We start from the raw sequence: 72,089 nt of genomic DNA, 5'->3' as shown, positions 1-72,089 counted from the left end.
GTTTTCAAATGATTGCTTCATTTCAGTCTTTCAGCAAAATTAATTTTATGTAAATCAATAAATCTTTGAAAATTGCTGCAAACTCTCAAATTATAGTACAGTAATAAATTAGAATATGACTAAAGAAAAGTCCTGCAGCAGGTTATAGATAATACACAGAGGTGCTAGTGAAGTGTCCTTAGTAGTACAGTAAATAATATAATGTTGACCTTTGGATATATTTTTTTTACATCTTTATTGGAGTATAATTGCTTTACAATGGTGTGATAGTTTCTGCTTTATAACAAAGTGAATCAGTTATACATATACATATGTTCCCATATCTCTTCCCTCTTGCATCTCCCTCCCTCCCACCTGCCCTATCTCACCCTTCCAGACAGTCACAAAGCACCGAGTTGATTTCCCTGTGCTATGCGGCTGCTCCCCACTAGCTATATACCTTACGTTTGGTAGTGTATATATGTCCATGCCTCTCTCTCGCTTTGTTATAGCTTACCCTTCCCCCTCCCCATATCCTCAAGTCCATTCTCTAGTAGGTCTGTGTTTTTATTCCTGTCTTACCCCTAGGTTCTTCATGACATTTTCTTTTCTTAAATTCCATATATATATATGTGTTAGCATATGGTATTTGTCTTGCTCTTTCTGACTTACTTCACTCTGTATGACAGACTCTAAGTCTCTCCACCTCATTACAAAGAGCTCAATTTAGTTTCTTTTTATGGCTGAGTAATATTCCACTGTATATTTGTGCAACATCTTCTTTATCCATTCATCTGATGATGGACAGTTAGGTTGTTTCCATCTCTGGGCTATTGTAAATAGAGCTGCAATGAACATTTTGGTACATGACAATTTTTGAATTATGATTTTCTCAGGGTATATGCTCAGTAGTGGGATTACTGGGTCATATGGTATTTCTATTTGTAGTTTTTTAAGTAACCTCCATACTGTTCTCCAAAGTGGCTGTATCAATTTACATTCTGACCAACAGTACAAGAGGGTTCCCTTTTCTCCACATCCTCTCCAGCATTTATTGTTTCTAGATTTTTTGATGATGACCATTCTGACTGGTGTGAGATGATATCTCATTGTAGTTTTGATTTGCATTGCTCTAATGATTGATGACGTTGAGCATTCTTTCATGTGTTTGTTGGCAGTCTGTATATCTTCTTTGGAGAAATGTCTATTTAGGTCTTCTGCCCATTTTTGGTTTGGGTTGTTTGGTTTTTTGTTATTGAGCTGCATGAGCTGCTTGTAAATTTTGGAAATTAATCCTTTGTCAGTTTCTTCATTTGCAAATATTTTCTCCCATTCTGAGGGTTGTCCTTTGGTCTTATTTATGGTTTCCTTTGCTGTGCAAAAGCTTTGAAGTTTCATTAGGTCCCATTTGTTTATTTTTGTTTTTATTTCCATTTCCCTAGGAGGTGGATCAAAAAGGATCCTGCTGTGATTTATGTCATATGGTGTTCTGCCTATGTTTTTTTTTCTAAGAGTTTGATAGTTTCTGGCCTTACATTTAGGTCTTTAATCCATTTTGAGCTTATTTTTGTGTATGGTGTTAGGGAGTGATGTAATCTCATACTTTTACATGTACCTGTCCAGTTTTCCCAGCACCACTTATTGAAGAGGCTGTCCTTTCTCCACTGTACATTCCTGCCTCCTTTATCAAAGATAAGGTGACCATATGTGCCTGGGTTTATCTCTGGGCTTTCTATCCTGTTCCATTGATCTATCTTTCTGTTTTTGTGCCAGTACCATATTGTCTTGATTACTGTAGCTTTGTAGTATAGTCTGAAGTCAGGGAGCCTGATTCCTCCAGCTCCGTTTTTCATTCTCAAGATTGCTTTGGCTATTCGGGGTCTTTTGTGTTTCCATACAAATTGTGAAGTTTTTTGTTCTCGTTCTGTAAAAAATGCTAGGGGTAGTTTTATAGGGATTGCATTGAATCTGTAGGTTGCTTTGGGTAGTAGAGTCATTTTCACAAAACCAGACAAGGATGTCACAAAGAAAGAAAACTACAGGCAAATATCACTGATGAACATAGATGCAAAAGTCCTCAACAAAATACTAGCAAACAGAATCCAACAGCACATTAAACGGATCATACACCATGATCAAGTGGGGTTTATTCCAGGAATGCAAGGATTCTTCAATATATGCAAATCAATCAATGTGATACACCATATTAACAAATTGAAGGAGAAAAAAACATATGATCATCTCAATAGATGAAGAGAAAGCTTTCGACAATATTCAACACCCATTTATGATAAAAACCCTGCAGAAAGTAGGCATAGAGGGAACTTTCCTCAACATAATAAAGGCCTTATATGACAAACCCACAGGCAACATCGTCCTCAATGGTGAAAAACTGAAAGCATTTCCACTATGATCAGGAACAAGACAAGGTTGCCCACTCTCACCATTCTTATTCAACATAGTTTTGGAAGTTTTAGCCACAGCAGTCAGAGAAGAAAAGGAAATAAAAGGAATCCAAATCGGAAAAGAAGTAAAGCTGTCACTGTTTCCAGATGACATGATACTACACATAGAGAATCCTAAAGATGCTACCAGAAAACTACTAGAGCTAAGCAATGAATTTGGTAAAGTAGCAGGATACAAAGTTAATGCACAGATATCTCTGGTATTCCGATACTCTAATGAAGAAAAGTCTGAAAGTGAAATTAAGAAAACACTCCCATTTACCATTGCAACAAAAAGAATAAAATATCTAGGAATAAACCTACCTAAGGACACAAAAGACCTGTATGCAGAAATTTATGACACTGATGAAAGAAATGAAAGGTGGTACAAATAGATGGAGAGGTATAGCATGTTCTTGGATTAGAAGAATCAACATTGTGAAAATGACCTTTGGATATTAAACTAATCAATTAAATTTACAATGGGAATCCAAGGGGACAAACAATTATGAAGAGTCTTATCAGTGATATTAACACTTTTACAAGGAATAGGCTATATAGGAAAAATATATGGTTCAGTGAAGTCCTATTTAGATAATGTGAATTCAGCCCTGTCCAGAGGAAAGAGGCACCCTAAAACTACAGGAGAGGAACAATCTATTCAACAAAAATGAATTATTGGCTGTGTATAGGAAATATTTCACCATATATGACAAAATAGTATCATGTGAAATATTGGTATTTGGTACAGAAATTCTGATTTTTGAAAATTTTCCTAAAGCAATGAAAGCACCAGTTAAAAGGACATATGTACAAGGTCGCTTATGGCAGTGTTCTTTACAGTGTCCAATGCCTTTGTCTATAGAGGTAGATGATAGATAAGTAGGTAGGTAGAAGATAGATAAATAGATAAATAGATAGATATTAATATATTAATATATAGATGTTGATACATATCAATTTTACTTGATGTCTTGTATGATTTGGTACTCCACTCTCATTATTCTTGACTACCTTTTCATGTACAATGACTTCCTTCTCATAACTTAAGGAAATGTAAAGGATGGCTACTGCTCCCCTTCGGTTGTATCTCAGATAGTGTATTGCTAAAGAGGTAAACAGAAAAATTTAATCTTTTATGCCTCTGTTTCTTAAAATTCACTTTAATTCAATACATTTTCAAATTTAAGATTTTTTCTTTTACCTCTTAAAGATTGAGGAACGTGTAGATCATGAGTACCTGAAAGGTAATATCAACTCAATATATCCCTCAAAACTTTATAAAAAAAAATAGGATACAATTACTTCTAACATAAAAACACTTTTTCAAAATAAATAATAGTCCATTCTAGGACCTTACTCCTTCTTTCTAAACTAATAATAAAAGGAAACATACAGATTTGATTTTGAAATATTTGCTTTCAGATTTTATTTACTCCATTGACAATTAAACTGGCATTCATGGAATCATTTAACAAATATTTACTAAACATTTACTGTGTGCCATATATTATACTAGGCCATGCATGTAGAAATACAACCCTTACATGATCACACCCCTTCCAATTGCTTTTTGAAATAATTGTAACCTGGATCAAATTTTCTAGTTTTCTATATATTAGAGGAAAGTTTCAAGTTTCTGCTTCATATTATCTTAAATAAAAATTGAGCCTAACTACGAGCTTCATTAAGCAATATTTTTCTCCATTTTTGTTTCTTTTTAACATTTTTATTGGGGTATAATTGCTTTAGAATGGTTAGTTTCTGCTTTATAAAAAGGTGAATCAGTTATACATACACATATATCCCAATATCTCTTCCCTCTTGCATCTCCCTCCCTCACACCCTCCCTATCCCACCCATCCAAGTGGTCACAAAGCACCAAGCTGATCTCCCTGTGCTATGTGGCTGCTTCCCACTAGCTATCTATTTTACGTTTGGTAGTGTATATATGTCCATGCCACTCTCTCACTTTGTCCAAGGTTACCCTTCCCACCTCCCCATATCCTCAAGTAAATTTTCTAGTAGGTCTGCATCTTTATTACAGTCTTGCCACAAGGTTCTTCATGACTTTTTTTGTTTTTGGATTCCATATATATATGTTAGCATATGGTATTTGTTTCTCTCTTTCTGACTTACTTCACTCTGAATGACGGTCTCTAGGTCCATCCACCTCATTACAAATAACTCAGTTTCATTCTATTTTATGGCTGTGTAATATTCCATTGTATATATGTGCCACATCTTCTTTATCCATTCATCTGTTGATGGATACTAAGGTTGCTTCCATTTACTGGGTATTGTAAATAGAGCTTCAATGAACATTTTGGTACATGACACTTTTTCAATTCTGGTTTCATCAGGGAATATGCCAAGTAGTGGGATTGCTGGCTCATATGGTAGTTCTATTTTTAGTTTTTTAAGGAACCTCCACACTGTTCTCCATAGTGGCTGTATAAATTTACATTCTCACCAACAGTGCAAGAGGGTTCCCTTTTCTCCACACCCTCTCCGGCAATTATTGTTGGTAGATTTTTTCATGATGGCCATTCTGAGTGGTGTGAGATGACACCTCATTGTAGTTTTGATTTGCATTTCTCTAATGATTAATGATGTTGAGCATTCTTTCATGTATTTGTTGGCAATCTGTATATCTTCTTTGGAGAAATGTCTATTTAGGTCTTCTTCCCATTTTGGGGCTGTGTTTTTTGATTTTTTGATATTGAGCTACGTGAGCTGCTTGTCAGTTTTGGAGGTTAATCCTTTGTCAGTTGCTTCATTTGCAAATATTTTCTCCCATTCTGAGGATTGTCTTTTGGTCTTGATTATGGCTTCCCTTGCTGTGCCAAAGTTTTTAAGTTTCATTAGGTCCCATTTGTCTATTTTTGTTTTTATTTCCATTTCTCTAGGAGGTGGGTCAAAAAGGCTATTGCTATGATTTATGTCATAGAGTGTTCTGCCTATGTTTTCCTTTAAGAGTTTGATGGTGTGTGGCTCTAAATTTAGGTTTTTAATCCATTTTGAGTTTATTTTGGTGTATGGTGTTAGGGAGTGTTCTAATTTCATTATTTTACATGTAGCTGTCCAGTTTTCCAGCATCACTTATTAAAGGCTGTCTTTTCTCCATTGTATATTATTGCCTCCTTTATCAAAAATAAGGTGACCATATGAGTGTGGTTTTAACTCTGGGCTTTCTGTCCTGTTCCATTGATCTATATTTCTGTTTCTGTACAAGTGCCATACTGTCTTGATTACTGTAGCTTTGTAGTATTGTCTGAAGTCAGGGACCCTGATTCCTCCATCTCCGTTTTTCTTTCTCAAGATTGCCTTGGCTATTTGGGGTCCTCTGTGTTTCCATACAAATTGTGAAATATTTTGTCCCAGTTCTGTGAAAAATGTCCTTGGTAGTTTGATAGGAATTGCATTGAATCTGTAGATTGCTTTGCGTAGTAGAGTCATTTTCACAACGTTGATTCTTCCAATCCAAGGACATGGTATATCTCTCCATCTATTTATATCACCTTTAATTATTTTCATCAGTGTCTTATAATTTTCTGCTTACAGGTCTTTTGTCTCCTTAGGTAGGTTTATTCCTAGATATTTTATTTTTTGTTGCAATGGTAAAGGGGAGCATTTTCTTAATTTCACTTTCAGATTTTTCATCTTTAGTGTATAGGAATGAAAGAGATTTCTGTGCATTTATTTTTTATCCTGTTACTTTACCAAATTCATTGATTAGCTCTAGTAGTTTTCTGGTAGCATCTTTAGGATTCTCTATGTATAGAATCATGTCATCTGGAAACAGTGACAGCTTTACTTCTTCTTTTCCAATTTGCATTCCTTTTGTTTCTTTTTCTTTTCTGATTGATTTGGCTATAACTTCCAAAACTGTATTGAAAAATAGTTGTGATATGGGCAGCCTTGTCTTCTTCCTGATCTTAGTGAAAATGGTTTCTGTTTTTCACCATTTAGGACAATGTTGGCTGTGGATTTGTCATATATGGCCATTATTATGTTGAGGAAAGTTCCCTCTATGCCTACTTCCTGGAGGGTTTTTATCATAAATGGGTGTTGAATTTTGTTGAAAGCTTTCTCAGCATCTATTGAGATGATCATATTGTTTTTCTCCTTCAATTTGTTAATATGGTGTATCACGTCGTTTGATTTGTGTATATTGAAGAATCCTTGCATTCCTGGGATAAACCCCACTTGATCATAGTGTATGATCCTTTTAATGTACTGTTGGATTCTGATTTCTAGTATTTTGTTGAGGATTTTTGCATCTATGTTCATCAGAGATATTGGCCTGTAGTTTTATTTCTTTGTGACATTTTTGTCTGGTTTTGGTATCAGAGTGATGGTGGCCTCGTAGAATGAGTTTGGGAGTTTTGCTCCCTCTGCTCTAGTTTTGAAGAGTTTGAGAAGGATAGGTGTTAGCTCTTCTCTAAATGTTTGATAGAATTCGCCTGTGAAGCCATCTGGCCCTGGGCTTTTATTTTTGGAAGATTTTTAATCATAGTTTCAATTTCAGTGCTTGTGACTGGTCTGTTCATATTTTCTACTTCTTCCTGGTTCATTTGCAGAAGGTTGTGCATTTCTGACAATTTGTCCACTTCTTCCAGGTTGAGCATTTTATTGACATATAGTTGCTTGTAGTAATCCTTTATGATCCTTTGTATTTCTGCACTGACAGTTGTTACTTCTCCTTTTTCATTTGTAATTCTATTGATTTGAATCTTCTCCCTTTTTTTCTTCATATGTCTGGCTAATGGTTTATCAATTTTGTTTATCTTCTCAAAGAACCAGCTTTTAGTTTCATTGATATTTGCTATCATTTCGTTTATTTCTTTTTCATTTTTTTCTGATCTGATCTTTATGATTTTTTTCCCTCTGCTAATTTTGAGGTGCTTTTGTTCTTCTTTCTCTAATTGCTTTCAGTGTAATGTTACTTTGTTTATTTGAGATGTTTCCTGTTTCTTAAGGTAGGATTGTATTGCTATAAACTTCCCTCTTAGAACTGCTTTTGCTGCATTGTATAGGATTTGGGGCATCGTATTTTCACTGTCATTTGTTTCTAGGTATATTTTGATTTCCTCTTTGATTTCTTCAGTAATCTCTTGGTTATTAAGTAGTGTGTTGCTGAGCCTCCATGTGTTTGTATTTCTTACAGATTTTTTCCTGTAATTGATATCTAGTCACATAACATTGTGGTTGGAAAAGATACCTGATACAATTTCAATTTTCTTAAATTTACCATAGGTTGATTTGTGACCCAAGATATGATCTATCCTGGAGAATGTTCCATGAGCACTTGAGAAGAATCTGTATTCTGTTGTTTTTGGATGGAATATCCTATAAATATCAATTAAGTCCATCTTGTTTAATGTATCATTTAAAGCTTGTGTTCCCTTATTTATTTTCATTTTGGATGATCTGTCCATTAGTGAAAGTGGGGTGTTAATGGCCCCTACTGTGATTTTGTTACTGTTGTTTTCCCCTTTCATGACTGTTAATATTTGCCTTATGTATTGAGGTGCTCGTATATTGGGTGCATAAATATTTACAATTTTTATATCTTCTTCTTAGATTGATCTCTTGATCATTATGTAGGGTCCTTCTTTGTCTCTTTTAATGTGCTATTTTTAAAATCTATTTTGTCTGATATGAGAATTGCCACTCCACCTTTCTTTTTTTTTCTTTGTTTTTAACATCTTTATTGGAGTATAATTACTTTACAATCGTGTTTTACTTTCTGCTTTATAACAAAGTGAATCAGTTATACATACACATATGTTCCCATATCTCTTCCCTCTTGCGTCTCCCTCCCTCCCACCTTCCCTATCCCACCCCACTAGGTGGTCACAAACCACTGAGCTGATCTCCCTGTGCTATGCAGCTGCTTCCCAGTAGCTATCTATTTTACGTTTGGTAGTGCGTGTATGTCCATGCCACTCTCTCACTTTCTCATAGCTTACCATTCCCCCTCCCCATATCCTCAAGTAGGTCTTTATTCCTGTCTTACCCCTAGGTTCTCCTTGACCTTTTCTTTTCTTAGATTCCATATAAATGTGTTAGCATACGGTTTATTTTTTTTCTCTTTCAGACTTACTTCACTCTGTATGTCATACTCTTGTTCCATCCACCTCACTACCAATAACTCAATTTCTTTTCTTTTTATGGTGAGTAATATTCCATTGTATATATGTGCCACATCTTCTTTATCCATTCATCTGTTGATGGGTACTTAGGTTGTTTCCATGTCCTGGCTATTGTAAATAGAGCTGCAATGAATATTTTGGTAAATGACTCTTTTTGAATTGTGGTTTTCTCAGGGACTATGCCAAGTAGTGGGATTGCTGGGTCATATGGTAATTCTAATTTTAGTAGTTTAAGGAACCTCTAGCTTTCTTCTGCTTTTCATTTGCAAAGAATAATTTTTCCATCCCCTCTTTTTCAGTCTGTATGTGTCCCTAGGTCTAAAGTGGGTCTCTTGTAGACAGTATATAAACCATCTTGTTTTTGTATCCATTCAGCCAAACGGTGTCTTTTGGTTGGAGCATTTAATCCATTTACAGTTAAGGTAATTATCAATATGTATGTTCCTATTACCATTTTCTTAATTGTTTTGGGTTTATTATTATAGGTCTTTTCATTCTCTTGTTTTTCTTGCCTAGAGAAGTTCCTTTAGCATTTGTTGTAAAGCTGATTTGGTGGTGCTGTATTCTCTTAGCTTTTGCTTGCCTGTAACATTTTAAATTTCTCTGTCAAATCTGAAGGAAATTCTTGCCGTGTAGAGTAATCTTGGTTGTAGTTTTTTGTCTTCCATCAGTTTAAATATGTACTGCCACTCCCTTCTTGCTTGCAGAGTTTCAGCTGAAAGATCAGCTGTTAACCTTATGAGGATTCCCTTATGTTTAGTTGTTATTTTTCCCTTTCTGCTTTTAATATTTGTTTTTTTTTTAATTTTTGATAGTTTGATTAATATGTGTCTTGGCCTGTTTCTTCTTGGATTTATCCTGTATGGGACTCTCTGTGCTTCCTGGACTTGATTAACTCTTTCCTTTCCCATATTAGGGAAGTTTTCAACTATAATCTCTTCCAATATTTTCTCAGTCCCTTTCTTTTTCTCTTCTTCTTCTGGGACCCCTATGATTTGAATGTTGGTGCATTTAATTTTGTCCCAGCAGTCTCTGAGACTGTCCTCAGTTCTTTTCATTCTTTTTCCTTTATTCTGTTCTGCAGTAGTTATTTCCACTATTTTATTTTCTAGGTCACTTACCCGTTTTTCTGCCTCACTTATTCTGCTATTGATCCCTTCTAGGTAATGTTTAATTTCTTTTATTTTGTTGTTCATCCCTGTTTGTTTGCTCTTGAGTTCTTCTAGCTCCTTGTTAAACTTTTCTTGTATTTTCTCCATTCTATTTCCAAGATTTTGGGATCATCTTTACTATCATTATTCTGAATTCTTTTTCAGGTAGACTGCCTATTTCTTCTTCAGTGTTTCGTTCTGGTGTGTTTTTGCCTTGCTCCTTCATCGCTGTGTGTTTCTGTGTCTTATCATTTTGCCTAACTTACTGTGTTTGAGGTCTCGTTTTTGCAGGCTGCAGGTTCGTAGTTCCCATTGTTTTTAGTGTCTGTTCCCAGTGGCTAAGTTTGGTTCAGTGGGCTATGTTGGCTTCCTGGTTGAGGGGACTACTGCCTGTGTTCAGGTGGATGAGGCTGGATCTTGTCTTTCTGGTAGGCAGGTCCACATCTGGTGGTGTGTTTTGGAGTCTCTGTGGACTTATTATGATTTTAGGCAGTCTCTGTGCTAATGGATGGGTTTGTGTTCCTGTCTTTCTCGTTGTTTGGCAAAGGGTGTCCAGCACTGTAGATTGCTACTTGTTGAGTGGAGCTGGGTCTTCGCATTGAGATGGAGATCTCTGGGAGATTTTTGCTGTTTGATATTATGTGGACCTGGTAGGTATCTTGTGGACCAGTGTCCTGGACTTGGCTCTTCCACCTCAGTGGCACAGCCCTGACACCTTGCTGGAGCACCAAAAGCCTGTCCTCCACATGGCTCAGAATAAAAAGGAGAAAGAAAGAAAGAAAGAAAGAAAGAAAGAAAGAAAGAAAGAAAGAAAGAAAGAAAGAAAGAAAGAAAGAAAGAAGAGAAAATAAAATAAAATATAGTTATTAAAAAATAATTATTAAGAAAAAAATTTTTTAAGTAATTAAAAAAAGAAAAAAAAAAACGGACAGACAGAACACTAGGACAAGTAAAAGCAAAGCTATACAGACAAAATCACACACAGAAGCATACACATACACACTCACAAAAAGAGAAAAAGGGGAAAAAATATATATCATTGCCCCCGAAGTCCACCTCCTCAATTTGGGATGATTCATTGCCTATTCAGGTATTCCACAAATGGAAGGTACATCAAGTTGATTGTGAAGATTTAATCCGCCCCTCCTGATGCTGCTGGGAGAAATTTCCCTTTCTCTTCTTTGTTCCCTCAGCTCCCAGAGTTCACCTTTGGACTCGTAGCCACCTCTGCATATAGGTCGACAGGGCGTCTGTTCTTCGCTCAGACAGGACTGGGTTAAAGGAGAAGCTGCTTCGGGGACTTTGGCTCACTCAGGCCTGGGGAAGGGAGGGGTGCAGATGCGGGGCAAGCCTGTGGCGGCAGAGGCCAGCAGGACGTTGCACCAGCTTGAGGCGCACCATGCGTTCTCCCGGAGAAGTGTCCCTGGATCACAGGTCTCTGGCAGTGGCGGGTTGCACAGTTTCCCAGGAGGACGGTGTGGATAGTGACCTGTGCTTGCACACAGGCATCTTGGTGGCTGCAGCAGCAGCCTTAACGTCTCATGCACATCTCTGGGGTCCACGCTGATAGCCGCGGCTCCCGCCCGTCTCTGGAGCTCCTTTGAGCACGCTCTTAATCCCCTCTCCTTGTGCCCCAGGAAACAAAGAGGCAACAAAAAGTCTCTTGTGTCTTTGGCAGCTCCAGCCTTTTTCCTGGACTCCTACCAGCTAGCTGTGGTGCACTAGCCCCCTTCAGGCTGTGTTCACGTAGCCAACCCCAGTCCTCTCTCTGGGATCCAACCGAAGCCCGAGCCTCAGCTCCCAGCCCCCATGCGTTCCGGCCAGTGAGCAGACGAGCCTCTCAGGCTTGTGAGTGCTGGTCGGCACCGATCCTCTGTGTGGGAATCTCTCCACTTTGCCCTCTGCACCACTGTTGCTGCGCTCTTCTCCATGGCTCTGAAGTTTCCCCCTTCCACCACCCACAGTCTCTGCCTGTGAAGGGGCTAGTATATGGAAACCTTTCCTCCTTCACAGCTCCCTCCCACTGGTGCAGGTCCCGTCCCTATTATTTTGTCTCTGTTTTTCCTTTTTTCTTTTGCCCTACCCAGGTACGTGGGGAGTTTCTTGCCTTTTGGGATGTCTGAGATCTTCTGCCAGTATTCAGTAGGTGTTCTGTAGGAGTTGTCCCACATGTAGTTGTATTTCTGATGTATTTGTGGGGGGGAATGTGATCTCCACGTTTTACTCTTCCACCATCTTGAAACTCCTCTCATTAAGCAATTTTGCCATTAAATGACTTGTGATCAAATAGCTTGCTAGCTTTTATGTGTGTGTGTGTGTGTGTGTGTGTGTGTGTGTATATATATATATTTATCACTCAGTTCCTGCAGTAGAATTTAGTCATTACATCCTTATCATAGTCACATATCTGTACAATTTTAGTAAATATTCACTTTCCTAAGCAAAAACTCTAACTTTCCCAAACAAAACATTATTGGTGTTTTCTATTTTTGGTTTTTCTGTGCTAATATTTCCTTATATATAACATTTTTGTACATCATATTTTTAAAATTCAAATTAAGTAAGATTTTACATCTATTAGTTAATTTAGAAACTATTTGTGATATACAAAAATGCGTTGATAGAAAGCAGTTTTCTTTGTTAAAACATTGTTAGCATTTCCTCTCATGGGAGACAATTGTATGTGCAACTACTCAAAATATTTTTAAACTTCTGCGAACATAAGATTGCCAAAATCTAACATATGTTATGTGATACGTAAGACTCCATAGGAACTAAAGGAACAAAACATGTCTGCTAAAGTAATTAATAAGCTGCAATAAAGACAACTAGATTCTTTTCTAGCAGGATGAGTCATATCCGTCTGCAAGTCACTCCCAACACATATCATTTACAATTTTTTAGTATACAAGAATTACAATTAAACTAGAGTTTTTCTATTCTATCATAGCTTTTAAAAAGCTGTACAATTCTTCTGGAATCTATTAAGAATCAAAATGCTGGAATTTTTGTTGCAATTAATGTTATCTCTTTAAAATATTTTGACTTGTATTTGAAGTCAAATTATACACACACCCACACACACACTCTCACAGAGTAAAAAGAGACAAACAACTTCATCAAAAGGTCTTGAGGCAGAAAATTGCATGACAGTTTGCAATAACAAGTAAGAGGCTAGTGTGGCTGAGCTAAGTAAGGATGGCGGCTTATAGTAGGAGACAAAATTAGAGAAAGCATCTTAGGTCCTTGTAAGACTTTGGTTTTTATTCTGCTTAGAATAGGAAGATATTAGAAGATTTTCAACAGAGAATTTACATGATTTGCCCTTTTTTGAAAGATCACATTGCTCATTATGCAGAGTATAAACTGTAGGAAGCAAGGGTGGAAGGAGGTAGAGTAGATTTTTTAGGATAGCAGTAACTGGGACAATGGAAACAGCAGAGGAAGAGGTGAAAAGTAAGTGGATTCTGGATATCTTCTGAAGTTGTAGCCAGCAAGTTTTGCTGATAGAGGAAATGTAGTCTATGAGAGAAAACAAAGGTGGTTTCAAGATTTTTGGCCTAATCAACTGGAAAGATGAAGTTGCCATTTACTGAGGAGGGTGGGGAACTGCAGGTGTATAGGATTAAAGGGAGGATTAAAATTTTGACTTAGAATACTTTAGAGATATTTATTAAACATCCAAGTAAAGGCACTGCATAGGCAGTTGAATAGATGAGGTTGAGACAAGAGATATAAATTTGAGATTTACAAGTATATAATTAAATATCCAAGCCATGAGATCAAATAAATTTCCATGGAAGGGAATGTAAAGAAAAGAATAACAAAAACTAAGCATTAGAAACCCCACTAATTAGAGGTTGGAAAGATGAGCAGAATCATGTTTATATAGGTTCCACTTATTAAATTTAAAACACAATAATAAAATAAGGATTGATATTACCCTGGGTATTAGGAAAAGAGTACATTTACACACTGTTGGTGAAATGTTTATATTAGTTATCTACTGCTGTGTAGAAAATTTCCTCAAAATTTGACAACTTAAAACAACATGCATTTTTTATCTGTTTTTGTTGGTTAGGAATTCAGGAGTGGTTTAGATGGTTAGTTATGGCTTGAAGTTTCTCATGAGGTAACAGATGATATTTACTAGGGCTCTTGGTGGATTCACTTCCAAGAGGGGTTACTAGAAGTTCTCAGTTCCTTGCTGGCTATTGGCAGGAAGCCTCATTTTCACAAAACTAGAACCTCTCCATTGATTTCCTTAAGCATCCTTATAACATGGCAGCTGACGTCCCCCAGAAAGTGTGATATTAGAGGAGGAGGAGAAAATCCCAATGCCTTTTATTGTATAGCTCCAGAAATCAAACATCAGCACTTTTGCCACGTTCTATTTATTTGAAGGAGGTACTAAATATAGTCCACACTCAAAGGTGTGAAAGTCGGCTCCTTTCTTTCAAAGAGTGTGTAGCAAAAATTTGTAGACGTATTTTAAAATCTTGACAGTGTGGATTGGTAAACATTTTTCAGAATGGAATGTAGCAATATCTGGAAAAAGTTAAAGTGTGCATGCCACTTTATCCAAAAATTTCACTTCTAGAAATGTATCTTACCACATAGATGCACAAGAACATGTATTTTTGGTATATATATATATATATATATATATATATATATATATATATATATATATATATACAGAGAGAGAGAGAGAGAGAGAGAGAGAGAAGGAGAGAGACTTGCAGCAGCATTTGTAATAGTAAAGAATTGGATAAGACTTACTGTCCGCCATTAAAGCAGTTAAATTAATTACAGTATGGCTATACAATGGGGCAATATACAGCAATTAAAAGAATGAGGTAGAGCTGTATATACTGAAATGAGAAGAGACATGAGAAAATGGCCATTGTAGATTTTTAAGAGAAATAAAGCAAGTTACAGAACATTATCTATAGTACTTTTGTAAAATAAGCACTACATATAAATGTGATATATTGAACAAACATGATGAATGGTATATAATCATAAAGTAATTTTATTTTTATAACCCCTGACCCTTTCTATTTTATTCATTTGGACAGAAAATTCAAGCCAGCCACAAATTTTTTGATCATTCTTCAGTTATAGGACTTTTAGTCAATAATTAAAGTACCCAGTCCAATATAATAGTCTAAATGTGCCTGATAAAATCTCAACACTTGCAAAGGGGCTAGGGGTATGCACAGTGGCTACTTCCATATTTGCATAGTATTTATAATCCTTCTCCCCTAGTGACTGTTCTTGCTTTCCTAACACTCTGGAGTTGGAGCATGAAGAGATTGGAGAGGTAACATGAGCAGCAATATTCTTACCTGACTGACAGTTTTATAATCTATAATATAATCTCCCTTGTTACCAGTATCACTCACCAGTATGATACATTTTTGACCAAGGATTATACTGTATTAATATATCATGATTACCCCAAATCCAGTTTACTCTAGGGTTCACTCTTGGTGTTGTATATTCTATGGGTTTGGAAAGATGTATATAGACATGTATACATCATTGTAATATCATAGAGTATTTAAATTGCTCTAAGATCCTTTGTGATCTGCCTATTCACCTCTCCCTCGCCCATGCCCCCCACCCAAAAACCACTGATTTTTTTATTGTCTCCACAGTTTTGCCTTTTCAGAATGTCATGTCAGTGGAATCATACAGTATGTAGCTGTCTCAGATAGGCTTATTTTACTTAGCATATGTATTTAATATTCCTCTATGTCTTTTCATAATTTGATACCTCATTTTTTATCACTGAATAATATCCCATTGTCTGAATGCACCATGGTTTATTTATCCTTCACCTACTAAAGGATATCTTGTTCCCAAGTTTGGACAATTAAGAATAAAGTTTCTATAAGCATCCATGTACAGGTTTTTGTGTGGATGTAGGTTTTAAACTCTTTTGGGTAAATACTGAGGAGTGTGGTTCCTGGATTGTATGGTAAGAATGTTTTTAGTTTTATACGAAATGACAAAACTGTCCTTCAAAATGTCAGGACCATTTTGATTTCCGAACCAGCAATGTATGAAAGCTCCTTTTGTTCCACATCCTCATCAGCATTTGGTGTTGTCAGAGTTCTGGATTTTGGCCATTCTAATAGACATGTAGTGATATATCATTATTGCTTTAATTTCCATTTCCCTGATGAAAAAATATGAAGCATCTTTTCACATAATTATTTCTTATCTGTATATCTTCTTTGCTGAGGTATCTGTTAAGGTCTTTGGCCCAATTTTTAATTATGTTGTTTGTTTTCTTATTGTTGTACTTTAGGAGTTCTTTGTATATTTTGGATAATTGTCCTTTATCAAATGTGTCTTTTAGAAATATTTTCTCCTAGTCTGTTACTTTTCTTTGATCTCTTGACATCATCTTTCATAGGTAGAAGTTTTTAAATTTTAATGAAGCCCTGTTTATCAAGGATTCTTTCATGAATAATGTCTTTGATGTTGTATCTAAAAAGGTATCACACTCAAGGTTATCTATATTTTCATATGCCATTTTCTAAGATTTTTATAGTTTTGCATTTTGCACTTAGGTCCATGATTAATTTTGTGTGAATTTTTGTGAAAGATATAACATCTATGTCTAGATTATTTTCTTTTTCTGCATGTGGATATCCATTTTTTTCAGCACCAATTGTTAAAGAGACTCTCTTTGCTCCATTGTAGTTTTTCTGCTCCTTTGACCAAAATCAGTTTACTATATATTTGGGGACCTATTTATGGACTGTATATGGTGTACCATTGATTTATTTGTCTATTCTTTTGCCAATATCATTCTGTCAAGTACTGTAGCTTTATAGTAAGCCTTGAAGTCCGGTGGCATGAACCCTCCAATATTATTCTTCTCCTTCAATATTATATTGGTTAGTATGGGTCTTTGGTCTCTCACCTACACTTTAGAATCAGTTTGTTGATACCTAAAAAATAATTTGAATTGACATCTTGACAATATTGATCCTTCCTCACCATGAGCATGGAAAATCTCTCCATTTATTTAGCTCTTCTTTCATTTCACTCATCTGAGTTTTGAAGTTTGTCTCACATAAATTTTCTCACATAGATTTAGATTTTTTAAACATCTTTATTGGAGTATAATTGCTTTACAATGGTGTGTTATTTTCTGCTTTATAACAAAGTTAATCAGCTATACATATACATATATCCCTATATCTCCTCTCTCTTGCATCTCCCGCCCTCACACTCTCCATATCCCACCCCTCTAGGTGGTCACAAAGCACCGAAATGATCTCCCTGAGCTATGTGGCTGCTTCCCAATAGCTATCTATTTTATATTTGGTAGTGTATATATGTCCATGCCACTCTGTCACCTTGTCCCAGCTTACCCTTCCCCCTCCCCAAGTCCTCAAGTCCATTCTCTAGTAGTTCTGCGTCTATAATCCAGTCTTGCCCTTAGGCTCTTCATGACCGTTTTCTTTTTCTTTGTTTTAGATTCCATATATATGTGTTAGCATACAGTATTTGTTTTTCTCTTTCTGATTTACTTCAATCTGTATGACAGAATCTAGGTTCATCCACCTCACTACAAATAACTCAATTTCATTTCTTTTTATGGCTGAGTAATATTCCATTGTATATATGTGCCACATCTTCTTTATCCATTCATCTGTCGATGGACAATTACCTTGCTTCCATGTTCTGACTATTGCAAATAGAGCTGCAATGAGCATTGTGACACATGACTCTTTCTGAATTATAGTTTCTCAGGGTATATGTCCAGTAGTGGGATTGCTGTGTCGTATGGTAGTTCAATTTTTAGTTTCTTAAGGAACCTCCATACTGTTCTCCATAGTGACTGTATCATTTTACATTCCCATGAGCAGTGCAAGAGGGTTCCCTTTTCTCCACACCCTCTCCAGCATTTACTGTTGTAGATTTTTGATGATGGCCATTCTGACTGCTGTGAGATGATATCTCATGGTAGTTTTGATTTGCATTTCTCTAATGATTAATGATGTGGAGCGTTCTTTCATGTGTTTTCTGGCAATCTGTATATCTTCTTTGGAGAAATGTCTATTTAGGTCTTCTGCCCATTTTTGGATTGGATTGTTTGTTTTTTGATATTGAACTGCTTGAGTTGCTTGTAAATTTTGGAGATTAATCCTTTGTCAGTTGCTTCATTTCAAATATTTCCTCCCATTCTGAGGCTTGTCTTTTTGTCTTGTTTTTGGTTTCCTTTGTGGTGCAAAAGCTTTTAAGTTTCATCAGGGTCCATTTGTTTATTTTTTGTTTCTATTTCCATTTCTCTAGGAGGTGGGTCAAAAAGGATTTGCTATGATTTATGTCATCAAGTGTTCTGCCTATGTTTTCCTCTAAGAGTTTTATAGTGTCTGGCCATACATTTAGGTCTTTAATCCATTTTGAGTTTTTTTGTGTGTATGGTGTAAGGGAGTGCTCGAATTTAATTCTTTCACATGTAGCTGTCCAGTTTTCCCAGCACCACTTATTGAAGAGGCTGTCTTTTCTCCATTGTATAGTCTTGCTTCCTTTATCAAAGTTAAGGTGACCATATGTGCTTGGCTATAGCTCTGGGCTTTCTATCCTGTTCCATTGATCTATATTTCTGTTTTTGTGCCAGTACCTTACAGTCTTGATTACTGTAGCTTTGTAATATAGTCTGATGCCAGGGACCCTGATGGCTCCAGCTCCGTTTTTCTTTCTCAAGAATGCTTTGGCTATTCGGGGTCTTTTGTGTTTCCATACAAAATGTTACATTTTTGCTCTAGTTCTGTGAAAACTGCCAGTGGTAGCTTGATAGGGATTGCAATGAATGTGTAGATTGCTTTGGGTAGTATAGTCATTTTCACAATGTTGGTTCTTCCAATCAAAGAACATGGTATATCTTTACATCTATCTGTATCATCTTTAATTTCTTTCATCAGTGTCATACTTTTCTGCACACAGGTCTTTCATCTCCTTAGTAGGTTTATTCCTAGGTGATTTATTCTTTTTGTTGCAATGGTAAATGGGAGTGTTTTCTTAATTTCTCTTTCATATTTTTCATCATTAGTGTATAGGAATGCAAGAGATTTCAGTGCATTAATTTTGTATCCTGCTACTTTACCAAATTAACTGACTGTCTCTAATAATTTTCTGGTAGCATCTTTAGGATTCTCTATGCATAGTATCATGTCATCTGCAAACAGTGACAACTTTACATCCTCTTTTCTGATTTGGAATCTTTTATTCCTTTTTCTTCTCTGATTGCAGTGGTGAAAACTTCAAAAACAATGTTGAATAATAGTGGTGAGAGTGGGGAACCCTGTGTTGTGCCTGATCTTAGTGGAAATGGCGTCAATTTTTAACAATTGAGAATGATGTTGAATGTGGGTTTTTCATGTATGGCCTTTATTATGTTGAGGTAAGTTCTGTCTATGCTTACTTTCTGGAAGCTTTTTAACATAAATCAGTGTTGAATTTTGTCGAAAACATTTTCTGCCTCTATTGAGATAGCATATAATTTTACTCCTTCAATTTTTCAATATGGTATATCACATTGGTTTTTTGTTTTGTTTTGTTTTGATTTGTTTTTTGCAGTACACGGGCCTCACACTGCTGTGGCCTCTCCTGTTGCAGAGCACAGGCTCCAGATGCGCAGGCTCAGCGGCCTTGGTTCACAGGCCCAGCTGCTCCGCAGCATGTGGGATCTTCCCAGACTGGGGCATGAACCTGCGTCCCCTGCTTCGGCAGGCAGATTCTCAACCACTGCGCCACCAGGGAAGCCCCTATCACATTGTTTGATTGGCATATACTGAAGAATCCTTGCATTCCTGGAACAAACTCCACTTGATCATGGTGTATGTTCCTTTTAAAGTACAGTTGGAATGTGTTTGCTAGTATTCTGTGGAGAATTTTTGCATCTATTTTCATCAGTGGTATTGGCCTGTAGTTTTCTTTCTTCGTGACATCTTTGTATGGTTTTGGTATCGGGGTGATGGTGGCCTTGTAGAATGAGTTTGGGAGTGTCCTTCCCTCTGCCATATTTTTGAAGAGTTTGAGAAGCCTAGGTTTTAGCTCTTTTCTAAATGTTTGATAGAATTCGCCTGTGAAGCCATTTTCTCCTGGACTTTCATTTGTTGGAAGACATTTAATCACAGTTTCAATTTCAGTTCTTGTGATTGGTCTGTTCCAATTTCTATTTCTTCCTGGTTCAGTCTCAGAAGGTTGTGCTTTTCTGAGAAACTGTCCATGTCTTGAAGGTTGTCCATTTTATTGGCATGTAGTTGCTTGTAGTAATCTCTCATGATCCTTAGTATTTCTGCAGTGTCTGTTGTTACTTCTCCTTTTTCATTTATAATTCTATTGATTTGAGTCTTCTTTTTTTCTTAATATGTCTGGATAATGGTTTATCAATTTTGTTTATCTTCTCAAAGAACCACTTTTAGTTTTATTGATATTTGCTATTGTTACCTTTATTTCTTTTTCATTTGTTTCTGATCTGATCTTTATGATTTCTTTCATTCTGCTAACTTTGGGGTGTTTTTGTCCTGCTTTCTCTAATTGCTTTAGGTGTAACATTAGGTTGATTATTTGAGATGTTTCCTGTTTCTTAAGGTAGGATTGTTTTGCTATAAACTTCCCTCTTAGAACTTCTTTTGCTGTGTCCCATAGGCTTTGGTTCATCTTGTTTTCATTGTCATTTGTTTCTAGGTATTTTTGATTTCCTCTTTGATTTCTTCAGTGATCTCTTTGTTATTAAGTAGTGTGTGGTTTAGTCTACATGTGTTTCTATTTCTTACAGACTTTTTTCCTGAAATTGATATCTAGTCTCACAGCCTTGTGGTCAGAAGAGATACTTGATACGATTTCAATTTTCTTAAAATTACCAAGGCTTCATTTGTGACCCAAGATATGATCTATCCTGGAGAATACTTCATGAGCACGTGAGAAGAAAGTGTATTCTGTTGCTTCTGGATGGAATGTCCTATAAATATCAATTAAGTCCATCTTGTTTAATGTATCTTTTAAAGCTTGTGTTTCCTTATTTATTTTCATTTTGGATGATCTGTCAGTTTGTGAAAGTGGGGTGTTCAAGTCCCCTACTGTGATTGTGTTACTGTCGATATCCCCTTTTATGTCTGTTAGTATTTGCTGTATGTACTGAGGTGCTCCTCTGTTCGGTGTATAAATATTTTCAATTGTTATATCTTCTTCTTGTATTGATCCCTAGATCATTGTGTAGTGTCTATCTTTGTCTGTTATAACAGTCTTTGTTTTAAAGTCTATTTTGTCTGATATGAGAATTGCTACTCCAGCTTTCTTTTGGTTTCCATTTGCATGGAATATCTTTTTCCCTCCCCTCACTTTCAGTCTGTATGTGTCCCTAGGTCTGAAGTGGGTCTCTTGTAGACAGCATATATATGGGTCTTGTTTTTGTGTCCATTCAGCCAGTCTATGTCTTTTGGTTGGAACTTTTAATCCATTTACTTTTAAGGTAATTATTGATATGTATGTTTTTATTACCATTTTCTTAATTGTTTTGGCTTTGTTATTGTAGGTCATTTCCTTCCATTGTTTTCCTGCCTAGAGAAGTTAGCATTTGTTGTAAAGCTGGTTTGGTGGTGGTGAAATCTCTTCACATTTGCTTCTATGTAAAGGTTTTAATTTCTCTGTTAAATATGAATGAGATCTTTGCTGAGTAGAGTAATCTTGGTTGTAGTTTTTCAGCTTTCATCACTTTAAATATGTCCTGCCACTCCCTTCTGGCTTGCAGAATTTCTGCTGAAAGATCACCTGTTTACCTTATGGAGATTCCCTTGTATGTTATTTGTTGTCTATCCCTTTCTGCTTTTAATATTTTTTCTTTGTATTTAATTTTTGATAGTTTGATTAATATGTGCCTTGGCATGTTTCTCCTTGGTTTTATCCTGTATGGGACTCTCTGTGCTTCCTGGACTTGATTAATTCTTTCTTTTTCTTTTATTAGGGAAATTTTCAAGTCTAATCTCTTCAAATATTTACTAAGTCCCTTTCTTTTTCCCTTCTTCTTCACAGACCCCTATAATTCGAATGTTGGTACATTTTATATTCTCCCAGTGGTCTCTGTGACTGTCCTCAATTCTTTTCATTCTTTTTTCTTTATTCTTTTCTGCATTAGTTATTTCCAGTATTTTATCTTCTAGGTCATTTATCCATTCTTCTGCCTCAGTTATTCTGCTGTTGATTCCTTCTAGAGAATTTTTAATTTAATTTGCTGTGTTGTTCATCATTGTTTCTTTGCTCTTTAGTTCTCCTAGGTCCTAGTTTAACTTTTCTTGTACTTTCTCCATTCTATTTCCAAGATTTTTAATCATCTTTACTATCATTTTTCTGAATTCTTTTTCAGGTAGACTGCCTATTTCCTCTCCATTTGTTAGGTCTGGTTGGTTTTTACCTTGCTCCTTCACCTCTTGTGTGTTTCTCTGTCTTCTCTTTTGCTAAACTTACTGTTTTGGGCATCTCCTTGTAACAGGCTGCAGATTTGTAGTTCCTGTTGTTTTTGTTGTCTTCCCCCAGTGGCTATGGTTGGTTCAGTGGGTTGTATAGGCTTCCTAGTGGAGGGGACTAGTCCCTGTGTTCCGATGGATAAGGCTGGATCTTGTCTTTCTTGTGGGCAGGTCCGCATCTGATGGTGTGTTTTGGGCTGTCTGTGACCTTATAATTTTAAGCAGCCTCTCTGCTAATGGGTGGGTTTGTGTTCCTCTCTTGCTAGTTGTTTGGCAAAGGGTGTCCAGCACTGTAGCTTGCTGGTCATTGAGTGTAGGTGGGTCTTAGCATTGAGATGGAGACCTCTTGGGTGTTTTCACCATTTGATATTACATGGAACTGGGAGGTCTCTGCTGGACCAATGTCCTAATCCTGGCTCTCCCACCTCAGAGGCACAGCCTTGTTGCCAGGCCAGAGCACGAAGACCCACATGGCTCAGAATAAATGGGAGAAAAAAAGAAATAAATAAAATAAAATAAATTGAAATAAAAATTTTAAAGTAAAAAATAATTTTTTTAAAAATTTAAATTAATAAAAAAAAGAAAGAAAGAAGAGAGCCACCAAACAAAAAGACAAATCCACCAATGATAACAAGTGATAAAAATTATACTAAAAAAAGAAAACTACAATGGACAGACAGAATGCTAGGACAAATGGTAAAAGCAAATCTATACAGACAAAATCACACACAGAAGCATACACTTACTCACAAAAACAGGAAAAGGGAAAAAAAAAATATATATATATATTTATAGTTGCTCCCAAAGTCCACCTCCTCCATTTGGGATGATTCATTGTCTATTCAGGTATTCCACAGATGCAGGCTATATCAAGTTGATTGTGGAGATTTAATCTGCTGCTCCTGAGGCTGCTGGGAGAGATTTCCCTTTCTCTTCTTTATTCGCACAGCTCCTGGCATTCAGCCCTGTATTTCGCCCTGCCTCTGTGTGTAGGTCGCCTGAGAGCATCTGTTCCCACCCAGACAGGACAGAACTCAGGCTGGGGGGAGGGAGCTGTACGGGGTGTGGGACAAGGCTGTGGTGGCAGAGGCCCTCATGACCTTGCACCAGCCTGAGGCATGCCCTGTGTTCTCCAGGGAAATTGTCCCTGGATCACGGGACCCCGACAGTGGTGGGCTGCATAGGCTTCCAGGAGAGGAGGTGTGGATAGTGACCTGTGCTTGCACACAGGCTTCTTGGTGCAGCAGCAGCCGCCTTAGCATCTCATGCCCGTCTCTGGCGTCCGTGCTGATAGCCGTGGCTCAATCCAGTCTCTGGAGCTCCTTTATGCGGCTTTCTTAATCCCCTCTCCTCACGCACCATGAAACAAAGAGGCAGAAAAAGTCTCTTGCCTCTTCAGTCAACTCCAGACCTTTACCCAGACTCTCTCCTGGCTAGTTGTGGTGCACTAGCCCCCTTCAGGCTGTGTTCATGCAGCCAACCCCAGTCCTCTCCCTGGGTTCTGACCTCCATAGCTGGAGCCTCAGCTCCCAGCCGCCACCTGTCCTGGTGCGTGAGCAGTCAATCTTCTGGGGCTGATGAGTGCTGGCCGGCACTGATCCTCTGTGCGGGAATCTCTCTGCTTTGCCCTGCACACCCCTGTTGCTTCACTCTTCTCTGTAGCTCTGAAGCTTCCTCACTCCACCACCCACAGTCTCCACCCATGAAGGGGCTTCCTAGTGTGTGGAAACCTTTCCTCCTTCACAGCTCCCTCCTCGAGGTGCAGGTTCCGTCCCTATGCTTTTGTTTTGTTTTTTTCTTTTTCTCTTTTGCCCTATCCAGGTACGTGGGGAGTTTCTTGCCTTTTGGGAGGTCTGAGGTCTTCTGCCTGTGTTCAGTATGTGTTCTGTAGGGGTTGTTCCACATTTAGATGTATTTCTGATGTATTTGTGGGAAGGAAGGTGATCTCCACTTTTTACTCTTCTGCCATCTTGAAGCTCCCCTCATGTTCTAGATTTAGATTTATATCTAAGCATTTCTTTTATGGGGGATGATCGTGTAAATGGTATTGTGTATTTAATTTCAAAATCATAGTTTGATATTAATGTTGTATGTATCTTGCATCTTGCTATAATTGCATATTAGTTCCAGGAGTTTTTTTTTTTTTTTTGTCAATTCTTCTGGACTTTCTACATAGACAGTTATGTTATCTGTGAGAAAAGACAGTTTTTTATCTTCCTTCCCAACCTGTACAATTTTTATTACTTTTTCTTGTTTTATTGCCTGAGCAAGGACTTCCAGCATGATGTTGATAAGGAGTTCTGAAAGAGGACATTCTTGCCTTACACCTGATCTAAATGGGAAAATTTTAAGTTTCTAACCACTAAGTATGATGTTAACTGTAATTTTTGGCATATTTAAAAAATTTTTTGAGTAGCCTCCACACTGTTTCCACTGTGGCTGCACCATTTTACATTCCCACCAACATTGTACAGGGGTTCCAATTTCTCCACATCCCCGCCACAACTTATCTTTTAAAGAAAAATTGTAATCTTATAAGGTGTGAGATAACCCACTATGATTTTGATTTGAATTTTCCTGAATATTGGAAATGATTTCTTGTATACAACATCAAAAATAGAGCAACAAAAGGAAAAATAGAGAAGTGGGAATACATCAAAACTAAAAAGTTTCTGCACAGCAATGGAAACTATCAACAGAGTGATAAAATAACTTACAAAATGGGAGAAAGTATTTGCAGGCCATATATCTGGTAGTGGGCTAACATCCAAAATGTATAACTCAGTGGCAAGAAACAAAACAAAAGAAAACAAAACAAAATAAACCTAATTTTAAAATGGCCAAAGGACTTGAATAGATATTTCTCCAAAGAAGACATACAGAAGGATAACAGTTATATTGAAAGATCACATTTTTTTCTGATCAGTTACTTTTAACCTTAAATATCTTGGAAGGCTATGGATGGATTCAGCTGATGTTATAATGTAGTAAAATATGGAATTACACATTAAGTTTCGATTTTAGCAAACTTAGCCCTGTGCTGAAAGAGAAATAGTTCTTTTGCTTTGTTCATAGGAATTCCCAGGGTTTCAATTCCTGCTTTTAAATGAGAATTTAATTATTTGAGCTTGTTATTTCTTTTTCTTTAAGCTGTGCAGTGCTATCAAAAGCAGCTACCCCAATCTATAGTCCTTGAATTTTTATGCCGTGCATACTCTTTTGTGTCACTGGAATAGTCTTGCATTCAATGAACACTTTATTCCAGTTAAATATGTATGATAAACTAACTGCATCATCACTGTGTATTGTGTTCTACCATGTTTTATACCTGAACACAAAATGGTATTTTCACAGTCGTTATCTCTACTGTAGTCACTTAACCAAGCCTCATTTCTCTATTTCCTCCCTTAGTGTATGTTGGAGGTATCCACATCTGATAGCTCCTTAGGTATTAGTCGTATATTTTGGTTTAGACCACAAAAAAATGAAATCTAGCTAACTTGAGCAGACAATTGATTTAAATGGAAGAATAATCGAAGACTCACGTGATCTGTGTGAGAGTAAAGACCTAGATTCAGAAAACTAACAGACAACAAAGGAGGCAATGTTCAAGAAAAACAGAAATATCAGTCTTGCTAAAGTAGGACCACAACTGTTGGACACTGCTGCTAGTGGACACACAATCTCACTGTCAATGAAACCTTAAGGCAACTTATGCCACTATGAGCAATTCCTAAATTTATCTTGCCTTTGCATTACTACCTGAAAACCACATATCCCAGATGGGAATATCCAGTAAGCTGTGCCTAGGAAATATGCCCATATGCTAGTCAAAAGTGATCAGGGTGACCCATTTAGTTTCTGTCTCGAGAAGTTGAATCTGCCTCATACCAAGACTACATAATTGTGAAGTACCCAAAAGTAGAAGTGGATTTGAATCCTAGATTTTCAAAAGATAAAATTATAATAAATGCTTATCCAAGCAATCTAAGTCAATCAGTTAAAACTAAAATAAATTACGGTAGACTGAATAGCAATTTCATAATACTGTAATCATTTTTACTTTTTCTGTATGCAAAATTCAGTTTCTCACATAACATTCTATCTTAAAATTATTTATATTTTTGTTCAAATAATTTCACAATGGAAATAATTTTTATATCTTAAAACCAAATGAAATGCCATTTTATTAATATAAAATATTAGTATACAAATTAGTTAAAGTGAGCAATGTTATTAAATTAGGTGAATACAATTACTTAATTATAACATTCAATATAATAAATGTACATAAATGCATTTCATACCATTCGGTTTATTGGAGTTTACATATCTGGAAACTGGAGGTAGGAAGCAACAACAGAGATATCTAATGATGATTATGACTGACAGTAAGACATCTCTTGTTTATTTCCAGAAATATTCATTAAGACGAGGCAGGAGATTTATCCAGAGCTGTAAACTTGGTACAGGCAGATAGAGACACTAATAAGATATTAATGATGTTACATATTGTTAATACGATTTTTCCCTTGTGTGATAATGTGTGTGTGTGTGTGTGTGTGTGTGTGTGCATACACACATGCTCAACTTTAGACCTCCAAATGGGTAGCAAAGAAAATATATTAAGAAATAAAGAAGTATGTAATTTTAAAATGACAATTTTCATAAATCTCAAGAGATTTAAGGCTATGCATTTTTTTGAAATATAAATTTTTCAAGATTCTTTAAAAATAAATTTACCTCAGAAAAATTATAATCTAGGCCTACAATGGCCACTAGATCAAGTTATTTCATTTCAAAGGAAAAATAATGCTATGGTACTTACCTGAAGAAATTGGAAAGAAGCTGATATGGATAATTTAGGCTAATGATATTTTTTAACACCCTAAATGATTTTTAGATTATGTCTATACCATCCCAATCTACAAGATTCTTGGAACCTCCCTCTTACCTTTCTACTGTGTAGCCCTGCCCTAATTGGCTTATATAAGTTTTAAAATAGAAAACAGTATAAAATATTTCTGGAAGGATTAAAGCAAGAAAAATAGCTCCCCAACTGTAATGCAACAGAATAGACTATAATAGCACGGGTTTTAAGTATATGGAAGGAATTTTTTAACACACTGTAAATTACAGGTAAAGCATAGTTTCTTGATAGGAAATAGCTGCACTGGTCATAAAAGCAGCTTGTTTATGTAGTATAAATTTTTCAAATGATGGTTATATTGAAGTAAATGTATAATTTTCTAGGAATATATTGTTATGTAGACAATATAGCAAATAGCATTGATTATTTAAACTATAAACATGTTTATTTATAGTTTCATATAATTGTATTGTTTTTAATTTTTGAGCTCATATACATGATCTTTTCTAAAATAGAAATATTTGAAATTTCACCATAATTGTGTTTAAATTTCAACTATCAGCAGTAATATCCACTCTTACAATGACTTAGAACATTGAATCACTCAATTTGTGCATATATTTTACATTAATTTTACAAATATTCTTTGATATCTATTATATTATGCCATTTATTATTCTTTTCCATTGCTACTAATGAAATAATTTGATATATTAAATTACAGATTAAAGATATTTTATTATACCAATAAATATATTTTCTTAGAATCAGTACAAGATGCAAGATCAGGTCTAGGCAACGTTTATATTAGGGAAAATCTTTGTGCCTTCCTTCCCCTGACCAAGAACTCAAGGAGTGTGTTACTTCTTGTATATGTGCGGTAATACCTTGGCCCCTGAAACTTACTCTGCTTATAATTTTAAACTAAAGTTTTCATCATTGATAATAAAATCAAATTTTAGGGAAAAGGTGTTTACCAGGTCCATCATCTTGTCTGATGTTATTTACAAAGAATCATTATTCAGTCTGTGCTTAAATATCTTCAGTGACAGAAAATTAGTTATCCCATTTGTTTTCTTTATAGAGGCTTTTATGTCAAAGTGAGAAGATATCCTCATTCTTATAAATTATTTTTCTAGTTTTACTTGTTGGAAAAATATACTATAGTTTTCCTGTTTCATCAATATGATACTTCACCAAATATTTGAAGAAAGTTCTATGTCTCCTGTGAGAAAATAACCTTGGGTTCCTTCATTGTTCCTGTAAAGCATGGGTTTCAGGCTCCTCACCATCTTAATCTTTTCTGAATCTTCTCTAGAATAACCATGTCTACCTTAAAATGTTGAGTTTATAACTTAATGCAATTTTACAGATATTCTTTTGGGAAAGCAGATTTCAGCCTAAGTTCTTCAAAAGTATCTTCTGGAATTAGTCTGAAACAAATGTTATGACTTTAGTGGGTGCATATCACGCTTGGAGCCAGTATATTTCACTCTTCTGGCATCATTTATATTATTAAAGAGCTAAAAATGCATGAAGAACCTACTCTGTTTAATATTACTAAATACTATAAAGGATAAATAATAAAGACAGATACTTATTGTTTCCTATATGCTATAAAAAGAGAAGATGAAGAAGAACGTGTGAAGTCAGGTAGGCTTTGTAGAAGTGGCAAAACTCGATGAATAAATAAATTGAGAAAATAGAAGAAAACAATATAATGATAATTAATACTTTCATCGAACTAGATATAACTGTTCTGGTATTTATTTCCCGTGTTTGATTTAATTACTTTGTTTTTCTCCCTTAGTCTCTCCAGCCAGGTAGTTTCTATCTGGTGCTGGAATGGTTCCTTAGCCTGGTCAAACAGAAGTGAAATATGCTATGCATAGGTTTAAAATAGTCCTCAAATTTCAAGGTGACAAAAATGCAGTGAAGTCTCATCTCAAAAGGAATGGTTGCTCTGTAACTAATCAAAGAAAAAATGGTGGTCTCTAGTGCTAGAATTTTATTTAGGAGGAAGAGAACTGGAGTTTTAAAGACTTTGATAAGAATAAAATATTATTCTTAGCTTCATAATGAATACTTTAATCCAGAAATGAAGTTCTGATGGTAAAGGTGTTCACTCTTCTCAGATAAATATATACCTTCCACATTTTGACCTTAACAATAATGAATCTCAGTGAAGTTATCTAAATTAAAACTTCTGATTGGCTGGTTTGGTAGACTTGAAAATAAAAGCATTAGTAATTTTTCTTGTTATCTTGAATGTAATAGTGTCATTAAATGTTGCTTTGATGATAATTATCCTCGTTTCTTTTTAAACTTTCATTTTGTGGAAGCACCATCAACAAAATAACTCAAGCACCATCAACAAAATAACTCAAAATAAGCAGCAGAGGGGCTACTAATTTTGAAACCACTATATATGACCCAAATCTGAGTTAAGATACTCCTGAATACAAACATCTCCACAATTCTGTATTTATTCATACTAATGAGTCATTTTTTACTCATAACTTTTAAAAGTGGAAAAAACACATTTCAAAATTATTTATAAATATAAATCTCCTTTCAAATTTAGCATAGATCCACATATGGTTTTTGAATTGTGAGTGCACTTTAATTTCAGAAATGTGTTTTATAAACTCCTATTTATATTCTTTAGCTCCTGAAAGGACCAAAAATAACCAAAAAGAATAAAGAGATTAAAAACAATTTTTCCCTTTTGACAAGGGAGGAACTTGTCAGTTTTCCAATTCTGAAGTTGACATTGGTGATAAGAAATCTGTTGTTAATTAACCCTTTGAAGATAATTCAGTACAAAAAATGATTCACTTTTAATATGAGGCCAAATTTTAATATGATTTACTTTTAATATGATTTACTTTTAATATGATTTACTTTTAATATGAGGCCAAATTTTATTCTTTTTGTTGGCGTTTTATAAAATTCTGATTCCTTTGAAAAATCCCTTTGTTAAACTCACCTTACAAAATATTAATTTGACTTACTCCCTTAAAATGGGCTTGTTTGTTTGTCTCTCTCTCTCTCTCTCCCCTCCCCCCAACTGGCCATTCTTTACTTTTTTCTTTTTTCTCATATATCTGTATTTTCTCTCATGATAATTTTATGGTGAGAAATGGTGACATGATGGGTCAAAAGACTATTTCTACCACCCAATCCCCCGCTTTCAATTCTCTCCCTTGTTTAGAAGGCATTTCTACTTAACTATGTTATACCCCAAAATCATCATGTACTTTTCACCCCAATGAATATTGTAATTTATTCTCAGACAATATTCATGTTAATGATTTAAATCATCTTTATCATGAAAGTTGTTATTAACATGTCATCTCTTCTATTCATTACTCTCAATTCTCTGATCAATGAACTTTCATGTTATCTAAATTTCTATCCACAGCAGTATACAACAGATCGAGAAGTTTCCCAACCAGCAGTTAGGCAAGAAATGGAGAAGAGTAGTGATGAAGCTTAACATATAAGATTTGGAAAAATTTAAATGATATTAAATATTCATTCAGCAATAGAATAGCAAAATAAGTTTTGATTAAAATATATTAGCATGAAATTTCCACTACACAAGACTGCTTAGAAATACTGATAATCCCCATTGTAATAATGGTCCACAAGAGAAGATGAAAGACTACCAGTTATGCATATTTCAAAACAGAAATGAGCTAGTAAGGCATGTTAATTAAAAATGGAATGATTTTTGTTTTCAGTGATGTTGCTTAGAGACAGAAAACTATAAAACTTAGCTTTTTAAAAATAACTTCATTTTTTTAACATCTTTATTGGAGTATAATTGCTTTACAATGGTGTGTTAGTTTCTGCTTTATAACAAAGTGAATCAGTTATACATATACATATGTTCCCATATCTCTTCCCTCTTGTGTCTCCCTCCCTCCCACTCTTCCTATCCCACCCCTCCAGGTGGTCACAAAGCACCGAGCTGATCTCCCTGTGCTATGCGGCTGCTTCCCACTAGCTATGTATTTTACGTTTGGTAGTGTATATATGTCCATGCCACTCTCTCACTTTGTCACAGCTTACCCTTCCCCCTCCCCATATCCTCAAGTCCATTCTCTAGTAAGTCTGTATTATTTCTTTGTTATTCACCTATAATCAACTAAATTCTGAAAGACATTGGTAAAATGGTTTTTGTTTCATTTAACAAAGAAAATTATTTATTTGTAGTTTGGGGAAATTGCATTTAATTTAGTTTCTCTAAAATTGAAGTGTCTAACAGTAATCTCTCTATACCCTAAAATGTTTGTACTCTGGCTTCCTTAGAAATAAAAATTAGATTCACTGGGTGATAGATAGCTATATTTTCACCCATACACATTTTTATAATGGTATCATCTCAAATTAAACCCCTATATACAAATAATGGTTTACTTGTATCAAGGAAAGTGATTTCCCTATTCAATACCAAAAACTTTAACAAAAGCAGTGACCTCAAAACCTTGGTAAATTTTACCAAAATATTCAAATTTCTGAATAGCAAAGTTAGTAGCTAATAGAGAACAATATGTTTGCTTAATGGTTTGAAACAAAATAGGACATATTTGATACATCCCCTTTTGTATAGATTGTCGCTAGAACTATATTCTCCTAGTAATGAAGATGTGCAGAAAGAAAGATGTGTTTTCTATTCCATATATAACTCTGTGAAGATATGTAAGAGCTCTTCATACGTATATGATAGTGTAGGCTGCACTCTTTTTGTGACGAATGGAGAAAAGGCAGTAGTAAACTAAATATTTTAGCACTTTCATAATATGACCTTTATCTAATCTTATAAATAGCAAAATTAAAATTCCAACCTCACCAATTACCAATTATATATGAATATCTTAGGCTATGAAAGAAAGCATTGGTTTTTCATGTTTCTTTTGTTTTTTTAATTTTTATTGGAGTATAGTTGCTTTACGATGTTGTGTTAGTTTCTGCTGTACAACAAAGTGAATTTGTTATACATATACATATATCCCCTCTTTCTTGGATTTCCTTCCCTTTTAGGTCACCACAGGGCATTGAGTAGAGTTCTTTCTGCTATACAATAGGTTCTCATTAGTTATCTATTTTATACATAGTAGTGTATATATGTCAATGGAAATCTCCCAATTCATCCCACCTCCCTTCCCCCACCCTAGTATCCATACATCTGCTCTCTATGTCTGTGTCTCTATTCTGCTTTTCAAATAAGTTTATCTTTACCATTTTTCTAAATTCTATTTATAAGCGATATTATATGATATTTGTTTTTCTCTTTCTGACTTACTTCACTCTACATGACAGTCTCTAGGTCTATCCACATCTCTGCAAATGGCACTATTTGATTCCTTTTTTATGGCTAACTAATATTCCATTGTATATATTTACCACATCTTCTTTATCTATTTCTCTGTTGATGAACATTTAGGTTGCTTCCATGTCCTGGCTATTGTACATAGTGCTGCAGTGAATATTGGGGTGCATGTGTCTTTTTGAATTATGATATTCTTTGGGTATATGCCCAGGAGTGGGATTGCTGGGTCATATGGTAGTTCTATTTTTAGTTTTTTTAAAGAACCACCATACTGTTCTCCATAGTGGCTGTATCAATTTATATTCTTACCAACAGTGTAAGAGGGTTCCCTTTTCTCTACACCCTCACCAGCATTTGTTGTTTGTAGATTTTTTGATGATGGCCATTCTGACTGGTGTGAGGTGATACCTCATTGTAGTTTTGATTTCCATGTCTCTAATAATTAGTGATTTTGAACATCTTTTCATGTGTCCATCAAGAGAGGAATAGATAAAGTAGATGTGGTACATATATATGATGGAATATTACTCAGCCATAAAAAGGAATGAAATTGGGTCATTTGCAGAGATGTGGGTGGACCTAGAGACTGTCATACAGAGTAAAGTAAGTCAGAAAGTGAAAAAACAAATATCTTATATTAATGCATATATGTGGAATCTAGAAAAATTGTATAGATGATCTTATTTGCAAAGGAGAAATAGAGACACAGACTTAGAGAACAAACATATGGCTACTAAGTGGAAAGGAAGGGGTGGGATGCTTTGGGAGATTGGGATTGACATATATATACACTATTGATACTATGTATAAAATAGATAACTAATGAGAGCATAGTGTATCACACAGGGAGCTCTACTCAATATTCTGTTGTGACCTAGATGGGAAGGAAATTCAAAAAGAAGGGATATATGTATATGTATAGCTGATTCACTTTGATGTACAGCAGAAACTAACACAACATTGCAAAGCAACTATACTTCAATAATTTTTTTTAAATGAAGAATAAAACTACCTCATGATCCAACAAAATAAATGAGTATCTTCAACCTTACAGCAGGTCTGAAAGAATATTATATATTGTAGTTTACTGTCACAAATCTGTCAGTGATAATATATAAAAACAAAATGAGGAGGACAACACTTCAGTTTAGGTCACAATATTATTTGAAAAGATTAGGGCTATACAATCTCACTATTCCCAGTCCAAGCAGAAAAGCAAAGCTAGCTCTGAGAAAAAGAATACAGTAAACTTCGTTTTTTTATACAAAATTAACTCAATATCAACATCTCCTTGACATGATTTATTGAGTAATGTAGAGCACCAAAATGAGAGTATTTTGTATTAACTAAAATGTAATACATTCCTTTAGGTAGATTGTTGGACATATGGATATTACCAAGGAATAGTATTTCTAATCTTAAAAAAAGAAATTCATGGGTTTAACCAAGCTATATCTGTTTTTTTTAAAGACATATATATTGATTAAATTGTAAAAAAAAAAAAAGTAATATTTTTCTCTTCATTATAAATGTACCAGAAATACATATGGGAAATAAAATTTATGACATGAAAATTATAAAATAAAACTTAATCAGTGAATTTTAAGAAAAATTACACTTCCATCTTTTTCAGTGTAAGTACACTGTATTTTACTTTAGTGTCAACAACCTGTTTTAAAATATTTAATGTGATAATGAGGTAGGTTAAGAAAACTTCATAAAGTTATGTGGTTTGGGTGGTTCATTCATCCTTGTTTTGTCAAAGATGATGAGATGTCTTATTTGAGGAGTGTTTTAATGGCCTCATTGTTTTTTTTTTTTTTTTTTTGCTTGAAACTATTTCTGTCTTTATTGGATAAAAATGAAAACTTACCTGAAATAGATTAATTTTGTTTTGTGAGCCATATTATCAGTTTCAGAGCAGCAGACATTTAAACTTAGAAGACATTAGAGGTAATGTCTAAATGACAGTATAGTTAAAAAAACAAAACAAAACAAACAAAAAAAGCATTTGGAACCATAAAGCTCAGATAATTTGTATAAAGTTATACAGACAATTATAACATGACCAGAGATAGAGCACACTATTTTCCCTTAGCTATATTGCGGTATAAGTCACATTAAAATAAAATTCACTTATTTTAGGTGTATGATATAATTCACTTTAACAAAAGTTTACCATTACTTAAAACCACAAAGTGTTTGACTTTGCCAAACTGTTTTTCAAAATGATGTTACCATTTTAAATTCCAACCAGAAATGTATGAGAGTTCCACTTGCTTCCCCAATGTTTAGTGAAAAAAATGTTTACTTACAAGTAGTGTAAGAGGAAAACCTAAAATTTTATATTCATTAATTCCCATTTCTTAGACTTAAATGCATTTTAAATTATTCAGTGTGCTAGGAATAGAAATGAAGCCCAATTAGTGATGCTGTTCCTGTGATAGAGATGCAGACAGAATTGTTTATTACTACTATGATGAAGATGGTTACTTTCATCTCAGTTGGAGACAAGATAGCAATGCCAATTAGAAGTTTCTTTAAAAAGCTGCTGTTGGAGGAATGGTGGGCATTGTGATTTTTTAAATAACCTTTTTTTTAGTGAACTATAGCATATATACAGGAAAGCACACAAATAATAAGTGCATAAATCAATGAATGTTCACAAAGTGGACACCCTTAGATTACCACTACACACATTAAAAAATAGAACATTTCTAGCTCTCCAAAGTCACTGCTGTTCCTCCTCCAAATTGCTACACCCCTGAAGGGTAAAGAATATCCTGAATTTTAACACTTGATGTTTGGTTTGTTTTTGCTTGTTTTGAACATTATATCATGGAATCATAAAGTATACATATTTTTGTATGTTTTATTCCTTTGACACTAGGCTTGTCATATTAAGTAGTTTATTAAGTAGAGTAATAATATTCCATTAAAATATACCACAATTTATTTATCCATTCTTCTGCTGATGAATATTAGGGTTTTTTCTAATTCTGGTCCATTTATAGTATTACTATAAATAGCCTTTTGGGTGAATTTATTTCTTTTTTTTTTAACATCTTTATTGGGGTATAATTGCTTTACAATGGTGTGTTAGTTTCTGCTGTATAACAAAGTGAATCAGTTATACATATACATATGTTCCCATATCTCTTCCCTCTTGTGGGTGAATTTATTTCTGATAGGTATGTACTTAAGAGTGGAATTACTGGGACACATGGTGTGTAATAATTATTGTGGACAGAATTGTGTACCCCCCAATTCACATGGTGATGTCATAACCTCAGTGTGACTCATTTGGAGATAGGGCCTGTGAGGAAGTGATAAAGATTAAATGAGGTCATAACAGTGGAAACCTAATCACATAGTACTGACAACCTTATAAGAAGAAAATGAAACACCATAGCTCATTTTCTCTGCATGTGTACAGAGGTCATGTGAGCATGCAGTGAGATGTTGGCAGCTTACAAGGAAAGTTAAGAGACCTCAGAATGAAACCTATATTGCTATACCTTGATCTTGGAATTCCCAGCCTCCAAAACTGTGAGAAATAAATTTCTATTGTTTAAGCTATGGTATTTAATTATTATAGCCCTTGCTGTCTAATATATATGATCAGATTTAGTAGATACTACTAAATTTTTAGAAGTGTTTGTACCAATGTATACTCTTCACCAGCAGTGCTTAAGAGTTCCAGTTACACAGCCTTATCAAAACTTGGTATCACTTTTAATTTTTGCCATTCTGGTACATAGGTATTGGGATCTCATTGGGATTTTTATATGTATTCTCTGCTGAACAAGTGGGTAAATATCTTTGCCATTTTTTATAAGTTATTTGGAAATCCTCTTTTGTGATGTGTCTGTTGCTCATTTTTTTAGAAACTGGAATTCTGTCTTTTCTTTATTGAGTTGGGGTTCTTTATATCTTCCTCATATAAGTCTTTTGTCAAATATAAGTTTTGGAAATATCTTCCTCCTACTTTGTGGTTTTTCTTTTCACCACTTAATGATGTCTTTTGCTAAATAGAAGTTTTTGTTATTTTATTGTATTAGTGTATCAATTTTTACCTTATAATTAATGATTTTTTTTTTGTGGTACACGGGCCTCTCACTGTTGTGGCCTCTCCCATTGTGGAGCACAGGCTCCGCACATGCAGGCTCAGTGGCCATGGCTCACAGGCCTAGCCGCTCCGCGGCATGTGGGATCTTCCTGGACCAGGGCACGAACCCGTGTCCCCTGCATCAGCAGGCGGACTCTCAACCACTGCACCACCAGGGAAGCCCTTATAATGAATGATTTTTGCATCCCCTTTAAGAGGTCGTTGCCTAGCCAAGTCATGAATATATTATTTTTATAATAAGTATTTTTACAATAAGTATGAATGGCTCACAGAATTTTTCATAGCTATTTATATTTGTTACTTCCCTTTCCTCACCCCTCACTCAAATTATTTCAATCTGCTGTTCCCACTACTGTACCCAAAATGCTCTTGTCCAAATTACTTGTGATGTCCAGTTGATAGTAAACCCAACAGATCTTTTTTTTCAGTCCTCAGCTTCTTTCTCTTTTTAGCAACATTTAGCATAGTTGTCCATTCCTCCCACTTGGAACACTCTCTTCTCTGACACTGTGCTTTCCTACTTTTCCTTCTAACTCTCTGAATATTTCCTCTAAGACTTTTTGACAAGTGTGTTCAGCTATATTTGAATTTTACATGTTGACCTTCTTCAAGGCTCAGTCTGGGAATTAGATAACAAATCCTAAAAACTTTTTCTTTCTTTAGATTATTTTGGTTATTCTATGTTCATTGTTTTCCTACATAAATATTAGTCATCTTGTCAATGTCTTCTCAAAATCATGCTAGGATTTTGATTGGTATTGCATTGAATCTATCTATCAATTTGAGAATGCCAACATTATAAAAATATCTAGACATCCAATACACGGATATAACATCATCTCTACATTAATTAGGTCTTCTCTAATTTTGTCAGCAATTTTTTTTTAGTTTGTATTACAAAGATTTTGCACATTTTCTTGAAAATTATTACTAAATTTAAATATGTTTTATACTATTGAAAATGGAATTTTAAAATTTCACTTCTAATTGCTTGTTGCTGAAATATACAAATACAATTTTTGAGATATTTGCCTAGTGAATGCTTACTTTGCTATATTCACTTATTAATTCTAGCAGCTTTTTAATAGATTACATACTACTTTCTATATTTACAATCATATCTTATCCAAATAAAATTCTCCTTATCCAATATGTATGTATATTCTTTCTTTTTATTCCTTTATTACACTGGCTGTGACCTTAGGGTCAATGTAGACTAGAAATGGTGCTTATCTCCCTATCTCATAGGAAAAACATTCGGTCTTCATCACTAGATATGATGTTAGCTATAGGTTTTTCTTCACTGTTCTTTATCAAGTTGAATATTTCTCATGCTATTTCTAGTTTCTGGAACGTTTTCATTTGAATTTACATTTTCAACCTTGAATATTTACTAAAACAATCATATGCGTTTTGTTGTTTATTAATATGGTATTTGACTGATTTTCACTTGATAATCTATCTTTGAATATCTCAAACTTCACTTGCTTTATTCCACTCGGTAATATTATGTTGCAGATATTCATCATGAGGTTATTGTTCTTCAGTTTTCTTTTTTGAAATGTCATTTTCTGGTTTTGACGTCCAGGCCATACTGACCTTATAATGTGGGTTAGAGAGTATTCCCCCCTCCTCTGTTTTCTTAAAGAGTTTCTATAAAATTGGCTTTATTTCTTCCTCAAATATTTGATACTTTATACCATTGAAGCCATTTGGGGCAATATATTTTGTTTGGGAATATTTTAATAAAATTTATAAATTATTTAATGATATAAAGCTGATATTTTAACATTTGATTTTGAATGGATTTGGTAACTTCTAGTTATGAAGAAATTTAAATTTAATTTCTAAGTTGTGTAGAAATTTAATTTCTGTGTTGTCAAATTTATTTTCATACAGTTTTTTGTAATGTTATGAAAACATTGTTATCATGTTATGCATTTAAAATTATGTTAATGTATATAAAATTTTTAGTAATATCCTTTCATTCATGACATCAGTAATTCATAATGTATCTTTTCCTTTTTTTTCACAAACTCTAGGTAGAATGTATCTGCTGTGTTGATGGTTACAAAGAACAAACTTTGGTTTCATTTATTTTCTCTATTTTTTGTACATTAGTCGTATTTTTGATTTCTGTTCTTTATTATTTCCTTGTACTTATTTGCAATTTTATTTGCTCCTTTTTCTTTTTTTTTTTTACTAGTTTATTATGGTGGAAATGTAGATAATTTATTTTGCACATTTCTTCTTTTCTACTATAAGTATTAAATCATAAATTTCCCTCTAAGCACCCCTTTTTCTACAGTCCATAAATTTTGATAGTTTTTATCTTCCTTCATTAAAGGTATTTCTATTTTTGCTTGTTCCCTTGAGATTTCTTTATAAATTATTCACAAGTTCATTTTTTAATGTCTAAATATCTGGGTTCTTCCTAAATATTTTATTGCTGTTCATTTCTTGTGTATTTCTGATTCAATTTTAATTTCATTCCATTGTAGTCAGAAAACATACACTTTTTAGTTTTAATTTTACAGTCTTAGTTTTGTTTTATCTGAAAATGTCTTCATTCATGAAGATTTTTTTTTTATTCTGGGATTAAGTCTTTTTCTCTTTAGCACTTTAACAATATTGTTTCTTTGTTTTCTGGCCTCCATTGTTTCTGATAAGAAGTCAGTGATACTTCAAATTATTGTTTCCTATCATGTAATATGTTATTTGTTTTTTTCCCCTCTGCTTTTAAAATTTTCTCCTAGTTTGATTACAATTTGTTAAGGCATTATTTGTGTTTATCCTAATTGAGGTTCATTGATATTTTTGAATATAAAAATTTGTTTTCATCAAATTTTTAATAGTTTATCCATTTTTTCAAATATGTATTTCCATTCTCTCTTGAGTAATTCTCAGATTACAATTACACAGATGGTAGAATTTTTGATATTTTTCCCACAAGTCCATATATATATATTTTTTTATTATTTTTTATTTTTTGTGGTATACGGGCCTCTCACTGTTGTGGCCTCTCTCGTTGTGGAGCACAGGCTCCAGACACACAGGTTCAGCGGTCATGGCTCACAGGCCTAGCCACTCTGCAGCATCTGGGATCTTCCTGGATCGAGGCATGAACCCGTGTTCCCTGCATCGACAGGCAGACTGTCAACCACTGCACCACCAGGGAAGCCCCCTAAATATATTTTTAACAATATTTTTCTGTAACTTCTCTAAATTGGATAATATTTGTTAGTCTATTTTTATTTTAATCTCCATTCAGCTCTTAAGTCTATTCAGTGAATTTTTGATTTCAGATATCTTATGTTTCAGTGGAAGAATTTCTACTTGGTTCCTTTTATGGTTTCATTTTTCTCTGCTGAGATTTCCTAATTTTTATTTACCCTAGCACATTCACCTTAACTTCATTTAGTGTTGATAAAATAGTTTATATAAAACACTTGTCAGCTAATTGCAAATTGTGGGTCATCCAGGGTTAGTCTTGGTTGATTATTTTTACTATTGAGACTGGGTAACCATGTCCTGATAATCTGTATGCTTAGTAATTGTGGATTATATCTTTGACATTAAGAATATTAAGCTGTGAGGACCCTCCATTCTGTTACATTCCCTCAAAAGTATTGATATTCTTATTTGATCAGGCCCTTAGCTCGATTGGACTCTTAGTTTACATCTACTTTTAGCTTCACTGCTTTGAGCCTGTCTTGAGAATTCATTTTTTAGTGGCTGACAAGAGATTTAAACAGCAGCTATACACACAATTTGGGAACCCCTCTCTCCGAACCTCCAGACTCCAGGATTCCCTCTCAATTTCCCATGTCAGCAGTTGCTCCAAATTCAGATCCCTTGTTCTTAGGCCCAAAAGTGTTTTCTACTGGAGTTTTAACTGCCCTATGTGCTTGCCCTTAGGCCAAGAGCCACAAAAGATGAGAATTGGACCACATGCTATTTTCTTCTTCCAAGTGCTGACTCTTCTCAAGGATTTGTCTGCTTTTGTCTAAGTTTCAGATTCTTCAGTTAAAATTTTAAATATTTTAATGTGTATTTTATAGTTCTTATCTTTAAGAAGATTAACCAATAGGAGATTACTAAACCATACTCATAGAATAACTCCCAAAATATGCTTTTAAGCAGAAAAGCATGTTTTATTAAAAAAGAGCATTATCAAACTTTCATAATTAAAATGATTTTAATATAAAAATTTCTAACATTTATTGAGCACTTGCTACGTACCTGACATATAATGATAAGTACATTACATGCATTATTTTATTCATTCTTCATAACCATCGTATGAGGAAACTCTCCTGCTTTTATAGGTAAGGGGAAATGTCTTAGATAAATTGAATAAGTTGCCCAAATTCATTCATCTACTAAATACAAAAACTAGAATTGCAAATGTATTTCTTTTGACTCCAAAATTAAAGGCTTATATATACTATGCAACACTATCCTCCTAGGTTCTACATAGTTGTAATAAATATCCTTGGGAAAATACTGGAAATTTATATAAAAGTTTTCTATATGAGTGTTGGGATAATGAGTGATTTCCCCTTCTTTAAAATATTTTGTGTATTTTCTACAATGAGTATATGTGGCTTTTACAATTGAAAGAAAGACACTTGCTTTTTTGTACTAGAGGAGTTGGTCAAGCAAGTCACAGCTATCTAGTTGTTGTATTTTAAGACTTTTTTAGATTTGCCCTAAAGTGAGATGATAATTTAAGGTTTATTTACATGAGCTTTATTTATTACATCATATATTTTAACAGAATTTTTAAAATCTTAGACAAAGAACATAATTTGTAATTTAAACCTTGAGACCAATGACTTGTGGTAGATTGCTTAAATTACAGGACAAGTTCTCTGAGAGGAGAAAAATAATTCCTTAGGAAACTCACTCCTCAAAAGAACTGTAATGGAGTGGTAGCTCTGTCACAGTTTCATTACTCTTGGAATTGTGTCTAAAAATTCCAAATCTATTGGTTATATTATCTTACATGTATATCCACACAACCTTAATAAGGCTATGCTACTCATGGACAGAGCAGGCTACGATGTTAGCAATAAACCTATTCATTGCATTCTTCTTTAAAATATAATATTGCATATTTGTAGTTATTTACGATTGACTCTTCAAGTAGTTGGTTATTTTAGATATCACACGTGGAGCTCTCTTGGTTCGATTCTGGGATTTAAAAATCACTGGCTAGGACTTCCCTGGTAGTGCAGTGGTTAAGAATCCATCTACTAATGCAGGGGACATGGGTTCGATCTCTGGTCCTTGAAGATCCCACATGCCACAGAGAAACTAATTGCATGTGCCACAACTACTGAGCCTGCACTCTAGATCCCACGAGCCACAACTACTGAAGCCCACAAACCACAACTACTGAAGCCCACATGCCACAACTACTGAAGCCCATGTGCCTAGAGCCCAAGCTCTGCAACAAGAGAAGCCACTGCAATGAGAAACCTGAGCACCGCAATGAAGAGTAGCTCCCGCTCGCCACAACTAGAGAAAGCCACATGCAGCAACAAAGACCCAATACAGCCAAAAATAAATAATAAATAAATAAATAAATAAATTTATTTTTAAAAAGTCAGTGGCTAATTGTGCCACTTACAGAGACATAGATGGACCTCCAGACTGTCATACAGAGTGAAGTAAGTCAGAAAGAGAAAAACAAATATGTTTATGCATATATGTAGAATCTAGAAAATGGTATACATGAACTTGTTTGCAAAGCAGAAATAGAGACACAGACGTAGAGAACAAACGTATGGATACTAAGTGGAGAAAGGGGGATGGGATGGATAAGGAGATTGGGATTGACATATATACACTACTAGGTAAAAATAGATAACTAATGAGAAGAGACTACATAGCACAGGGAACTTTACTCAATGCTCTGTGGTGACCTAAATGGGAGGGAAATCCAAGGAAGAGGGGATGTATGTATACATGTGGCTGATTCACTTTGCTGTACAGGAGAAACTAACACAACATTGTAAACCAACTATACTCCAATTAAAACAAATTAAAAAAAACAGCAACAACAAAATCAGTGGTTAATGTAAACACAGCAGGGCTGAATCAATTCTTACAAAGCATATTAAAGTTCTACCCCACCATGAAATGTCAGATTGTTCCTTTGGGTAATATCATGAAAACACAATTATGCACACATACATGCACATATATGGATACATATGTGTGCACACCACTACCTCACTTTCTGATCTATAAGCAATTGTCTGTGTATGTGTGTGTGTGTACATACATATATTAGAGGTGGGAACAAAATATATTTTTTCCTGTGAAGGCTAACCACTAGCTATAAAATTGTACAGCTTTATTTAATTTTGGTACTCCCATATATCAAGCAGGGAATGTGAGAGGATGTATGGTGAACACATGGAATACATATCTTCTTTAATAGACTACTTCTGTATAGTGGAAACCCCAAAGGAGAGCAAAAAACTTACTCTACCCAAATAATTGGGCTCCAGCTAATTAACTGTGATAGAAATACTGAAGCCAATTTTTAGTTCCAGTCCATACTTGGACACCAGTCTTGTTGAGACTTAATAAATATAAACCAATTATATTATTTGTGTTCTGTTGATGCAGACTACTCTAAAACCTGCCAGCTGGCTCATAAAAGTATGCACACTGGTCACAGGGGGACCAAAGAGGAGAGCTGATAGTTCATTTCAAATAATCTTGAATTGTGGATAAAAAACAACTAATGCTGATTAAATTGCTTCATTTTTGTTTATGAAGAATATTATGTGAAAATGATTAGTTGACGAAAAATATGGCCTACCACTCCTTAGAAGTTTTGTCTTCCCATGGCAAGCTCTCCAATTTTCAATACAACATTAAAAATACCACTTTACAATAAAACAGGAAAATAATTGCTAAAACACTAGTGATGGTAATAACAAGAAAAATTCCATTAACTCTAACATATTTATTTGTAGCGGTTAAGCGTAATAGGAAAGGTTGCAATTACCATAATACACATACTGAACAAGTGTGTCTTATACAGCCTGTGTTCACAGGTTTTAAAAGATATTTTAAACCTACTCTGCTATTCAATTAAGTACCTTTATTTAATATGTGAGTTCTAATAACATACTAACATATGCCTGCTAATTTTCTTTCTCTGTTGGTGTCTGGCTTTCCACTCAGTGCCTACTTTTCTTGCTTTAAATTGAGCTGATGATCATTTAGTATGCCCAGCTGTAGAAATTCAGCTTCTCACAGTCAGATGTTCTCATCAATTTAGCTAATTGACAGTGGCTGAATAAATTCCTTAATTACAATGAAAACATGTTACAGGAAACAAACCAAATAGAAAAGCTTTTTAAAAAAATTCTCATTTTAAAAGTTTATAAATATCTTTAAGGGTAGAAAATCTGATAGTTTTCATACTATTTTATCACACTACGGTTACAATAACAGTTGCATAAGGTATATTAGAGATGTGAACAAATAATGAAAATGTTCAATGAGTAAAATAACATTTTCTTTAAAAAGGACATCATTTTAAATTTTCCCTTCAATGACTTAGTTGTCCATTGAAACACTGGGAAATTAACATGTAGTATGTATCTGTGGCCTGCCTAAATAATGACTACAAAAATCTGGAGAAAATATTTTTTATATAACTATCAATAAGATGTTTGCAAAGTTTTTCTCAAATGGAATTTACCTTGCATCTTTTAAAAAGAGCTTCCTAATCTCTTTGTTGAAATTATTCACTGATGAGTTAGAAAGAATGCTTGTTATAGTTGCAGCATGTCATATCTGTACCTTACTTGCTGATATTGACTATCCTTTATCTCCACCACAGTGAGAAATATGGAAATTAAATACAATTTTTCTTGAAACTAAGAGTTTGCTCTATGAACCTGAAAATATTCTATGTTATGTTCACAGTTTTTATGTGACTCCTCTCAAATAATATTATTTGTAAATATAATTCTGCAATAAAAGAAAACAGGATTGATGATAAAAGGAAATGAACCTTCAGAACTTGTCATAAAATTAATCTAATATTTCACCATAAAAAACATAAAAAATGAAATTTCTCATTTACAAGTAGAAAAAAGAAAATATTGATTATATCCATAAAAAATAAGAATAAAAAGCTTTACTGCTATGGTGTAAACTAATGAATATTATATTGATATTCAGAATCTTTTGCAAAGACTATTTCTTAAACTATTTGTCAAATTTCCATTTTATTTCTGTACCATCAAACATATTGAGGGTAGCATAAATTCTGGGATACGTTAAAGATATTTATAATTCTTTGTAGTAAAAAGCATGATCTTTGTATTACAATCTTCATGGTCTCTGTACTATATTTTAAAAGGAAATCTATTTTCCACCCCCAATATAATGAAGTAGATATTATGTGACTGTGTTGGAGGGAGAAAAATATAAAAGTTGCTTTTCTAAAACTTCTGATTCTGAAAATATGAGAAACAGTGATATATATATATATATAAACATGAACATATATATATATCTTCTTAAACAAATATACATATAGTTAAAAAACAGCAATAAAAATTTCTGAAACATCTGATCACTATTTATATTATTGCATTATGGAAGAAATCAAATATTATGTATTATTAAGGTATATTAAATGTCTACTGGATTATTGTCCATAAGATATAAAATAGTCTCAAATGCTAATCAATGAAATAAAGAAATACCAACCCTCATTTTGTTACATGCTGACATGTCTTTCTATAGCTCAAGGCTTTAGTGACATTTTTCCAAATATTACAGACATTTATTTTTAAATAATTGCATTGTAAGAAATGCATATAATAAAGCAGTTTATAAAAAAAGAGTATATGAGCTAGAAAGGAAAGAAATAAGGAGATAAATTATTTCAAAAATATGTGTTATTTTAATTACTTTCTCTACTTCACTCAGAGAAGGAATGCATAACTGAAACCAGAGGGAGAATTAAGTTTTGTGCTTGTATTGCCAGAATTCCTGTAACAAAACTATTTCATTTTGGTCTAAAGTATATATATATATATATATATATATATATATATATATATATATATATATATATATATATATATATATATATATATATATATATATATTAAACATCCTTATTGGAATATAATTGCTTTACAATGGTGTGTGAGTTTCTGCTTTATAACAAAGTGAATCAGCTATAGATACACATATATCCCCATACCTCCTTCTTTTTGTGTCTCCCTCATATCCTCCCCATCCCACTGCTCCACACCGAGCTGATCTCTTTGTGCTATGCAGCTGCTTCCCACTAGCTATCTATTTTATATCTGGTAGTATATATATGTCTATTCCACTTTCTCACTTCATCCCAGCTTAGCCTTCCCCCTCCCCATGTCCTCAAGTCCATTCTCCACGTCTGCATCTTTACTCCTGTCCAGCCCTTAGGTCCTTCAGAATCGTTTTTCTTTGGTTCCATATATATGTGTTAGGATGCAGCAATTGTTTTTCTCTTTCTGACTTACTTCATTCTGTATGACAGACTCTAGGTCCATCCACCTCACTACAAGCACTCAATTTCGTTACCTTTTATGTCTGAGTAATATTCCACTATATATATGTGCCACACCTTCTTTATCCACTCATCTGTTGATGGACACTTAAGATGCTTCCGTGTCCTGGCTATTGTAAGTAGAGCTACAATGACATTGTGATACATGACTCTTTTTGAATTATAGTTTTCTCAGGGTAGGATTTGTTTGCTCAGTAGTAGGATTGCTGTGGTGTATGGTAGTTCTATCTTAGTTTCTTAATGAACATCCATACTGTTCTCCATAGTGGCTATATCAATTTACATTCCCACCAACAGTGCAAAAGGGTTCCCTTTTCTCCACACCCTCTCCAGGATTTATTGTTTGTAGATTTTTTGATGATAGCCATTCTGACTGGTGTGAGGTGATACCTCATTGTAGTTTTGATTTGCATTTCTCTAGTGCTTAGTGATGTTGAGCATCCTTTCATGTGTTTGTTCGCAATCTGTATATCTTCTTTGGAGAAATATCTATTTAGGTATTCTTCCCATTTTTGGATTGGGTTGTTTGTTTTTTTGATATTGAGCTGCATGAGCTGCTTGTAAATTTTGGAGATAAGTACATTGTCATTTGCTTCATTTGCCAATATTTTCTCCCATTCTGAGGGTTGTCTTTTGGTCTTGTGGATGGTTTCCTTTGCTCTGCAAAAGCTTTTAAGTTTCATTAGGTCCCATTTGTTTTTTTTTTTTTTTTTTTTTAATTTCCACTTCTCTAGGAGGTGGATCAAAAAGGATTTTGCTGTGATTTATGTCATAGAGTGTTCTGCCTATGTTTTCATCTAAGAGATTTATACTGTGTGGCCTTACATTTAAGTCTTTAATCCATTTTGAATTTAGTTTTGTGTATGGTGTTTATGAGTGTTCTAACTTCATTCTTTTACATGGAGCTGTCCAGTTTTCACAGCACAACTTATTGAAGAGGCTGTTTCTCCTCCATTGTATATTCTTGCCTCCTTTATCAAAAATAAGGTGACCATAGGCGCTTGGGTTTAACTCTGGGCTTTCAATCCAATTCCATTGATCTATCTTTCTGTTTTTGTGACAGTACCATACTGTCTTGATTACTGTAGCTTTGTAGTATAGTCGGAAATCCAGAAGCCAGATTCCTCCAGCTCCATTTTTCTTTGTCTAGATTGCTTTGGCTCTTCAGGGTCTTTTGTGTTTCCATACAAATTGTGAAATTTTTGGTTCTAATTCTGTGAAAAATGCCTTTGGTAGTTTGATAGGGATTGCATTGAATCTGTAGATTTCTCTGGGTAGTAGTCATTCTCACAATGTTGATTCTTCAAATCCAAAAACATGGTATATCTCTCCATCTGTTTGTATCATCTTTCATTTCTTTCATCACTGTCTTAAAGTTTTCTGCATACAGGTCTTTTGTCTCCTTAGGTAGGTTAATTCCTAGATATTTTATTATTTTTGTTGCAGTGCTAAATGGGGGGTGGTTTCCTTAATTTCTCTTTCAAATATTTCATCATTAGTGTATAGGAATGCATGAGATTTCTATGCATTAATTTTGTATCCTGCTACTTTACCAAATTCATTGATTAGCTCTAGTAGTCTTTTGCTAGCATCTTTAGGATTCTCTATGTATAGTATCATGTCATCTGCAAACAGTGACAGCTGTAATTCTTGTTTTCCAATTTGGATTCCTTTTATTTCTTTTTCTTCTTGTAATGCTGTTGCTAAAACTTTCACAACTATGTTGAATAATAGTCGTGAGAGTGGACAACCTCGTCTTGTTCCTGATATTAGAAGAAATGTTTTCAGTTTTTCACCATTGAGAATGATGTTGGCTGTGGGTTTGTCATATATGGCCTTTATTATGTTGAGGTAAGCGCCCTCTATGCCTACTTTCTGGAGCGTTTTTATTATAAATGACTTTTGAATTTTGTCAACTTTTTTCTGCATCTATTGAGATGATGGTATTTTTTTAATCCTTCAATTTGTTAATATGGTGCATCACATTGATTTATTTGCTTATATTGAAGAATCCTTGCATTCCTGGAATAAACCCCACTTGATCATGGTGTATGATCCTTTTAATATGCTGTTGGATTCTGTTTGCTAGTATTTTGTTGAGGATTTTTGCATCTATGTTCATCAGTGATATTGGCCTGTAGTTACCTTTCGTTTTGATATCTTTGTCTGGTTTTAGTATCAGGGTGATGTTGGCCTCATAGAATGAGTTTGGGGGTGTTCCTCCCTCTACTATATTTTGGAAGAGTTTGAGAAGGATAGGTGTTAGCTGTTCTCTAAATGTTTGATAGAATTTGCCTGTGAAGGCATCTGGTCCTGGGCTTTTGTTTGTTGGAAGATTTTTTATCACAGTCTCAATTTCAGTGCTCATGATTGGTCTGTTTATATTTTCTATTTTTTCCTGGTTCCATCTTAGAAGGTTGTGCTTTTCTAAGAATTTGCCCCTTTCTTCCAGGTTGTTCATTTTATTGGCATATAGTTGCTTGTAGTAAACTCTCGTGATCCTTTTTATTTCTGCAGTGTCAGTTGTTACTTCTCCTTTATCATTTCTAATTCTATTGATTTGAGTCTTCTCCCGTTTTTCTTGATGAGTCTGGCTAATGGTTTATCAATTTTGTTTATCTTCTCATAGAACCAGCTTTTAGTTTTATTGACCTTTGTGTTTATTTCCTTCAACTATTTTTCTTTTATTTCTGATCTGATCTTTGTGATTTCTTTCCTTCTGCTAACTTTGGGGTTTTTGTTTGTTTGTTTGTTTTTCTTTCTCTAATTGCTTTAGGTATAATGTTAGATTGTTTATTTGAGTTGTTTCTTGTTTCTTGAGGTAAGATTGTGTTGCTATAAACTTATCTTTTAGAACTGCTTTTGCCACATCCCATATGTTTTGGGTTGTTGTGTTTTCATTGTCATTTGTTTCTAGGTATTTTTTGATTTCCTATTTGATTTCTTCAGTGATCCTTTGGTTATTTAGCAGGGTATTGTTTAGCCTCCATGTGTTTGTATTTTTTACAGAGTTTTTCCTGTAATTTATATCTAATCTCATAGCGTTGTGGCCAGAAAAGTTACTTGATATGATTTCAATTTTCTTAAATTTACCAAGGCTTGATTTGTGACCAAAAATATGATCTGTCCTGGAGGATGTTCCATGAGCACTTGAGAAGAAAGTGTATTTTGTTGTTTTTGGATGGAATGTCCTAGAAATATCTATTAAGTCTATCTTGTTTAGTGTATCATTTAAAGCTTGTGTTACCTTATTTATTTCCTCTAAAGTATATATTCATTTAAATTCTTGTATTTGTGTACCCTAGTCTTTAGCCTCCTTCTTCAATGATTTATGGAAAATTACCTATAGAGCCTACCCAGCTCAATGGATTTCTAATATTTAGTATGTTTGGGGAAAAATATCCTCAGAGCTAGAGACAATTTTAGCAGCCGCTTTTCTATTTTCTATCACATATCTTAGAACATTGCTCATAAGTGTTGAGTTTCTTTTTCAGTGTAATTGCCAACACCATAACTTAGTGGTCTTTTCCTTTGAGTTGTGTAGTAGAACAGATGCATCAGACTCACATGGAAATACTTAAAAATAAGATCCCTGGGCACTATCATCACCTACTGAATGAAAATCTCTGGATGGTTCTTCTCAGTAACATGCAATTTTAACATGTTTCCTGAGTAAGACAGAACCAGTGGAGTAGTGTTTGATCCTGCAACATATCAAAACAAAGAGATCTGCGTTCTGTATTTACTGTGTGTAGGGCCTTTTCATCCCCATATTTTCTAATGCTTTGCTTAAAGAGAACAAAATTATATCCAGTGTTTCTCAAAGACTGATCCATTGACCGTTTAAATGTTATAGAGTTCAACACTGTGTTAGTTAGAAGTCTCGTTCCTCAAATAACTTAAAATCTAGTAGAAGAGGTAAGACTAACATAAATTAACCTACAGTAGATAATAGTGTGGTATGTGAGTGTTGCATTATATGGTATAAAGTACAAATATTGTCAGTACTTCAGAGAAGAAGGAAATTAAAAATGGAAGCAGAACATGGATAGTATTTGCATAGGGAGAAAAGAGGGTATTTTATCAAATGAAACTATTAACTAAGTGATGATTTTAACAATAATAAATCTAAGCTGTAGGACATCAAGGTCAGCCTAACTAGAAGCAAGTTAAATGTATATAAAAATTAATTTGAATGATAGACAGGTGGGGTCAGCTGAAAGATCCAGAAAATGAAAGATGACCCTGACATAAGGTTGTAAGCAAATATGTATCTTTAATAGACAAATCTGAAAACAGATATGGCATTTTAAAATATCTGCTTGAAATTTAAAGATTAATAAGATGGGATCAGTTTGGTTCACATACCACAGAAAAAGCAATGCTGTGATGTGAGTTTTAAAAAATAATATAATACTATTTGAATAAAAGTAATATAGAAACTTCCATTTATTTTCATGACAGAGTAGCTGATACCAGACTTGCCATACCAGTTGAAAGTACCATAACATTGGACAAAAGTGTTGATGCACTAAACCACTGGTAGCATAAGACTGCAATCATTTAAAGAAAGAGAATTCATGATATGAGTCTTATATTGGCAACAGCTTTCTGACTGGGGACAATTGTCAGATTGCAATATGTGGAACTCAAACCCAAGGAGAATTTAATGGTTTTGATGAGCTCAGAAAGCAGAGACTAGAGATCTCAGCAGCTAAAGTGGAAGGAAACTATGGTGCATGCACAACAGGGAAAGGATCTGAATCAGATGGCAAAAGTCTGGAGTTTTCACATTAGTCTTTGGTGAAGGAGTGGGCTGTGAATGTTTGGGTGATACTATCTGAAGATTACAAGAGAGGAGGTGCCACTCAGGTGAGAGTAAAAGAGACAGTAAGCATGTGGGAAGACATTGGTGTTCTATGCCAATCACAGTGAAGGGGCCTTGTTAATACCCAGGTCATCTAGCTGAAATAGCACAAAAAACCTTGCACAAGGAGTAAGGATAATGTCTTACAATAAGGCTTATCTTAGTCTTGCCTTATAAAAGTGTAAAATCAAGCTATGCCAAGATACCTAGGGGAGACAAATTTTTGAGTTTAGGTATGGCAAACTAGAAGGGCATTGGAACTCTCTTGATATTACAAAATTTGTAATAAAAGTGTAAAATGAAGCCTAAACAAATTCAAGTAGACAACCATTAAATGATTTAACTGCTAAACAAAAATCAGTGCTATTTACAGGAAAAGAACTGAGACCAGAATCTTAAAGTGAACCATTTCATATGTCCAAAATGAAATAAAAATTTACTAAACATAATTTTATATTCATGGGTAAGAAGACTCATTATAGTTAATATGCCAGTTTTTCACAAATTGATCTATATATTCTACTATCCCAATCAAAATCATAGCAAATTACTTTGTGAATGTTGACAAACTGATTGTAAATTTTATAGTTTTCTACATATTAAAGGAATAGCCAGCACAGTGGAATGAGAAAAAAATTAGAGAACTGAACTGACACTACCTGACTTCAAGACTTATTATAAAGCTATTATAATCAAGAAAGTGATCTACTGACAAAACCATAGACAAATAGAAGAATAGAATAGAATAAAAAGCCCGTAAGTAAACCTATACAAATGTGGTCAACTTAATTGACAATGGAGCAAAGATAGGCTTTCAACAAATGCTGTTAGAACAACTGAACATCAACATGCAAGGAAAAAAATGTAGACACAGACCTTATCTTTCTCAGATTTAATTAAAAATGGATCCCTGACCTAAATGTAAAATGTAAAACTGTAAAACTCCTAAAAGATAACATAGGAGAAAATGTAGGAGAACTTGGGTTTGGTGATGTCTTTATAGATACAACATCAAAAGCACCATCCATGAAAGAAAATTTTGGTAAATTAGACTTAATTAAAGTAATAAAATTTTTTTCTTTGTGAAAGCCACTGCTATGAGAATGAAAAAACAAGCAAAAGACTGGGAGAAAATCTTTGCAAAATATACATCTGATAATGAATTATTCTTCAAAATATACAAATTCAACAATAATTTTAAAAAACAACCTATTTTTTAAAATGGCCAATAAAGTGATTTCAGAAATATGAGGCCTTGGACATTTCTTCCTTCCATGGATACAATGATTCTACAAGAAAATACACTTGTGAAATATCCATAAACTAACTGCAGCTCTCCTGCATCCTGGCAAGATTGAAACAAGTCACAATGAAGTTGGTAGGAGAAATTGGGATTCTTTCCCACCAAGGGCCCTTCCCCTGCTGCAGCACCATATGATGGGGAGAAAACCTCCAGCTCACAGCTCTTCTCTGTGGAGGGAAGGGAAGGATGAGACCACACATCTAACACTTCGATTCTTCTGGGGGCTGTCTGAAGAACTGACTTCTGTCTCATGTGCTTTGGATGGCTGACAGGACCAGCATACTATAGATTCACAGGACTACTTAGAACAAAGAGTACAATTAGAAAGAGCAAGCTAACACACACCACAGACCCACTCTTCATTTCAGTGCAAACTGAGTGAGTAGAACAAATGCAGCTCCCAGCTTCATCCTGGGAAGGAAAGAAAGGATCAGACCATAGGTCCAATGCTCTGATTCTTGGGGGACGCTGTTGTAAACACTAGCTAATCTCTCCTAATTTGGATTGTTGACAGGACTCAGCATAGCATATCTTTATGGTGGTACTGAAAATAAAGAATGTGTTTTGAGATTGCCATCTCAAACACCACATTCCACAGCCACATTCCACAGGTTCAATGCAAATTAAATGGGCAGAAAAAATTCAGGTCTCAGATTCTCCCTTGTGAAAGAAGGAAGGATTGGACCTTACATCCAATGGACTGAATATACTGGGGTCTGCCCATGGCACTAGTATCTGTTTTACCTGTCTTAGAGTGCTAACAGGGCTCTGCATGTTCTAGAAGACTGGAGGTCTCTGAGAGCAAAGTTGGCAGTTTGATCTAGCACAAAGTTTTGAGGGACCAGAGTGATTGGTAAGGATCCTCTCCTGCATGAATCCTGTCTATGAAGACTGAGAGAGGTAGCTGTTTTGTCTAGTTCAGAGACACCAATACAAAGAATCAAGGAGAATGAATAAACAGGAAAATATGTTCCAAACAAAGGAACAAGAAAAATGTCTAAGCATGAACTTTAATGAGGTGGAGTTATGTAATTTAACTCAGAGAAAATTTAAACAACCATTAAAATTTGATCAATGAGTTCATGAGAACAATGCATGGACAAAGTAAGTATTTCAACAAAGTGATAGAAAATATAAAAAATATCAAAGAGAAATAATAGAGCTGAAGAATACTATAATTGAACTGAAAAATTTACTACATGGATTCAACGTCAGACAAGATCAGTCAGGGAAAGAATCAGCAAACTCAAAGAAAGGTTATTGGAAATCATCCTATCAGAGGAGAAAAATGAAAAAAGAATGCAAAAGAAAACAGGATGTTTAAGAGACTTTGGGAAACCAACAAGCAGACCAGTATTCATATTATGGAATCCTAGAAGGAGAATTAAGAGAGAAAAGGACAGAAGTTTTACTGAAAGAAATACTGAATGAAAACTTCCCAAATCTCAGGAAGGAAATGGACATGCAGATCCAGGAAGTTCAACAAATGAGCAATAAGATGAACCAAAAGAATTACACATTGAGACACTTTATAATTAAGCTAGCAAAAGTCAAAGACAAAGAGACAATTTTGAAAACAGCAAGGAAAAGCAAATTGCCATGTAAAAGGACACTTTTATAAGGCTATCAGTAGACTTCTCATCAGGAATATTGCAGGCCAGAAAAGAGTAGGATAATATATTCAAAATGCAGAAAGAAAAAAATCCAGCCAATAATACAAAGCCTGGCAAAACTGTCCTTCAATAATGAAGGAGACATACTTTTTCTGAGAAACAAATGCTGAGGGAGTTCATAACCATTAGACTTACCTTTCCAAGAAATGCTAATGGGAGGTCTTCAAGTTTAAATAAAAGGAGGTTAAACAGCTATATGAAAACATATGAAACCATAAAACTTGTTGGTTAAGGCAAATAAATAGACAAGTAAAGTATAAAGTAATACTGTAACAGTAGTGAATAGATCACATTTAATTCTAGTATAAAAGAAGAAAATAAAAAGTTTTAAAATAACTATAACCATAAAATGGGTTAATGGATACCCAATATAAAAAGACATAAACTGTGACATCAATAACGTGAAGTATTGTAAGGGAGGAAGTAAAAGTGTCAAGTTTTTTTATGTGATTGAAGTTAAGTTGATATTAGTTTGAAATAGACTGTTATAACTATAAGCTCTTTTATGAATGCTCTATGACAACTACAGGGAAAATATATAGAAAACACTCAAAATAAAGGTGAATCAAAACATATCAATACAATAAGTCAAGACAAAAAAGGTTAAAAAAAAGAGACAAACATTCTACAAAGCAATCAAAAGTCAATTAACATAATGGTAATAGTAAGTACATCTCTATCCATAATTGCATTAAATGACAATGGATGAAACTTCCAATCAAAAGAAATGGAGTAGCTGAATGAAAAAAATACAGGATCAAGCTATATGTTGTCTATAAAAGACTCACTTTAGATTTAAGGACACAAATAGTCTAAAAGAGAAGGATGAAAAAAATATATTAGATGCAAATGGTAACAACAAAAGAGAGCAAGGGTGGCTATACTTATATCAGATGAAATAGACCTTAAGCTAAAGCTGTCAGAAGAGACAAAGAAGGATATTATATACTGATTAAGATGTCAATTAACCAAAAATTTATAACAATTATAAATATATATGCACCAATATCAGAACACCTGGATATATAAAGCAAATATCAATAGAATGCAAGTGAGAAATATACAGCAAAACAATAATAGTTGGAGACTTCAATACCCCACTTTCAGTAATGGATAAAGCATCTTGAGAGGAAATCAATAAAAAGAAATCAGTGGGTTGTAATTAACTGTAATAGAAAGAATATGAAAAACCATATATATGTATGTATGTATGTATATATATAGTTTTTCATATTCTTTTCCATTGTAGATAGTTTTATATATAATTATATATATATAGTTATATATATATATATATATAATTGAATCACTTTGTTGTACACCAGAAACTAACACAACATAGTAAATCAACTATACTTCAATAAAAATATATCACTAGGACTCAGCAATACTACAAACCCAGTGGAAATAACAGAACTATCTACAAACCATCACACATAACAGCAACATAGTATACATATTTTTTAAAACACATATGAAATATTCTCCAGGAAATATCATATACAAAGTCACAAAATAGTGTTAACAATTTTCATAAAGTGAAATCATAACAAGTTAGTTTTCAGCCACAGTGGTATGAAATAAGAAATCAATAAACAGAAGGAACATGGGAAAATGCACATATATCTGGAAATTAAACAAGACACTTCTAAATATCAAATGGGTCAAAGAAGAAATTGAAAGAGAAATCAGAGAAAAATATCATGAGATGAATAAAAATGAAAACACAACATACCAAAACTTACAGGATGCAGCAAAAGATACATGAACCCCAATGTTCATAGCAGCATTATTTACAATAGCTAAGACATGGATGCAACCCACATGCCCATAAGCAGATGATTGGATTAAGAAGATGTGATATATACCACATCATATATATATATACACACACACACACACACACACACACACACACACACACACACACACACAATAGAATATTACTCAGCCATAAAAGGAATGAAGTTCTGCCATTTGCAGCAATATTGATGGACCTAAAGACTATTACTCTTAGTGAAATAAGTCAGAGAAAGACAAACATGCATGATGTCACTTACATGTGGAATCTAAAATGTAATACTAATAAACAGACTCACAGATATAGAAAACAAACTTGTGGTTGTCAAAGGGGAGACTTAAGGGAGAAGGGACAAATTCAGGGTATGAAATTAACAGATACAAACTACTGTATATAAAATCAGACTAGCAATAAGGATATACCACATTGCACAGGGAATTATGGCCATTATCTTTTACTAACTTATAGCAGAGCGTAATCTGCAAAAATTCTGAATCACTATGGTGTATACCTGAAAGTAATATAATATTGTAAATGAAGTATACTTCAATTATAAAAATAAATTAATACGTTAGAGTAAAAAAAAAAGATAGCACAAGGGAACCTTATAAGGATGGAACTATTCTGTATCATAACTGTGGTGATAGCCACACAAATCTGCACATGGGTAAAATTGAATAAACTAAACACACATGCACACAAACAACTGTATGTAAAACTGGTGAAATCTGAATACATTTTGTGGATTATATCAGTCAATATCTACGTTGAGATATTGTACTACTGTTATGTAAGACATCACTATTGGGGGAAACTGGGTAAAAAGATAAAGGAAAACTCTGTATTATTTCTCTCAACTGTATATGAATGTACAACTATCACAAAGACAAATACATGGAGAAAAACAGATAGAAATGAGGAGAGAAATAGTCAAATCTATAATTACAGTTGTAGATTTTAACACTTCCTCTAAAAACTGATAATATTTATACAATATTAAAGAAATAAAAACAGAACATACATTTTGTCAAGAGCACATGAATCATTTAAGAAGTTGGACCTTGGGCTGGTTTACCTAAATATCCATAAATTTCAAAAGTTCAAAGTTGTAATATATCTTTTTTTGCCCTAACATAAATAACTTAGAAACCAATAATTCTAAGATGTCTAGAAAATCCAATTATATTTTAAATCATATAAAAGACTCTTAAATAACCCACAACTTTTTAAGATATCATAAGGGAAATTCAAAAATATTTTGAATTTCTTGATAATGAAAACACATATCAAAATTTGATAGATGTTTAAAGCAGCATTTAAAGGGAAATGTATAGTTTTACATGAAATATTATTATAAAAGAAGTATTACAAATATTTGATTTAGAGTTCCATCACAAATATCTAAAAAAATAAGAGCAAACTAAACCTAAAATAGTAGAAGGAAAGCAGTAATAGAGATGATAGCAGAAATCAATGAAATATACAAGAAACTAAGAAAATAATCAATGATGAATTTAGTTCTTTCAAAATGAGTAATAAATTTGGAAAAGCAATAGTATTATTCATTCATAAAAAGAGAAAATACATTATCAATATTAGAAATTAAATAGTATGTATCACCATGGACTACACAACATTTAAAATGTTAATAATGGAATACTAAGAATATTATGCAAAAAGAAATTCCTAAAAAATACAACTTACAAACTACCTAAAATGAGTAAATGACCAAAATAATATTTAAGTTTGTATAAAATTGAATTTTTAATTTGAAAATCTTTTCCAAAGTAAATTCCTGGCCTAGATGATTTCACTGATACATTTAATCAACTTATTAAGGGAGAGCTATTAAAGTATTCAAAAAATGCCTTCAAAACTTACAGACGGTTGGTACATATCACAACTCCTTTTTTGCTGTGCACACAACCTTGATATCAGTACCTAACAAAGACACCAGTAAAAAACAAATCCACAGGCAAAAATTCTTTATGACCAAACACACAAAAATTTGATCCAAAATTTATAAGCCAAATAGAGCAACATACAAAAGGAACAAATGGTCATATGCCAAAGAAGGATTTATTCTGGAAATTCAAGTTGGGATAAATAAAATCCAACAAATGAAAACCCATTTATAAAATTCACCATATAAACGGATTCAAGGAAGGAAACCAAACACAAAAATATGAAACTGGACCTCTATTTAACACCATACACAAAAACTAACTGAAAGTGGACTACATAATTAAACATAAGACCTGAAACCATAAAACTCTTAGAAGAAAATATAGGTGGTTAACTCACAGACATAGTCTTAGATTTGAAACCAAAAGAAAAGTCAACAAAGGGAAAAATAAACAAATGAGACTAGATCAAATGAAAAAAAATATGCACAACAAAGGAAATAATCAGCAAGATAAAAGGCAATCTAATAAATGGGAGAAAATATTTGCAAATCATGTATTTGATAAGGGGTTAATATTAAGATTATATAAGGGGCTCATAAAGCTCAACAGAAAACAGATAAACAAATAATCCAATTAAAAAATGGGCAGAGGATCTGAATAGTAAATTTTCCAAAGAAGACATGCAAATGACAACCAGGTATATGAAAAGGTGTTCAACATCACTAATCATCAAGGAAATACAAACCAATATCAAAATGAGCTACCATCTCATACCTGTTTGAATGGCTATTCTCATAAAGGCAATATATAGGAAGAGGAGTCAAGATGGTGGAATAGGAGGGGATGGAAATGGTCACTCCTCACAAATGCATCAAGAGTACATCTACAGGGACTTTCCTGGTAGTACAGTGGTTAAGAATCTGCCTGCCAATGCAGGGGATATGGGTTCTATCCCTGGTCCGGGAAGATCACACATGCCTTGGAGCAACTAAACCCATGCACCACAACTACTGAGCCTGTGCTCTAGAGCCCACGCACCAAAATTACTGAAGCTCACGTGCCTAGAGCCCATGCTCTGCAACAAGAAGAGCCACCACAATGAGAAGCCCTCACACCACAACAAAGAGTAGCCACTGCTCGCTGCAACTAGAGTAAACCTGCACCCAACAATGAAGACCCAGTGCAGCCAAAAATAAATAAATATTTTAAGTATACATCTACAAATGGAACAATTCTTTTGTAAAGAACCTGCTGAACATTAGCTAAAAACTTTGGAGACCTAAAAGGAAAAGAAAAATCCTGTCACAACTGAGTAGGACAAAAGAAAGAAGAAAAAAAGAATCTAAAAAGGGACCAACAACTCTGGTGGGAAGCTGAAGGTATGGGGAGGTCCCTGCACTCAGAAAAACTCCCTCATGGTGGGGAAATCAGCTGGGGCGAGAAAGGACCTACAGGGGATCAAAGGAGAATTCAGCAGACGGTCTGTGGAAGGCAGGACACAGTAAGAACTGCACACATGGTCTACACGGCAGCTCTGTGTACTCATTGTAGTCTGAGTCATGAATCGCCTGTTGTGAAGGGAGGCTGGCTGTTGGAAAGTGGGGTTTGGAGTGCAGACCTGAGAAGGGGACTGATGTTGGCTGTGAAAAGATAGCCTGAAGGGACAGGAGTAAGGGGCTCCACCACCAGGAAAGTCTGAGGAAAAGGCCCAGAACAACATAGAAGAAAGGTGTCATTGTTGAGTGACATGCAAGTGGTGAAGCAGCCATTGCAAACCCTTTCCCCACCCACCAGCTTCTTCAGCTTCCATGCGCACTGGGAGGGTCTCCCATCTGAATGGGCATGTCTGCACCTCAGACTGGAGTCTCTTCTGTCCTCATGGGTTCCAGGGACTTGAGCACCACCCATACCAAAACTGCCTTGGGAAAGAGCACTTGGTACCCCTGCCTGGGACGAGACTCTACCAATGCTGGCAGGGGATGAGTGCTAAAGCGTGGGGTTGGGAGAATGGATCTGGGGAGAGGAGTGCTGTTGGAAGTGTGGATACAGCAGTGGGAATGGGAATGAGGGGATGCACAGATGGGAATGCGCCTAGAGGAAATGTGGTCTACCTGAAAAGCAAGGTACCATTGTTGAGAGGCGTGCAGGGGTGGGGTCGTCACACCACCCACACTCCTGCTCCTGCCTTTTCAGGCACTGGGAGGGACTCCCACCAGAGCGAGTGCACCCCAGCCTGTTGCAAATGCCTGCAGATCCCTGCTGCCACAGGCAACTTGCACACAACACAATTGTGGCTGCCATATCTCTCTCCAGCCTGATTGAGTAAGTGTGCCTCAAGCAACCACTGCTTTTGCTTCTACTTGCCTGGGCAAGGAACCGATGCCTGAGGGTGGCCATATGCCAATGTGGGATCAAAATCAAAGCGGAGCTCAAGGGGCAATGTTACTAAGGAAGAGGAACGGAAATCTTTCTGTGCAGGTGCACAAGCCACGGATTAAATCCCTGAGATCAGCTTGGTAAATCCTGCATCTGTGGAATACCTGAATAGACAGTAAGTGTTCCCACAATTGAGACCACTCTAGCCTTTGCAGCAGTGGACTTTGGGGAAAAGTACACATGGGAGTAAGGCCAGGTCAGAGTCTGAGCTAGTCCCAAAGTGCCCACAGCAGGTCCAGAGACCTACCTAGAGGTATTGGAAGGCCTCCTGGGGAGATAGGGATTGGCTCTGGTGCACTGTGGGAGCAAGGACACTGACAGAAGAGGCTCCAGGAAAATATTCTTATTACTATTATTTTTTCATTTGTTTTGTTTGTTCAGTTGTTGGTGTTCTTCATTTTATTATTTTTTATCTTTTATTTTAAATTTTTTAATATATATATATATGTTACATTTTGTAGTTTTGTGGTTTTTTCTTGGTGTTGTTCTTTGTTTTTTATACTATTTTTTATTTTTTTGATTGCTTTTATGCATATAGCTTATGTCTTCTTTCTTTTTTTGTTTGTTTGCTTTCTGTTTTTATTTTACTTTTTAATTTTTTGTTTTTGTTAGTTTGGTCCTTATTGACTGTTCTCACTTTTGAATTCTATGTTTGTTTACTGTTTGTTTTTTTCTTCTTCTGTGTGTGTGTGTGTGTGTGTGTGTGTGTGTCATTGCTGCTGTTTGTTTGCTGTTGTTTCTGCTATTTGTCTTGGGTTTTGATTGTCTGTATTCTCTTCTTTTCAATTCATTTTTTTTCTGTCTTTTCTCTGGCTGCACTGTGCAGCTTCCAGGCTCTTGGTTCCTAGCCAGGGGTCAGGCCTGTGTCTCTAGGGTGGAGCACTGAGTCCAAGATGATGGACCACCAGAGAATTCCCGGGCCCAAGGAATATTAATCAGCATGTGACCTCCCAGAAGTATCCATATCAACAAGACCTGGCCCCACACAACTGCCTTCAGGGTCCAGTGCTGAACTAGGCAAGACAGGAACACATCCCCACACAATAGCAGACAGGCTTCTTAAAGTCATAATAAGCTCAGAGACACCCCAAAACACACCACCTAATGTGGCCTGCCCTTCAGAGGGAAAAGACCCAGCACCACCCACCAGAACACAGACACCAGTCCCTCACTCCCGGAAGCCTACACAAGCCCATGGACCAATCTCACTCACCAGGGGGCAGACAACAGAAACAAGAGGAATTATGACACTTCAGCCTGAGGAAAGGAGACCATAAGCACAGTAGGTTAGAAAAAATTAGATGACAGGGAAATAAGTTGCAAACGAAGGACAAAGACAAAATCCAGCAAGACCAAATAAATGAAGGGGAAATAATCAATCTACCTAAAAAAGAATTCAGAATAATGATAGTAAAGATGACCTAAGATCTCAGAAATAGAATGGAGACACATATTGAGAAGATACAAGAAATGTTTAATAAGAAAATAAAACAATTAAAGAAAAAAATCAGTGATGAGCAACACAACCATGATAATGAAAACTACACTAGAAGGAATCAATAGCAGAATAACTGAAACAAAAGAACGAATATGTGAGTAGGAGATAGAATGATAGAAATAACTGCTGAAGAGCAGAATAAAGAGAAAAGAATGGTAAGAAATGAGGACAGTCTCAGAGACCTCAGGGACAACACAAAATGCACCAACATTCAAATTAAAGGGCTCCCAGAAGAAGAGGAGAAAGGGAAAGGGCCTGAGAAAATATTTGAAAAGATAGCAGTTGAAAATATCCTTAACATGGGAAAGGAAATAGTCAATCAAATTGAGGAAGCACAGAGAGTCCCATACAGGATAAAGTCAAGGAGAAACATGCTGAGACCCATATTAATCAAACAAAAATTAAATACAAAGAAAAAATATTAAAAGCAGCAAAGGAAAAGCAACAAATAAATTAAAAGGGAATCCCCATAGGGTTATCAACTGATTTTTCAGCAGAAACTCTGCAGGTCAGAAGGGAGTGGCAGGACATATCTAAAGTGATGAGATGGAAAAAACTAAAATCAAGATTACTCTACCCAGCAAGGTTCCAATTCAAATTCAATGGAGAAATCAAGAGCTTGATAAACAAGCAAAAACTAAGAGAATTCAGTACCACCAAACCAGCTTTACAATAAATGCTAAAAAAACTTCTCTAGGCAGGAAGCACAAGAGAAGAAAAAGACCAAGAACAAACCAAAAGCAATTAAGAAAATGGTAATAGGAACATACATATCAATAATTACCTTAAATGTAAATGGATTATGCTCCAACCAAAAGACATAGACTAGCTGAGTGGATACAAAAGCAAGACCCTTATATACGCTGTCTACAAGAGACCCACTTTAAACCTAGGGACACATATAGACTGAAAGGGATGGAATGGAAAAAGATATTCCATGCAAATGGAAATCAAAAGTAAACTGGAGTGACAATACACATATCAGACAAGGTCGACTTTAAAATAAAGACTATTATAAGAGACAAGGAAGGACACAGCATAATGATCAATATATCAATCCAAGAAGAAATATAAAAATTGTAAATATGTATGCACCCAACATAGAAACACCTCAATACATAAGGCAAATGCTAACAGCCATAAAAAGGGAAATCAACAGTAACACAATAATAATAGGGGACTTTAACACCCCGCATTCACCAATGGGCACATCATCCAAACAGAAAATAAATAAGGAAACACTAGCTTTAAGTGACACAAGAGAACAAATAGAATTAATTGATGTTTCTAGGACATTCCACCTGAAAGTGGCAGAATACACTTTCTTCTCCAGTGCTCCCGGAACATTCTCCAGGGTAGATCATATTCTGGATCAAAAATCAAGCCTTGGTAAAATAGGAAAATTGAAATCATATTAAACACCTTTTCCAATCACAAAGCTATGAGATTAGAAATCAATTAAAGGAAAAAACTGTCAAAACTAAGAACACAATGAGGCAAAACAGTATGCTACTAAATAACCAAGAGATCACTGAAGAAATTAAAGAGAAAATCAAAAATTACCTAGAAACAAATGACAACAAAAACACGATGATCCAAACCTTATGGGATGCGGCAAAAGCTGTTCGAAGAGGAATGTTTATAACAATACAATCCTACCTCAAGAAACAAGAAAAATCTGAAATAAACAATCTAAACTCACATCTAAAGGCACTAGAGAAGAAGAACAAACAAAACCCAAAGATAGTACAAGGAAGGAAATCATAAAGATCAGAGAAGAAATAAATGAAATAGAAACAAAGAAAACAATAGAAAAGATCAATAAAACTAAAAGCTGGTTCATTGAGAACATAAACAAAATTGATACAACTTTAACCAGACTGATCAAGAAAAAATGGGAGATTACCCAAATCAATAAAATTAGAAATAAAGAATAAGGAGTTAACAACTAACATTCCAGAAATACAAAGGATCATAAGGGACTACTACAAGCAACTATGTGACAAAAATATGGACAATCTGGAAAAAATTGACAAATTCCTATAAAAGTACAACCATTCAAGACTGAACCAGGAAGAAACAGAAACTATGAACAGACTAATCACAAGTAATGTAATTGAAAGTGTGATTAAAATTATTCCCACAAACTTGAGTCCAGGACCAGATGGCATATCAGGCGAATTCTGTCAAACATTTAGTGAAGACTTAACACCTATCCTTTTCAAGCTCTTCCAAAAAATTGCAGAGGGTGTAACACTCCTAAACTCATTCTACAAGACCACCATCACCCTGTTACCAAAACCAGACAAAAATATCACACAAAAATAGAAAACTAAAGGCCAATATCACTGATGAACATAGATGTAAAAATCCTCAACAAAATACTAGCAAAACGAATCCAAGAAGACATTAAAAGGATCATACACAATGATCAAGTGGGATTTATCCTAGGTATATAAGGATTTTTCAATACACACATATCAATCAATGTGATACACCATATTAACAAATTGTAGAATAGAAACCATTAAATCATCTCAATAGATGCAGAAAAGGCTTTCAACAAAATTCAACACAGAGTTATGGTAAACTCTCTCAAAAATTTGGGCATAGAGGGAACCTACCTCAACATGATAAAGGCAATATATGACAAACCCACAGCAAACATTATTCTCAATGGTGAAAAACTGAAAGCATTTCCTCTAAGATCAGGAACAAGACAGGGGAGTCCACTGTCACCACTATTATTCAACATAGCTTTGGAAGTCCTAGCCACATCAATCAGAAAAGAAAAAGAAATAAAAGGAATCCAAATTCGAAAATAAGAAGTAAAACTGTCATTTTTTGCAGATGACTTGATACTATACATAGAAAACCCTGAAGATGCCACCAGAAAACTGCTAGAGCTAATCAATGCATTTAGTAAACTCACAGGATACAAAATTAATACACAAAAATCTTCACTCCTATACTCCAACAATGAAAGATAAGAAAGACAAATTAAGGGGAAAAATCCATTTACCACTGCAACAAAAAGAGTAAAATACCTAGAAATAAACCTACTGGAGGATGCAAAAGACTTGTAAACAGAAAACTATAAGATTCTGGTGAAAGAAATCAAAGATGACACAAACAGATGGAGAGATATACCATTTTCATGGACTGGAAGATCAATATTGTGAAAATGACTATACTATCCAAAGCAACAAACAGATTCAATGCAATTCCTATCAAATTATCAATGTCATTTTTCACAGAACTAGAACAAAATTTTTACAATTTGTAAGGAAGCACAAAAGACCCTGAATAGCCAAAGGAATCTTGATTAAAAAAAAGAGCTGGAGGAATCAGGTTCCCATAATTCAGACTGTATTACAGGGCTATGGTAATTAAGACAGTATGGTACTTACAGAAAAACACAAATATAGATCAATGGAATAGTATAGAAAACCCAGAGATAAACCCATGCACCTATGGTCACCTAATCTATGACAAAGTAGCCAAGACAATACAAAGGAGAAAAACAACCTCTTCAATAAATGGTGCTGGGAAAACTGGACAGCTACATGTAAAAGAATGAAATTAGAACACTCCCTAACACAGTACTCAAAAATAAACTCAAAATGGATTAAAGGCCTAAATATAAGGATAGACACTATAAAACTTTTAGAAGAAAATGTAGGAAGAACACTCTTTGACATAAATCACAGCAAGATCTATTTTGATGCACCTCCTAGATTAATGAAAATAAAAACAAAAATAAACACATCAGGCCTCATTAAACTTAAAAGATTTTGCACTGCAAAGGAATACATAAACAAGATGAAAAGTCAACCCTCAGAATGGGAGAAAATATTTTCAAATGAAGGAACTGACAAGGGATTAATCTCCAAAATATACAAGCAGCTCATGCTGTTCAATAACAAAAAAAAAAACCCAAAACAAAACAAAACAAATAACACAATCCAAAAATGGGCAGAAGATCTAAATGGATATTTCTCCAAGTAACACATACAGATGGCCAACAGACACATGTAAAGATGCTCACCATCACTAATTATTAGAGAAATGTAAATCAAAAGTACAATGAGGTATCATCTCACAACAGTCAGAACGGCCATCATCAAAAAATCTACAAACAACAGATTCTGGAGAGGGTGTGGAGAAAAGGAACTCTCATGCACTGTTGGTGGGAATGTAAATTGATACAGCCCCTATGGAGAACAGTATGAAGGTTCCTTAAAAAACTAAAAATAGAACCACCACATGACCCAACAATCCCACTAATGGGCATAAACTCAGAGAAAACCATAATTGAAGAAGACACATGCACCCCAATATTGATTGCAGCACTATTTACAATAGCCAGGACATGGAAGCAACCTAAATGTCCATGAACAGAACAATGGATAAAGAATATGTCGTACATATATACAATGGAATATTACTCAGCCAAAAAGGAACCAAATTGGGTCATTTGTAGAGACGTGGATGGACCAATAGAGTGTCATACAGCATGTAGTAAGTCAGAAAGAGCCAAACACATATTTTATATTAACATATATATGTGGAATCTAGAAAAACTTTATAGATGATCTTATTTGCAAAACAGAAATAGAGACACAGACGTAGAGAACAAATGTATGGATACCAAGGGGGAAAGTGGGCGTGGGATGAATTGGGAGATTGAGATTTACACATATACACTATTGATACTATGTATAAAATAGTTAACTAATGAGAGTATACTGTATAGCACAGGGAGCTCTATTTAATGTACTGTGGTGACCTACATGATAAGGACATCCAAATAGAGTGGATATATGTTTACATATAGATGATTCATTTTTCTGTATAGTAGAAACTAACACAACACTTTAAAGAAATTATACTATAATAAAATTTAATTTTTAAAAAAGGAAGAAATAACATCTATTGTCGAGGATATGAAGAAAAGTATATGCTTATGCATTTTGGTGAGAATGTAAATTTGTGCAACCACTATGGAAAACATTATGGTGGTTCCTCTAAAAACAAAATGTAAATTATCATATGATCCAGTAACTCCACGTCTGGATATTTATCCAAAGCATATAAAAACGCTAACTTGAAAAGATATATGTTCATTTCCTCACCCTTGTTAGAATGACTATCATCAAGAAGACAAGAGATAACAAGTGTTAGCAAGGCTGTGGATAAAATGGAACGCCTGTGAACTTTTGGTGGGAATGCAAATTTATTCAACCTTTATAAAAACAGGATTGTGGGTTCTCAAAAAGCTGAACATATAATTGCCATAAGATCCAGGATTTCCATTTCTGGGTATACATCCAAATTAAATGAAAACAGGATTTTGAAGTGGTATATGCACTCCCCTGTTTATTGCAGCACTATTCTCAATTACCAAGATATAAAAACAATCAGAGTATCAGTCAACTGATGAATGGAAATAGAAACAAACAGATAGATAGATAGATAGATGATAATTTTATTTAGATCTGAGAAAGAAGGACATCCTGCCATTTGCAACAGCATGAATAGACCTTAGGGACATTATGCTAGTGAGATAAGTCAGAAAGAGAAAGACAATTACTGCATGGTATCACTTATATGTGGAATCTAAAGAAGCTGAACATGCCCAGTGAAGAATGGTAGGGACCAGTGGCTGGGGGTGGCGCAGTTGGGAAGATGTTGGTGAAAGGGTACAAATTTCCACCTAGAAAATAAGAGCTAATGCACAGCACTGTGATTATAGATAATAATACCATGTTATATACTTCAAAGTTTCTAAGACACTAGGTCTTAAATGTTCTCAGCACAAAAAAGAAATGGTAATTTTGGGACATAATGGAGTTGTTGGCTAATGCTACAGTGGTAATAATGTTACGATATATAAATGTATCAAATCAACATGTCATATACCTCAAAATTACACAATGTTACACATCAATTATATTAATAAAAATGTCATAACAATATGACTGAAGAGATTAAGGATGTTGAATAGGCATCAAATAAAACTTGAGGAGTTATATCAGTGAAATGGCTGACTGTAGAAGTCCCAACACTCATAGACCCACAAAAGCCTATAAGTATCACATTTCCAGATTTCAAACAATACTACAAAACCATAGTAATAAAAACAGTATGGTACTGGCATAAAGATAGATATAGTGATCAGTCAAACAGAACAGAGAGCACAGATTTAAATCCCAGCATATATGGTCCATTAATATTCAAAAAGGGAGCCAAGGACATCCAATGGGAAAAGGATAGTGTCTTCAACAAGTGGTGCTGGGAAAATTAGAGAAACACATGCAGAACAATGAAATTGGACCCCTTATCTCACACCACTTACAAAATAATTAACTCAGAATGGATCAAGGGCTTAAACGTAAGACCTGATACCATAAAACTCCTAGAAGAAAACTTAGGGGAAGAAAATTATTGATGTTTGTCTTGGCAATGATATTTTGGACATGACACCAAAAGCACAAACAATAAAAACAAAAATCAACAAATGGGACTACATCAAACTCAAAAGCTTCTGCCCAGAGACAGGAACAGTTAACAAAATGAAAATACAACATATAGTATGGGAGAAAATTTGTGCAGATCGTATATCAGATAAGGGGTTAATATCCAAAATATATAAAGAACTCATATAACTCAATAACAAAATATCAACAATCTGATTTTAAAATGGGAAAAAGAAGTAAGTCAACATTTTTCCAAAGAGAACATCAAAATGAGCAACAAACAGAGGAAAAGATGCTCAACATCATTAATAATCAGGGAAATGCAAATCATAGCCACAATGAGAATAGCTATCATCAAGGAGACAAGGCACAACAGGTGCTGGCAAGGATAACATAAAAGAGAACACTTATACACTGTTGGTGGGGATGTAAATTGGTCCAACCACTTTTGAAAACCATATGGAGGTTCCTCAAAAAATTAAAAATAGATCTACCACATGATCTAACAATTTCACTTCTGGGTATATATACAAAGGAAATGAAAAGAGGATTTTGACAAGATATATGCATTCCCATGTTTATCACAGCAATATTTACAATAGCCAAATTATTGAAATAACCCAAATGCCCATCAATGGATAAATGGATAGAAAGAAGTGATACATATACACAATTATATATTATTCAGCCATGAGGAAGGAGAATATCCCACCATTTGCAACAACATAAATGAACCCTGAGCACATTATGCTAAGCAAGATTAGTCACACTGACAAAGAAAATACTGCATGATATCACTTATATGTGGAATCTAAAAAAGTCAAAAATATAAAAAACAGAGTAAAATGGTGGTACCAGAGTATTGTTGGAGGCAGAGAGGGAGGATAAGATTGATGGTGCTTAAAGTACAAACTTGTAATGGGTGGTAAATAAGCCACAAAAATCTAATGCACAGTATAATAAAAATAGAGAGTAATATTATATATATAATGTGATAAATACTGTGACAACAGCAATCAAGTTATAATATATAAATTGATCAAAGTAAAATGCTGTATACCTTAAGCTTACAAAATGTTACATTTTGTAACAAATTTATTCAATAAAAATATTGATGTATTCATATAGGTGTGTGGTTTTAACGAGATTGATTAAGCTTTAAAATTAGTGATAAACATTAGCAACACATTCATTAATAACTGAATTAATTTGAAATAAGTGTAGCCAATATTCTGAATAGATGAGTCCTTATCCAAACGAAAATGCACACCTCTTTTTTCTCTCTATTGAACAGTTAAAAAGAAATATATTTTCCTTTGGAAAACAGTTGCATCCTCTCTCTCCTACAAATTATGTCACTAACGGTAAAAACAAATAAGTTCAATTAATCAATAACAAGTTATCAGGCATTAATATTATTTCCAATGATTTAAGAGAGGCAAAAAGATATTTACAAAATTATTGTCTAGTTTTATGCTAACTCAAGTTGACTTTGTCTGCATAGCTCTATGGAAATTGGAATAATTAGAAATGTATGTAAAAAATTGAGGATGAGGTTCCAGGGCTTCTAAAAGTAATTCTAGGTCCTATAGGAAATGAAGTCATAATTTTTAATATCTTTATTTATTAACAAGAATAAAATAGTTTTCTTTTCTTGGAGTGGCCTTATCTGGCTTTGTTATCAGGGTAATTCTGGCATCATAAAATCATTTTGAAAATGTAGCATCTTCTTCAATTTTTGGAAGAGTTTGAGAAGGATTGGCATTAATTCTCTTTAAATGTTTGGTAGAATAAAGTATTGAAGATGTTTGATGATGGGCTTTTGTCTTTGTTGCAACGTTTGTGATTACTGATTCAATCTCCTCACTGGTCATAAGACTACTCAGACTTTTTTCCTTCATGATTCAGTCTTGATAGGTTTTTTGTTTCTTCCAGTTTATCCATTTCTTCTAGATTGTCCAAGTTGTTGTAACGTCTTCTCTTTTATAATTTTATTTACTTGAGTCTTCTCCCTTTTCTTGGTAAGTCTGGCTAAAGTTTGTCAATTTTGTTTATATTTTCAAAAAACTAAGTCTTATTTTCTTTGATATTTTCTATCATTTTTGATTCCCTATTTTATTTATTTCTGCTCTGATTTTTCCTTCCTTTTGTTAACTTTAGACTTAGTTCATTCTTTTTCTATTAACTTGAGTTGTATAGTTAAGTAGTTTATTTGGGTTTTTTTTTTAAATGTAGACATTTATTGCCATAAACTGTCTTAGCACTACTTTTGCAACATCCCATAAATTTTGGTATATCTGTTTCCATTTTCAGTTATTTGAAGATGTTTCCCATTGTTCAGGATTGTGAGTTTTAATTTTGACATAACATATGAATTTTATAGTTTTATCCCTGTTATTTATTTCTACTCTCACCCCACTGTGTTTAGAAAAGATACTTGATATGACCTCAGTCTTCTTAAATTGTCTAAAATTTGTTTTGTGACCTAAGATCTATCCTAGAGAATGTTCCATGTGCACTTGAGAAGAATGTATATTCTGCTGCCTTTGGATGGAAACTTCTATAGATGTCTGTTAGGTTCATTTGGTCTAACTTATAGTTCAAGTCCAATGTACCTTGATTGATTTTCTGTCTGGATGATATATCCATTGTTCAAAGTGGGGGTGTTAAAGTTTCAATCCATTATTGCATTATTATCTATTGCTCCCTTCAGATGTGTTAGATTTTGCTTAATATATTTAGATGCTTCAGTCACAGAGGTGTGTGTGTGTGTGTATGCATACCATACATATATACATATATATGTATATATATATATACACACACACACACACATATTTACAATTGTTATATTCTCTTGTTTTTGACATTATCATTATATAATGATAATGTTTTTGACATTATCATTATATAATGACATTATTTGTCTCGTTACAGTTTTTGACTTCAAGTCTATTTTTATGATATAAGTATAGCTTACCCCTGCTCTCTTTTGTGTTCCATTGTGTGAAATATCTTTATTATCTATTTACTATAAGCATATGTGTGTCCTTGAAATTGAAATTAGTATCTTGTAGGCAGCATATAGTTGGGTCCTGTTTTTTTATAAACCACACAGCCACTTTATGCCATTTGATTGGAGAATATAATTCATTTATATTTAACATAATTATTGATAGGTAAGGAATTACTCTTGCTGTCTCACTGTTTTCTGGCTATTTGTATATTTCTTTTCCTTTCTCATATCTTGCTGTCTTTCTTAGTGAATTTATGAGCTTCTGTGGTGGTATGACTTGATTCAACATATGAATTTGGGGGCAATGTGAATAATCTTTCTATAATAGTCTTATAGCTTTCCCTCCCTCATTTTCTCTCTTACTGTCCACCCTCGTATTTAGTTGTTTTTTCCAAAGTGACACAGTTTAATTGTCTAATCTTTTTTGGTACAATTTACAGATATTTTATTTGTGGTCACCACGAGGATTACAAAAAAAATCTTAAAATATAACAGTCTATTTTAAACTGATAACAATTCAATTTCATACAAAAAATTCTACCTCTTTAGAGCTCTCCATCCCCTACACACTTTACGCTATTGATGTTACACATTACCTCTTTTCATATTATGTACTTATTAATGTAGATTTATAGTTTTTATGCTTTTGTCTTTTAAACCCTTAAAAAATTAAAAGTTGAGTTATAAACCAGAAGAACAATAACAAATTTTACATTTTTCCAAATATTTACTTTTACTGTATTTGAGTTACTGTCTATTGTCCTCTTGTTTCAACTCAAAAGACATATTTTAGCATTTCTTGTATGAGGAGTATAGTGGTAACGTCTCTCAGCTTTTATCTGGGAATGTCTTCATTTCTCCTTCATTCTTAAAGGTCAGTGTTGCCAAATGCAGTACTCTCAGCAGACACATTTTTCTTTCAGTACTTTAAATATATCATCACATTAC

This window comes from Pseudorca crassidens, chromosome X (genome assembly GCF_039906515.1).
Source record: "Pseudorca crassidens isolate mPseCra1 chromosome X, mPseCra1.hap1, whole genome shotgun sequence".
Lineage (NCBI taxonomy): Eukaryota > Metazoa > Chordata > Mammalia > Artiodactyla > Delphinidae > Pseudorca > Pseudorca crassidens.
The sequence above is the reverse complement of the archived record's forward strand: the minus strand, read 5'-3'. Positions refer to the sequence as shown.